Source organism: Nicotiana tomentosiformis, chromosome 8, assembly GCF_000390325.3.
Source record: "Nicotiana tomentosiformis chromosome 8, ASM39032v3, whole genome shotgun sequence".
In the NCBI taxonomy this organism is placed as follows: domain Eukaryota; kingdom Viridiplantae; phylum Streptophyta; class Magnoliopsida; order Solanales; family Solanaceae; genus Nicotiana; species Nicotiana tomentosiformis.
In genome coordinates this window covers 7,252,563-7,324,651 of record NC_090819.1, presented here as the reverse complement: position 1 = coordinate 7,324,651, position 72,089 = coordinate 7,252,563, and the positions used below count along the sequence as shown (strand labels likewise).

At 37.4% G+C, this 72,089-nt stretch overlaps 4 protein-coding genes across 5 annotated transcripts; 1 reads left to right on the top strand and 3 right to left on the bottom strand.

Moving 5' to 3' along the window:
• The first annotated feature begins 23,663 nt into the window (after window positions 1–23,663).
• On the top strand, window positions 23,664–28,482 carry LOC104107742 (transcription initiation factor TFIID subunit 6-like). Its single transcript, XM_009616623.4, has 12 exons — window positions 23,664–23,989; window positions 24,278–24,364; window positions 24,639–24,740; window positions 24,834–24,942; window positions 25,194–25,297; window positions 25,387–25,524; window positions 25,607–25,702; window positions 26,124–26,248; window positions 26,642–26,774; window positions 26,856–26,981; window positions 27,131–27,242; window positions 27,796–28,482. The coding sequence occupies exons 1-12, from the start codon at window positions 23,864–23,866 to the stop codon at window positions 28,173–28,175; spliced, it is 1,638 nt and encodes a 545-aa protein (XP_009614918.1). The 5' UTR covers window positions 23,664–23,863; the 3' UTR covers window positions 28,176–28,482.
• Window positions 28,483–29,353: 871 nt separating this feature from the next.
• LOC104107748 (protein ENHANCED DOWNY MILDEW 2) lies at window positions 29,354–48,607 on the bottom strand. Of its 2 annotated transcripts, XM_033659092.2 has the most exons (20): window positions 48,071–48,607; window positions 47,541–47,700; window positions 44,834–45,283; window positions 44,655–44,751; window positions 42,842–42,895; window positions 42,610–42,737; window positions 41,923–42,019; window positions 41,718–41,822; window positions 40,884–41,131; window positions 40,674–40,805; window positions 40,088–40,564; window positions 38,196–38,334; window positions 37,977–38,078; window positions 35,510–35,602; window positions 33,996–34,037; window positions 31,771–31,881; window positions 31,500–31,571; window positions 31,268–31,386; window positions 31,116–31,182; window positions 29,354–31,006 (listed from the first exon to the last, which is right to left on the bottom strand). In XM_033659092.2, exons 3-20 carry the CDS (start codon window positions 45,241–45,243, stop codon window positions 29,621–29,623), a joined length of 3,879 nt encoding a protein of 1,292 aa, XP_033514983.1. In that variant the 5' UTR covers window positions 45,244–45,283; window positions 47,541–47,700; window positions 48,071–48,607; the 3' UTR covers window positions 29,354–29,620. The 2 variants fall into 2 exon arrangements, with proteins under 2 accessions (XP_033514983.1, XP_009614926.1); XM_009616631.4 differs by lacking the exon at window positions 47,541–47,700.
• Window positions 47,293–61,481, bottom strand: LOC138897033 (uncharacterized). Its single transcript, XM_070182987.1, has 2 exons — window positions 61,122–61,481; window positions 47,293–47,343 (listed from the first exon to the last, which is right to left on the bottom strand). Exons 1-2 carry the CDS (start codon window positions 61,479–61,481, stop codon window positions 47,293–47,295), a joined length of 411 nt encoding a protein of 136 aa, XP_070039088.1.
• Window positions 61,482–67,964: 6,483 nt separating this feature from the next.
• LOC104107764 (ethylene-responsive transcription factor 3-like) lies at window positions 67,965–69,368 on the bottom strand. Its single transcript, XM_009616651.3, has one exon. The coding sequence runs from the start codon at window positions 69,109–69,111 to the stop codon at window positions 68,446–68,448; it is 666 nt and encodes a 221-aa protein (XP_009614946.1). The 5' UTR covers window positions 69,112–69,368; the 3' UTR covers window positions 67,965–68,445.
• Window positions 69,369–72,089: the final 2,721 nt, after the last annotated feature.

Sequence of the window (72,089 nt, the reverse complement as noted above, 5' to 3'; positions counted from 1 at the left end):
GGCCTGAGAAGTGGTTGCGGCCGTCGAAATAGAGACCGCTTGAGCAAGGCCAATGCACGCTATCAGAATCTGTGCTAGGGCCTCCTAAAGGCCTGGAATCACAATAGGCACATGTGGTGCCTCAGCTGGTGCATCAACAACTGGAACTTCGTCCTGATCTGGGAAAACCGGTGGATTTGCAGGTACTACCCCATCTGTTGTACGGGTTGTACCTCTACCCTTACCACGGCCTCTTCCGCGGCTTCGGCCTCTCGCGGCCCTGGCTGGTGGTACTGGTGGCTGGCCCTCCTGACCGTAGTACGAGTCTTCACCATCTGTGAGAGAATGAAACAACAGATGTTTAGTTACTAGAATCAACAGATTCGCACGATAAGAATTCAAGAATGTGGAGATTCCTAAAGGTTCTGCAGCCTCCTGAAGATAAGTACAAACGTCTCCGTACCGATCCGCAAGACTCTACTAAACATGCTCATGAATCGTGAGACCTATGTAACCTAGGCTCTGATAACAATCTGTCACGACCCAAACTAACCTCTGTCGTGATGGCGCCTATCATGGAACTAGGCAAGCCGACTCATTTCCAAAACAAACCGACATTTTCATTTCAAAGATAATTTCAAGGTTATTTAACATTAAACCTCCATTTAAAGAGTTCAAATCAAAGAAAATAGAAGTGCGGAAAAGAAAAGTCTGACATCGGGGTGTCACTAGTCATGAGCATCTACTACAATCTGTCTAACAATATCAAGGCTAACTCAGCCTGGAAAAAAAACTAAATACAACTAGAGGAAGATAAGAGGGAGAAGAGCAGGGGATGTGATTGCCAAACAGCTACCTTGCTATCTCCAAGAAAAATCTGCAACCAGAACACTCAATAACCGCTACCATGTCCAGCTATACCTGAATCTACACACAAGGTACAGGGAGTAACGTGAGTACACCAACTCAATAAGTAGCAACAATAAATAAAGACTGAGCAGTAGTGACGAGCAATAAAGCATATAACGTTCATATCATGAAATATCAGTAAAGTACAACATGCTTTAAAAATCAGTTTTTGAATCAAATCATCTCGTTTAAACCCGGTTCCAATAAAAATCATTTAAAGATTTTTTTTTTCCAACAGTTTTTCAAACAAAGGCTCAATGCAAAGGTGAGCAAAAATGATGAAATCATAAACAGCCCCTCGGGCAAAACATCACTCATATACAGCCCCTCGGGCAAACCTCACAGTCACTCTTGCCACTCGAGCATACCTCACAACCGCTCATGCTTCCCAGTCACTCGGCACTCGCACTCAGTAGGTACCTGCGCTCACTGGGGTGTGTACAGACTCCGGAGGGGCTCCTTCAGCCTAAGCGCTATAATCTGCACGGACAACTCACGTGTTGTACGAACAACTCATGTGCCATAATAATAAAGTATGCTGCATGCGGGCAGCCCCGATCCACACTCATCCTCACAAATCAGGCCCACGGCCTCACTCAATCATAAACCTCTCAAGCCACTCGGGCATTTCAGTAAAACAGGGCATTCGGCCCAAAATATTTATATGCATCAAAATAGAGTCATAAAACTGAGTTATGCGGTAAACAAGTATAAACATGACTGAGTATAGATTTTCAATCGAACCAATGAGAGGATGGTAAGAAACAACCCCTAAGGGTCCAAACATGGCATTCAGCCCAATTTACAGAAATTCTTTCTAAAACATATAAGTATCAAATGGTTCAATAAAGTATGCAACTTTACAGTTGCTACAAGACGGACCAAGTCACAATTCCCAACAGTGCACGCCCACACGCCCGTCACCTAGCATGTGCGTTACTAAAAATAGTAGAATGATACAAAAATTTGGGGTTTCATACCCTCAGGACTAGATTTACAATCGTTACTTACCTCAAACCGCGAAATTCTGCAATGTCTTTTCCTTGTGAATTGGTCTCCAAACGCCTCGAATCTGGTCATAGATAATTCGTTTTAGCCAATAAAATTCATTGGAATTAATTTCACAAGATAATAATGATTTTCCATAAAAATTCGAAAAATAGCTCAAAAATCGCCTGTGGGGCCCACATCTCGGAACTCGACAAAAGTTACAAAATTCGGAAACCAATTCAACCACGAGTCTAACCATACAAATTTTACAAAAATCCAACCCCAACTCGACCCTCAAATCTTCAATTTAAATCAAGAGGATTTTTCAAATTTTTTCCAACTCAATTCACCAATTAAATGATAAAAATAACCATGGATTCGGGTAATTTAACCAATATTGAGTTAAGAACACTTACCCCGTTGTTTTCTCTGAAAATCACTCAAAATCGCCTCAATTCTGAGCTCCAAATCGCCAAAAACTTAAACTCACTGCCCAGACTTTTCTTCTTCGTGAACGCGGTCAGTGGCTCGCGTTCGCGAAGCACAAAATAACTCCCGTCCAAATTCCTCCTTCGCGAATGCGACATCACCCTCGCGTTCGCGAAGCACAAAATGCCTCTGCCTCAATGCCTTCTACGCGAACGCGTTCACCCCATCGCGAACGCGATGCTTCGTTTCCCCCTCACTACGCGAACGCGACACCCCTCTACGCAAACGCCTAGACCAATTGCTTGGGGGTCTTCGGTTGCTTCCTCTCTTCTTCGCGAATGCGTAACACCTCTCGCGTTCGCGATGCACACCCAGTCCACCCTTCACGAATGCGTGCTTCTCTTCGCGAACATGAAGAGCAAATATTGCCAATCTCCCAGTTCCTCTGCGCGAACGCGAGGCTCCATTTGCAAACGCGATGAAGGAAACCAGATGGTGCATCAGAAAAATTCAGCACAGTTCCAAGTCCAAAAATCCAACCTGTTAACCATCCGAAACTCACCCGAGTCCCTCGGGACCTCAACCAAATATACCAACATATCCTAAAATATCATACGGACTTAATTGAACCCTCAAATCACCTCAGACAATGCTAAAATCATGAATTACACCCCAATTCAAGCCTAATGAACTTTGAAATTTTTAATTTCTACAAACGACTCTGGTACCTATCAAATCACGTCCGATTATTTTGCACACAAGTCATAAATGACATAACAGAGGTATTTTAATTTTCAGAATAGGATTCCGACCCCGATATCAAAAAGTCAACCCCCCGGTCAAACTTCTCAAAAATTAAACTTTCGGCATTTCAAGCCTAATTCCTTTACGGACTTCCAAATAATATTTCGGACATGCTCCTAAACCCAAAATCACCATACGGAGCTATTGGAATCATTAAAATTCAAATCCAAGGTCATTTACACATAGGTCCATATCCGGTCCACTTTTCTAACTTAAAATTTTTAATTATGAGACTAAGTGTCTCATTTCACTCCGAGTTCCTTCCGAACCCAAACCAACTAACCCGATATAACATAATATAGCTGAATAATATTAAAAAAAGTAAAAATGGGAAAAATTGGGCTATAACTCTCGAAACGACCGGCCGGATCGTTACATGTACCTCCACTGGGCTTTATACTTTCAGGTGTTGGGACCATCCATCCAACTTCACGTTTTTGAGGTGAAGTCAATCTTGATTGCGTATTTTTTATTTTTGTCCAATCATTTATCTATCCATATTCCAAGACAGATTTGAGAGATACTCGTCAATATTAATAATATTGAGCGTTATATTATATCAACGATATTGTCGACGATCATTTTATATCGGTTCCATCATCACTCAATAAAGACATAACTTATCGAGATATCATTATTTTCAGATACCTGACCCTTTCTTATGAGGTTTCATAAAGTGTTATGTCGCGGTGCTCTTATAGAGCACTTGCCTCCTTATTATGACTATCCTGATCATTTGCTCTTCTCCTTCTTCAAGGAGTTTTATTTTTAAAACTGATTGGTCTATTATGCTTCATGTGTGCCATAGACTTTATCCTTCACGGATTTTATTCTATTTGGATCATTACCGCTGAAATATCACACTTAACTTTGGGTCAACAAATGTGCCTGATAATATTTTACAAATGAATTATCACTTGAAATTCAAGTTCATATTTTCTTGTACGAGTATCTAGATGTACTCGTAATAATTCATTTCATGTATTACTTTTTCAGCTGCCCATTTTCTCCCCCTAATGTTGGATCACTAAGACATATCCCTATCATTCTTTAGGGACCCATCTTTATGCGTTATGTTGGAGCAATTAAATCATATAACACATATATATTTTTAGATAGAATTTATTTGGTTCTTGACCCTGAACCAATTGTAATGGGGAGAATTTATCATAACTTGTTGGCTAGATGTGTGCAAGTGCTGCTATATATATTAAATAATACATCTCATCCAAATTTCTTTTGGGGAGTTTTGTTATCATAACCAATTATTTAGCTATAATTAGAGGCATAGAATTTTTGCTAAACCAACTTGGATTTAAACCAGCATTATCAAGATAAATCATTCAAATTTACATTCTCGAACTGTGCTCTAATAATTTGAGCAAGCAACCTTGCAAAATTCAAACTACAAGTTGATAACAAACGCACATGTGACTATACAGTAGATGCATCTATTAATATCATATAATAGTAAACGGTCCACATGTCAGGTGACCGGACCCATATATATATCATCTTTTATTCGTTCTAGAAATTAAGGGATTTCAATTCTCAACCTTAACTGGTATATCATGAGAATAAGCAGCACAAGAGAATTCTTGAAGAATCTTCTTACTTCTTCATATATGCCAATGTGGGTTCTCAATTAATTTTCGCATGATAACTATTGAACCGGGATTATCTACCGGTCACGCCAACTAATATTTATTTCAGTAAACCTCTAGTTTACTTGTGGCATGCTATTCCACTCTCATGTTTATACTTGTGTAGTACAAATAGAAGAAAAGTCGGGTAACATTTTATATTTATCCGGTATGATTATATTAATATGAAGATATTTAATCTTCTTTTTATTTATAGTCTCAATATGCCAACTACTTTGGATAATATATTTGAAACTCAAAAAATGTTTCTTTTGAGACTTACTACAATACCAATGCCATGAATAATTTTATTTATCTGGGTAGTAACAAATTAATTCTTCCGGATCTCTTAATTGATTTTGTACTATAAGATCTTTTGTCACACCATTCATATGGTGAATGTCTGCTTCACGGAGAAAATCATATTATAATAAATTATCATGGTCAAAGTCATCATAAGCAAAATTATTTCTTGCTTGAATTTTCTTTAATAACCTTTAATAAGGCATGTCAAAATATTTTTGGCATACCACATGTACGCGACCAATGACATATTCATGTAACCACACAGTAATATTCATTATCTTTTTTTTTCTCAAACCTCCCTTAGAGGTGAGTTTGTGGTATGTGTCTAATCATTCATTGTATGTGTTTATTTATTACTTTTATCCATATTGCTACACTCGCCTTCAGGAAGGATTCTACATTCTAAATGTTTATCACAAGTCACATTCTTTTCAAGGAATGGAGTATAATCATTGCGACGTGCTTTTCCATACCAATTTGATGGTAAACATCCCCTTCACCTTTTGAAGGATATGTTGAGAACCTTTGTTGTTCTCTTTTTTATAATTACTACCGTGATGACGATTATTATTTTGTTCCTTGCCACGACCATGCCAATTCATATGGCCACGGTAATTATATTGTCTTATTTCAGAATCATCATCAAAATGGTGCATTGGGACTTGAACTCAATGTCTTACTCTTATAAAGGCGTGTTAGGCTTTATTGTGTTGGGACTCACATCATCTCATTTATTTGTAACAGTTCAAATATTAAGAATTGGATACCTTCTCTAATTAGGCTAGGGGTTTCGAAGTAAGTTGTTCATAGTGGCAGATTCCATAAACTAATTGCTTGACCAACTTTGCTTCAACATATGGACCGAAAAGAAAATTGGTGTCATGACCCAAGATCCAATTAGTCGTGATGATACCTAACCCAACCTGTCAGGTAAGCCAATTAACAACTATCGAATTTAAATGAGATTTATTAAGAAAAGAAATGAAAATACAACTGCTTTATACAAGAATTTCCCAAGGACTAGTAGTATAAATCATGAGTATCTAAGATTTAGAATTTACAAAGCTGGTATGAAATAAAGTATATCATTTGTTTGTCAGATTAAAATTCTAAAGCTACCAAGATCAAGAGGCAGCTATGACCAGAACGCGGGTACATATTCAAATCCAGCTCCCTCCGTGCACAGCAACATCAGCATCCAACATCTGTACGCAAGGTGTAAAAGTGTAGTATAAGTACAACCGAACCCATATACTCAATAAGTAACAAACTTAATCTTAGGCTGAAAGTAGTGACGAGCTGGAACAAAGGTCGAAGTCCAACATCAGTTCATAACAACATAATAAAAGTGATAAAAGAAGTAACTCAGAGATATAGTGCTCAGCTCGTTCACAATTCCGGAAAATATGCATAATTTTCAAGTATGTCAGTGAAAATCTAAATCTTTTACCGAAATCACCAAAATATGAGTACGTTTGTAAAACCGTAATTTTTCCCAAAACTTTCAATAGGTAAATGTTTCATTTTCAAATGGCATTAGGAAAGTACATGTAAAGACCCGACTTATTATTTTAAGAATTAACGCTCCGTTCAGCGACTTAAGATCTCGAGCAGTTTCGTAATATGTATTATGACCTGCGTGCGTGGTCGAGTTTGGTTCTCGGAAGATTTGAAATTTAATTTAAAGAACAATTCTCATTTTTTAAGTTTAAATGGAAAGAGTTGACCGGAGAGTTGACTTTTGAGCAAACAACCCAAGAATAGAATTTTGATTATGTCAATAGCTTCGTATGGTGATTTCAGACTTAGGAGTATGTCCGAATTTGGATTTGGAAGTCCGTAGGACAATTCGATGCATTTTGGCGAAAGTTGAAAAATATAAGATTTTTGGAGAGTTCGACTGAAGGTTGAATTTTTGATAACGAGGTCAAGTTTCAATTATAGAAATTGGAACAACTCCATTATATCATTTATGATTTGTGTGCAAAATTTGAAGTCATTTCGGCACACAATATAGAAGTTGGAAGATTTGAAAACTCATAATTCGATTCGAGGCGCGATTCGTAATTTCGGCATTATTTGACGTGGTTTGAAGCCTCAACTAAGTTGATATTGTATTTTGGGACATCTTGGTATATTTTGTTAAGGTCCCGAGAGCCTCAAGTGGATTCCGGGTGGTTAACAGATCGATTTGGACTTGAAGAAAGCTGCTGGAAATTTCTGAACTGCTGGTGCATCGCTTCTGCGATGTTCTGGTCGCAGAAGCGACCTCGCAAAAGCGAGGAACTTGTCACAGAAGCGACCTGGGAAGAGCTGAAGGGAGGTCGCAAATGCGGACAGTCTTTCGCACCTGTGCAATCGCAGGTGTGATATCTTGAAAACGTAGAAGCGGACTGAGGCAGAAGCTGGGCATGATTCTCGCAGAAGCGAACCTTCGTCGCAGAAGCGACATCACAGATGCGATGCTTCTGTCCGCAAGTGCAAAATTTGGACTGCCAGTGAGGATCGCAAAGGCGAATTTTGGCCCGCAAAAGGGAGGCCGCAGATGCGGCATTTATGTCCGCAGAAGCGAACTAGACAAAAACATTAAAGGACCAAAAATTAGTCATTTTGCAATTTTCAATTGGGATTTTGGAGCTCAGTTTTGGGGCGATTTTGGAGGAGTTTTTCACATACTTACACTTGGGTAAGTGTTCTATATCCTAAAGTAATTATATTTCATAAATTCATGGTTATATTCATCATATATTTCGGATTTAAATGGAAGAAATCAAGGTTTTTGCAAAAATTTTCAAGAACGAAAAATTTAGATTTGCAGGTCGAGTTGTTATCGGAATTTGATAAAATTTGTATGGTTGAACTCGTATCGGAATGGATGTATGATTTCGTGAAAATTATGTCGGGTTCTGAGAGGCGGGCCCCGCGTTGACTTTGGTTGATTTGTTTTAGAATAAAATTTTAAGTCGACGTTTTATTATCCGAAATTATTTCCGATAAATTTTAATGAAGTTATACAATTAATTTGGATATATTTAAGCTGTACGGAGGTTAATTATAGCAAGAACGCTATTTTGGAATATCGGCATAACTTCAAAAAGGTAAATATCTTGTCTAACCTTGAGTGGGGGAATTACTCCTTAGGCATTGAATTTTATGTGGAAATTGTGTAATTGGAAGTTGTGTACGCGAGGTGACGAGTACGTACTCGGGCTAATATGTGCAAATTTTATTGGTTTAAAGTTTTAGGCATTTTTATGTATTAAATTGGATAATTGTTGACATTTGGTAAATCCTTAAATTGTCACGCCTCATTCCTTATTTGTCGAGTTTATATTTTATATGATAATTTGATGTTATTGTCACTTGAATTTTTATGTGAATTCTGTGTGTTTGTTGATTTGATATTTTTCTTGGAATCCTTATCTGCAAATAATTATTTAATAAATTTAAAATGAGGCATTAATTTATACTTATTAAAAAATTGGAACAAAGAAGGTGGTGTCCTATGTTGAGTTACTTTTTCACCTCTGTTATTGTTTTTGAGGTTTTATATTGTCACGACCCAAATTTCCCTCTGTATAATATCGTGACGGCACCTAGTCTCTACTACTAGGTAAGCCTAACATTCACGGAATAATAAAATAAAAATAAAATTTTAACACCTAACTGTTCAAAATACACAGCAAATCCCAAAACCCGGAACATCGTGAATCACAACCTACAGAAGGAAAAATCGAGTGTCTCTATACATCAGAATTCTAACAAGGAAAACACATAAGATAATGGACATGAGAAAGAGTAGAAGGGGACTCCGAGGTCTGCGGACGCGGCAGATATACCTTGAAGTCTCCAAAGCTGTCTCGGCTCATTGATAGTGTGGCTGATAAGGTGCATCTGGATCTGCACACGAAAAACATATGCAGAGAGTAGCATGAGTACACCACAATCGGTACCCAGTAAGTGCCAAGCCTAACCTCGGTCGAGTAGTGACGAGATCAGGTCAGGGCCCTATTGGTAATTATATAATAAAATAATATAGAGTGTAATATCGCAATAAAATAAAGGCTGAAATTTAACAACAATGGAATCATAGAAGGTAACAGCTCAGTACACAGAAACACAACAGGGGATCTCCCGAGATACCGTCTCGTAGTCCCAAACGTAAATGTGCAGGGGAATCTCCCGGAATACTGTTTCATAGTCCCAAAGTAAATGTGCAGGAAAATCTCCCGGAATACCGTTCCGTAGTCCCAAAGTAAATATGTAGGGGAATCTCCCGGAATACCGTTCCGTAGTCCCAAAGTAAATATGCAGCGCGAGTGATAGAAAGACAACTACATCACGAAATTCTTACAATTTAGACTAAGTACCAGTCAGGGAAAAAGCAGGAAATTCACTGAGCATGTTGCGCATAATTCACATAAACAATTAAGACACGTAGATATGTTGTATTAGACTAAACATGATAGCTACACATATTGGAATAACTCAATTAAGAATGAAAATAGATTAGTATTCATTAAAATGGTATAACTCAAAATAACAGGAAAACATGTTTCTGCTCGGCAAAAAAATCGGGTTTTTCCACAACTAGCCCGTGTACGTACTCGTCACCTCACGTACACGGCGCTCACATAGCATAATAGTTCCAAATCTTAAGGGGATTTCCTCCACGCAAAGTTAGGAAAGCCACTTACCTCGAACCAAACTCAATCAATTGGTCACAATGCCTTTCCCATGAATATCCGGCTCCGAATGGCCCAAATCTAGCCAAAAGCAATTACATATCTTAAATACAACAATAATAGACTCATCTAATTAACGAAATCAGCATTTTAACAAAAATTCCGAAATTAACTCAAAATCGCCCATAGGGCCCATATCTCGGAATCCGACAAAAGTTACAGAATATGAACGCTCATCCAACCACGAGTCCAACCATATAAATTTTACCAAAATCCGACATCAACTTGAACCTCAAATCTTCAATTAAAGTCTATGAAGATTTCTACCATTTTCAATCCAATCTTTACCCATTTGAACTTAAAAGTCTTTCCACAACCTTATTGGTATGTATACATAATACTCTTACACTCAAGAATCATACTATTAATCACCCATCTTTACTCCAAACCGAAATTAAAGAATTGAGGAAAGAAATTCTTGCCTCTATGAAGCCCTAGCAAGATCCCTGTGAAATCTTCAAACCTTGAACAAGAATTGATGGATAAATCACTAAGTCTTCACTTTCTCTCTCTAAAATGCTCTCACATCTCTCTAAAATATCAGATTTTGGCTCAAAAATGAGCTTCAAGGGCTATAAATCAAAGTTGGGTCGGGTCAAAAATTAGAAAGAATGGAAGCTCCGACGCAGTTATGTAGTCGCATATGCGATCGCATAACAGGTATGCGGTCCGCATACCAACCGCATAATTTGGCCTCCAAAGCTGGGCGTTACTGACCTGTTATGCGGTCATTATGCGGTCTGCATACTTGTTTTGTGGTCGCATGATGGACCGCAAAATAGGTCTGCGGTCGCATAATGCACCGCAGATTTTCCTCAAATCTTGCCCTCCTCCTGCTCCACTTTGCGACCATTATGCGGTCCGCAGAGTGATTCTGCGACCGCATAGTGGTCGCAGAAATGACCATTTTCCGACAAAATTTTCCTTTACTATTTGATCTACCTCGACGCCACAAAAACTTAATTTCCTTAGCAAAACTTTTCGGGTCACTACACATACGTCAACATCTGGTCAACCTTTTCAACTAAATTTTGAAACCTTGGAACTTGGTGTTCCAAATCATTCAAAAATCTCACCAGACCCGAACCAATTACCCCCAACAAGTCACATAACAAATGTAAAGCATAAATTGAGCAGTAAATGGGGAAACAAGATTATAATACTCAAAACGACGGGTAGGGTCGTTACATATATACGTTGTACGGAGCCTTGGGCTATTTGTTGAGAAATTTATTGATTTTGCTACATCTTTGGAATTTGGTTGTGGTCAGTGGACAAATTGTGATATGAATTATTGTATTGTGTTGTCATTTAAACACTCTCCTTGATGTTATTTATTCTTTCTACCTTGCTTGTTAATGATATACATGTGCTTGGTAAGAAAGAGTGTAAAGCACGAAGGGTGATGTTATGCCATTTGATAGTGTAAAGCACGAAGGGTGATGTCGTGCCATTTGAATTATATTATCATGTGAGGGAGAGTGTAAAACACGAAGGGTGATGCCGTGCCATTTGAATTATATTATCATGTGAGGGAGAGTTTAAAGCACGAAGAGTGATGCCGTGCCATTTCAATTATATTATCACGTGAGGATGAGAGTAAAAGCACGAAAGGTGATGTTGTGTCATTATTTTTACATTATTATATGTTCATGGCACGAAGGGTATTTTCGTGCTGGCGAGAATAAGAGACATACATTATATTGTGATATCTTTTCATTGTGTATTTATTTAGGCCTTTATCTTGTGATGTTATTGTGTATATATGTTTTCTATGTAACTTGTAGTCGTTGTTGCTTCATGTGTGGCTCCCACTTTATTTCTTTTATTGTTATTGGCATTTATCCCACCTAGTTAGTACTGTTATATGTATGCACGATGAGAAAGAGATAAATGCACGAAGGGTGTTGCCGTGCCAATTGGTTTGATTTACATATATACATTGGGTGAGAATGACACAAGTGCACAAAGGTATTGCCGTGCCATTTGATGTGACATATTGAATATATTTCTCACACCAGAAAAGTTAAATGAGGTGTCACATAGTGACTTTTACTTTAAAGAATTATATTCGAAAGGTGTTTACTTGAAAGAATTATATTCGAAAGATATTTACTTGAAAGAATTATATTTGAAGATATTTATTTGAAAGAATTATATTCGTAAGATATTTATTTGAAGAAAGTATATTCGGGATACATTTAATTGTACGGATTACATTCTAAATATTTTCATTTGAAAAACTTATAGATGAAAGATGTATATTTTGAAGGACTTGATTAATTGGATGTACTTGTGTTTATTATTCGTTTGAGCAATATTTATGGTGTTCTTGTTGCCTTGCTTTTTATGTCACAAGTTGATTATTGTTGCCATCACTGTTATTTATTTTTTATTATTTTTGTATGCTATATTGCACATGTTATTTGACTAGTGTGTGTCTTGACTGTACCTCGTCACTACTCTACCGAGGTTAGTCTTGATACTTACTGGGTTCCGACCGTGGTGTACTCATACTATACTTCTGCACATTTTTGTGCAGAGCCAGGTATTGGAGATATCGGATTTGGACAGAGGTTAGAGTGTGATCGCAAAGATGTAATGTAGAGTTATTTGGTCGTCGCAGTCCCTTCGAGTGTTTCCATTTTTATTGTACTGTCAACTCTTATTCGAACAGTATGGTATATTCGATCCTTGAGATAATTTCATGTATTCAGTTAAAGTTCGTGACTCAGTATTACCAGTCTTGGGAAGTGGTTATATTTGTTTTTCGCTTTTAGTTTCAATTATCTATTTCAAAAAAAATGACTCGTAATGTAATTGTAATCGGCTTACTTAGTCTTAGAGACTAAGTGCCATCACGACACCTGTGGTGGAATTTTGCGTCGTGACAAGTTGGTATCAGAGCTCTAGGTTCATAGGTTCTACGAGTCACGAACGAGTCTAGTAGAGTCTTGCGGATCGGCACGGAGACGTCTGTACTTATCTTCGAGAGGCCACAGAACTGTTAGGAAATTTCAACTTTTTTCATTCCTGTCGTGCGGAATTTGTTGCTTTTGGAATTTGAGCCTTTGAATCTCTATTCTCTGACAAATGGTGAGTACACGTGCTATCGGGTCAGCTGAGAAAATACCTGCGCATATTGCTAGAGTCGCAAGAGGCCGGGGCTGAGATAGAAGTCGAGGTAGAGGCCGAGGAAAGGCACGTGTCGCAGCTAGAGCACCTGTCAGAGTAACAATTAAGGAGCCGCCAGTAGCTCCGATTGGGGGATAGGCACCGGAAGCACCTGTTGTTACCCCCGAACTTCAGGAGACCTTAGCATAGTTCCTTAACATGTTTGGTACATTAACGCAGGCAGGATTGATCTCCGTTGCACCAAATATTTTACAGATTGGGGGAGGAGCTCAGACTCCTACCTCCCGTACTCCAGAGCAGTAGGTCTACACTGGTAAGGTTCTGGGTGTGGTGCCGGTACAACCTGTTATGCCGGTTCAGCCTGAGTCCAGGCCAGAGACATCAAAAGAAGAACAAAAGAGACTTGAGAGATTAAAGAGGTATAGTCCACCTACTTTTGGTGGCATAGCTACCGAGAATGCCCAGGGATTCCTAGAAAAGTGTCACTGTATTCTCCGTACCATGAGTATTGTAGAAGTGAGCGGAGTTTCCTTTACTACATTTCAGCTGCCAGAAGCAGCGTATCAATGGTGGCAAGTTTATGAAGAGGATAGACCAGTCGATGCAACACCACCAACTTGAGCTCATTTTTCAGAGATGTTTTTGAAAGAGTTTGTTCCCCAAACTCTCTAGGATGTGTGGCACACAGAATTTGAACAGTTGCGTCAGGGCACCATGACGGTGTTAAAATATGCTATCAGGTTCAGTGAGTTAGCTCGCCATGCACCAGTCTTGGTTCCTACAGTTAGAGAGCGAGTTTGCAGATTCATCGAAGGGATCGATTATGATTTTAAAATATGTATGGCTCGAGAGTTGCGGACTGACATTCCATTTCAGCAAGTAGTAGAAATTACCAGGATGTTAGAACATGTTCGAAATGAGGAAAAGAAGTCTAAGGAGGCCAAAAGGTTTCGAAATTCTGTAGGATTCAGTGAATTCTACTCTACAGCTATGACTCATCATGGCAGAGGCTCGGGCAATCGGTCAGCCCAGTCCGTAATTCAGAATACTCGTAGTGCTCCAGTTAATACTTTTAGTGCACCACCAGCACGAGGTTCTTATAGTGGTTATTCTAGTTATCCGGCACAGACTCAATACGAGCAGTCGCGACCTCAGAGGGGTTGTTATGAGTGTGGTGATACCAGGCACATCATGAGAAATTGTCCCAGACTTGGGAGAGGCAAATTTTATCAATACACTCAGGCTACATGCTTTATTTTAGTTAATATTCCACGTTCACAGCCAATTGGAGGTGGAGGACAGGCTTGTAGAGGGCGCCCAAGAGAGGGAGGCCCGACCCGTTGATATAATTGCTATGAATTGGTTGAGGCCGATATACCAGATGGTGTCGTTACAGGTATGAATTAATTTATAATAAAAGGAACATTATTCTTATTTTGATTCGATTATCGAGGTGAGAACTCCTTTCATGCTCCTTGTATGGTGGATTTGTGAATTTATACTCCATTTCAGTATTTTTCCCTGTTGGGAGACTTGATGGTGTTAGCCGTGTCTATCATTTTTGTTTTGTAAATTATTGTGGGCTATGAGTCCAAAAGGTAACTTCTTATTACTCACTACAATGGGTTTTGATGTGATTTCGAGATAATTGATTACAATTTTATGAATTATATGCCCTACCGGTATGTGGGTTCATTACGTGTTATGAAAATTATTTATGAAATTTATTAAAAGAAAGAAAGAAAGGAAATAGAAATTTTCAGTTGGCACAATGTGCAAAATACTTGTGATTCAGGGTTGAGGACGAGATCATCGCATTTTTATATGATGTGAAATATTTAAACTGGGATACAAGCCACGGTGGAAGTTATATAATGGCGAGGTCTTTGTGGTGAAATTTATGAGTTTAAACTCCCTTTGTGAAATTAAATTTGTACTATAGTATCAATAGGGAGTCATGCCTATTAGGCTTATTTGATAATTCTTTTATGTGTTTCTGTGCATATTTAGCCATATTTGTGTTGTAACTATTAAGTTTTTAGCCTATGAAATGAGTGCCCATGTGGCGTTAAATGTGACTCGTTAATTCGGATAAATAATTATGAGGTCTTCATGCCTCGCGTGTTGCTGTCAGTGTTGTAAAAATTTGAAACGAGATTTTTGGTTAATATGAGATTAATTGAGGATGCTGGAATTAATTATGAACGACTATTATGATCAGAGATGTGGTTATGGGCATACGTATAATGTGTGTGTGGGCACGAAATTGCTACAGCCGGTTGAGACTAACACAGTGTATTAATATGAAAAACAATCAGGCATTTGAAATTAATTGGAGTATAAGGAATTGGATTTAAAGCTTATAAGTGTGGATAAAATAAATAATGTCTACTGAGATGGTGTTGTCGAACCCCTTTAAATTTATGGCGACGTAGAATCACCTGTGAGTATGTGTGAAATAATGCACTCAGTAATCTAATGTCAGCAGAATAATTCTTGGCACGTTCGGGGACGAACGTATGTTTAAGAGGGGGAAATGTAACGACCCGACTTGTCATTTTAAGAATTAACACTTCGTTCAGTGAGTTAAGGTCTCGAGCGGCTTCGTAATATTTATTATGACCCGCGTGTGTGGTCGAGTTTGGTTCTCGGAAGATTTGGAATTTAATTTAAAGAACAATTCTCATTTTTTTAAGCTTAAATGGTAAGAGTTGACAGGAGAGTTGACTTTTGAGCAAACGACCCCAGAATGGAATTTTGATGATGTCAATAGTTTCGTATGGTGATTTCGGACTTAGGCGTATGTCCGGATTTGGATTTGGAAGTTCGTAGGACATTCATTTTGGGGAAAGTTGGAAAATAGAAAATTTTTGGAGAGTTCGACCGACGGTTGAATTTTTGATAACGAGGTCAGATTTCAATTCCGAAAATTGGAACAGTTCCATTATGTCATTTATGACTTGTGTGAAAAAATTGAAGTCATTTAGGATTGATTGATACATTTCGGCGCAAAATATAAAAGTTGGAAGATTTGAAAACTCATAATTCTAGCTGCGATTCGTAATTTCGGCATTGTTTGACGTGGTTTGAAGCCTCGACTAAGTTCGTATTGTATATTGGGACATGTTGGTATATTTTGTTAAGGTCCCGAGAGCCTCGGGTGGATTCCGGGTGGTTAACGGATCGATTAGGACTTGTAGAAAGCTGTTGGAAATTTCTGAACTGCTGGTGCATCGCTTCCGCGATGTTCTGGTCGCAGAAGCGAGGAATTTGTTGCAGAAGCGACTTGGGAAGAGCTGAAGGGAGGTCGAAGATGCGGACAGTCTTGCGCACCTGCGCAATCGCAGGTGCGATGTCTTAAAGACGCAGAAGCGGACTAAGGCAGAAGCTGGGCATGATTTTCGCAGAAGCGATCCTTCGTCGCAGAAGCGACATCGCAGATGCGATGCTTCTGTCCACATGTGCAAAAATTGGACTGCCAATGAGAATCGTAAATGCGAATTTTGGCCCGAAAAAGCGAGGCTGCAGATGCGGCATTTTTGTCCGCAGAAGCGAACTAAACAGAAACATTTAAGGACCAAAAATCAGTCATTTTGCCATTTTCGATTGGGATTTTGGAGCTCGATTCTGGGGCGATTTTTAACGAGTTCTTCACGACTTAGACTTGGGTAACTGTTCTATATCCTAAAGTAATTATATTTCATAAATTCATGGTTATATTCATCATATATTTTGGATTTAAATGGAAGAAATCAAGATTTTTGTAAAACTTTTCAAGAACGAAAAATTTAGATTTGGAGGTCGAGTTTTTATCGGAATTTTATAAAATTATTATAGTTGAACTCGTATCGAAATGGATGTCTGGATTTCGTGAAAATTATGTCGAGTTCCGAGAGGTGGGCCCCGCGTTAACTTTGGTTGATTTTTTTTTAGAATAAAATTTTAAGTCGACGTTTTATTATCCGGAATTATTTTCGATGAATTTTAATGAAGTTATACAATTAATTTGGATAGATTTGAGTTGTCCTGAGGTTAATTCAAGCAAGAAATCTATTTTGGAATATCGGCCTAATTTCAAAAAGATTAGTATCTTGTCTAACCTTGAGTGGGGGAATTGCCCCTTAGGCATTGAGTCTTATGTGGAAATTGTATAATTGAAAGTTGTGTACGCGAGGTGACGAGTAGATACTCGGGCTTATATGTGCAAAATTTATTGGTTTATAGTTTTAGGCATTTTTATATATTAAATTGAATAATAGTTGACATTTGGTAAATCCTTGAATTGTCACGCCTCATTCCTTATTTGTCGAGTTTATATTTTATATGATAATTTGGAGTTATTGTCACTTGGATTTTTATGTGAATTACGTGTGTTTGTTGATTTGATATTTTTCTTGGAATCCTTATCTGCAAATAATTATTTAATAAGTTTAAAATGAGGCATTAATTTATATTTATTAAAAAATTGGAATAAAGAAGGTGATGTCCTATGCTGAGTTACTTTTCCATCTCTGTTGTTGTTTTTGAGGTTTTATATACGTTGTGTGGAGCCTTGAGCTATTTGTTGAGAAATTTATTGAATTTGCTACATCTTTGAAATTTGGTTGTGGTCAGTGGGAAAATTGTGATATGAATTGTTGTATTGTGTTGTCATTTAAATACTCTCTTTGATGTTATTTATGCTTCCTACCTTGATTGTTAATGATATACATATGCTTGGTAAGGAAGAGTGTAAAGCACGAAGGGTGATGCCGTGTCATTTGATAGTGTAAAGCACGAAGGGTGATGCCGTGCCATTTGAATTATATTATCATGTGAGGGAGAGTATAAAGCACGAAGGGTAATGTCGTACCATTGAGAGTGTAAAGCATGAAGGGTGATGCCGTGCCATTTTAATTATATTATCACGTGAGGATGAGAGTAAAAATACGCAGGGTGATGACGTGCCATTATTTTTATATTATTATATGTTCATGGCACGAAGGGTATTTCCGTGCAGGCGAGGATAAGAGACATACATTATATTATGATATCTTTTCGTTGTATATTCATTCAAACCTTTATCTTGAGATGTTATTGTGCACCTATATTTTCTATGTGACTTGTAGTCGTTGTTGCTTCTTGTGTGCCTCCCACTTTATTTCTTTGATTGTTATTGGCATTTCTCCCACCTAGTTGGTATTGTTATATGTATGCATGGTGAGAAAGAGATAAATGCACGAAGGGTGTTACCGTGCCAATTGATTTGATCTACATATTTACATTGGGTGAGAATGAGACAAGTGCACGAAGGTATTGCCGTGCCATTTGATGTGACATATTGAATATATTTCTCTCACCAGAAAAGTTAAATGAGGTGTCACATGGTGACTTTTACTTTAAATAATTATATTCGAAAGATGTTTACTTGAAAGAATTATATTCGAAAGATATTTACTTGAAAGAATTATATTCGAAAGATATTTACTTGAAAGAATTATATTTAAAGATATTTATTTGAAAGAATTATATTCGTAAGATATTTATTTGAAGGAAGTATGTTCGGGATACATTTAATTGTACGGATTACATTCTAAAAATTTTCATTTGAAAAACTTATAGATGAAAGATGTATATTTTGAAGGACTTGATTAATTGGATGTACTTGTGTTTATTATTCGTTTGAGCAATATTTATGGTGTTCTTTTTGCCTTGATGTTTATGTCACAAGTTTATTATTGTTGCCATCACTGTTATTTATTTTTTATTATTTTTGTATGCTATATTGCACAGGTTATTTGACTAGTGAGTGTCTTGACTGTACCTCGTCACTACTCCACCGAAGTTAGTCTTGATACTTACTGGGTACCGACCGCGGTGTACTCATACTACACTTCTCCATATTTTTGTGCAGAGCCAGGTATTGGAGATATCGGATTTGTACAGAGGTTAGAGTGTGATCGCAAAGATTTAAGGTAGAGCTGCTTGACCATCGCAGTCCTTTGGAGTGTTTTCATTTTTATTGTACTGTCAACTCTTATTCGAACAGTATGGTATATTCGATCCTTGAGATAATTCCATGTATTCAGTTAAAGTTCGTGACTCAGTATTACTAGTCTTGGGAGGTGGTTATATTTGTTTTCCGCTTTTGGTTTCGATTATCTATTTAAAAAAGAATAACTCGTAATGTAATTGTAATCGGCTTACTTAGTCTTATAGACTAAGTGCTATCATGATGCATGTGGTGGGATATTGGATCGTGACAGTACATCTCTATGCCTATATGTCAATGTGTATGTGAAGTCATGAATGGCGTAATGGCGTACACCATAAGGAGAATGCATCTCTACGTATGTATGTCAAGTGTGCATGTCGAATGTAATGCAACTCAGTGATAAAACCCTTTGCATACTCTCAGAGTATCAATTCGCTCAGTCCTCCCAGTCACTCAGTCCTCACAATCACTCAGTCCTCACAGTCGCTCAGTCCTCCCAATCACTCGGCACTCGCACTCAGCAGGTACCTGCGCTCATTGGGGGTGTGTACAGACTCCGGAGGGGCTCCTTCAGCCCAAGCGCTATAACAAGCCAACCATGGCATAAATCAATAAAACATGTTGCAGCGTGCAGCCCGATCCCCTCATAAATCAATAATACCTACTGCGGCGTGCAGCCCGATCCCATCAATATCCTTACCATTAGGCCCTCGGCCTCACTCAATCATCAATCTCTCCAGTCTCTCGGGCTCACAATGTCATGAAAAATTAGCCCAAAATGATGATGTAATGTATCAACAAATGGTAACAGAGAGTGAGATATGATATGCAAATGAATGCATATGACTGAGCGTGTAATTGCAATGTAAGCAAATAACTCAACATCAGAAATGACCTCAGTGGGTCCTAACAAGATAAGCATATAGCCTATACATGGTTTCTAACATGGATCATAGCTCAATTACTCTAGCACGTAGAGATTTTATGGATACAAATTAGATTAGGTAACTACACAGTACCACAGAAATAACCGGGTCACAATTCACACGGTGCATGCCCACACGCCCGTCACCTAGCATGTGCGTCACCTCAACACCAAACACATATCATGTATATTCAAGGGTTCATACCTTCAGCACCAAGTTTAGAAGTGTTACTTACCTCGAACAAGCCAAATCCAATACCGAGCAGGCCAAGCGATGCTCCAAAAATGCCATCCCGCGCGTACCGATCTCTGAACAACTCAAAACTAGCCAAAAGCAACTCAAATACATCAAATAAAGCCAAAAAAACAAACTCAATCGATAAAGGTCGAATCTTTAATCAAAGCCCAAAATCAACCCAAAAGTCCAACTCGGGCCCGTGCCTCGAAACTCGATGAAACATATAAAATCTGACAACCCATTCAATTACGAGTCCAACCATACTAGTTTCACTCAAATCCTGCTCCGAATCGATGTTCAAAACTCAAAAACTCACTCTATGAAACTTTAGGCTAAAACCCTCAATTTCTCTTTATAATTCATAATCCAATTACCAAAAACTAAGATAGAATCACAAAATAAAATCACGAGTGAGTCAAGAATTATTACCCCAAGTCACATGGTGAATTTCCTCTCTAAAGTCGCCCAAACCGAGCTCCAAAATCCCAAAATAAGAATAAAACGACCAACCCTCTAAATTAGGCTTCTGCCCAGCGATTTTCGCTTATGTGAACCAAGGGCCACTTTTGCGGCGTTGCTTTTGCGATAAAAATCACGCTAATGCGATAACAACTAACCGGCCGAACCCTCGCACCTGCGGAACAGTATCCGCCTCTGCGACATCGCAGGTGCGAGCTCCTCTTCGCTCCTATCAAGACCCCGCTTTTGTGCCCAAACTCACCGCACCTGCGCTTTCGCAGATGCGAAGAAACCTCCACTTCTGCGGCTCCTGCTCCTAGCAGCATTCCCGCCTTTGCTATTCCACTACCTCTTTTGTGGCTCCGCACTTGCGCCCTTAGCTCCGCAGGTGCGGTCACACCAAAAGCCTAGCCAAAAATGATCCAAACGAACCGAACCTCGTCTGAAACTCCTCTGAGCCACTCGGGACCTCGTCTGAATATACCAACAAGTCTTATAATATAACACGGACCTACTCAAGGCTTCAAATCACGCATAACAACATCGAAAGGATGAATCGCACCTCAAATCAAACTTAATGACCTCTTGAACTTTCAACTTCCAAAACTCGCGCCGAAACATATCAAATCAATTCGGAATGAACTTAATTTTTGCCCACAAGTCCCAAATAACATAACTAGGCTATTCTAATTCCCGTAACTACAATCCGAATTCGATATCCATAAAGTCAGCTCCCGGTCAAACTTATGAACTTTTCAAACCTTCAAATTTCTAACTTTCGCCAATTTTCGCTGAATCCTTCTAGAAATATCCAAATACAAATCTGGGCATACGCCCGATCAAAAATCACCATCCGGTCCTAACGAAGCCCTCAAAACTTTATTCCGAGGTCAAATTCACAAAAGTTAAACTTGGTCAACTCTTCCAACTTAAAGCTTAAATCATGAAATTCATTCTTCCAAATCGATTCTGAATAACCTGAAAACCAAAATCGATGATTCACATAAGTCATAATAAATCATACAGAGCTACTCATGCTCTCAAACTACCGAGAGAAGTGAAAATATTCGAAATAACCGGTCGGATCGTTACATCCTGGTAGGAAGAAGATAAAACCCGATTAAAGTAAATAATCTCAGTCGGTTATAACATCGTGCTAATAACGTGTTATGAAATAAAATCAATATAGCAAGAGTTATGTAATTAACAAGGACTAATAATAGAAGAGAATGATAACATTAGAAGAGAGGATTTATTTCTTCGTTTCAGAGTCTATCAAATAGGTTCATCAGTGAACCTATTTATAGAAATATTTCGTTGTTACAAAACAAATCCAAAACCTGTTATGAATACATAACCAATCCAAAACTTGTTATGAATACATAACCAATCTAAAGCCTGTTATGAATACATAACCAATCCAAAACCTGTTATGGAAGACATCCATTATTGCAGGTGGATGAATCCACTTGCAGGATTTATAACAATCTTAATATTAAAATGAATAATATTTTCTCCCTCATTTTAATATTAATGTAACTGCTTGTTTGGATGGTTATTACCTATTGTATTGTATCGTATTGTTACTTTAAATATAATATTTGTTTTGATTGTTACTTAAATTTTATTTTATCGTATTGTTAAATTTGTTGTTACGTAACGACGAAAAATGCTACTTTATAGAACGACGGATTTGGTGTGGTGGCGTCGTTTCGTTGCTTTTTTCTCTTATCTTGTCCTTCCTTATTATTAAATAATCATATTTTATCTTTTATCATACTTTTTCTTAATATAATAATTCTACTATGTATCCTATTTTTTCTTAGCGTTGCAAGTTTATTCTTCATATTGTTGGTGTGTGACATCATGAAACGACGAGAAACGACACAATCTACCCAAAATATTTTATTCATCAAACAATACAATACGATACATTATGAAACAATAAGTAACTACAATCCAAACAAGTTATAAGAGATTTTACCAACTGAGAGAGACTATGATCCATAATAATGGTGTGCTCTGCATTGAACTTTCACTTAAATAATCTTTACTCTAGAGCCAGTAGTGGTTCAAACTTGAACTGTGATTACTTAATAAAATAAAGTATCACTATTTATAAATAATAATTAAGATGTTGATATGTGCTTTATTAGTGAGCACATTACGACCTTGTGTTATCTAGATTATCATGAATATTTTCTAGAATAAGCTAAATTCTCATAGACTTAACCTCCACAAATCATTACAGAATAAATGCACTCATAAGAACCGCCCCCTTATTAAGGGATCGTGCGAAGGACAATCTCTTCTCCCAAGTCCCTGAATCAGCCCCTTAAAGGCCCCTTGAGAGACCGGATAAGAACCAGAATCAGGGCCCTTCCCAAGCCGCTAAACGGCCCCTTAAACACCAATATTGAGGGATCAAGTTTGATGTTTAAGTGGAGAAAAATAAAATAATAAATCATTACCTATTATGTTTTGAAGATGAAAATTAGATTTCTCAATTATTAAGAACCAACGATTTTTGGAAAGGTTAACAAGAATAATATGTAGAATGCCAAAAGAATATGTTGTTTCCCTCTCGACTTTGGATCTTAGCACCCAAAAAGTCTGTCTGTACAAACAATCTAGGCCTGTATTTGGAGTTTCCCTTTCAAACAGGACCTCGAGATGCAAGCTATGGAAGTACTGTTAGGTAGGAAGCGAGCTTCTACTTCATTGGGTGTCTGATAAAAATGTGGGCTTCCAACTGAGATTCACGAAGAGAAGAGAGGACCGGACTTCACAATCTGTGTCGAGCCTATGAAAGAGTATGCCTGAGTGGAATCACTCCGTCTACTAGACCAACCAAGAAAGAGTCTAGTGGACTATATTCGCCCGTGGAGAGGCATTTCAGTGACCCAAAAATCACAATTTAGTGATAATATTACTCAATTTGAATTTTAGTGGTTTATTAATTTGATTTGGATGATAAGTTCTAAAACTTTTTATTTACAAAAAGAGAAATATAAGAAAGGTGGTGCATTACAATATTACATTCCTTCGGTTGGGTTGGTTGGGCCGGGTTCGCACCAATCGGGTCAGCCCATCGTTATGCAACGGCCCGTCGGCTCCCCCAGAGCCTGACCGGTGACCACTTTACTGTTTACTCTCTTACAGTTTTTCTCTCTCTACCCTCCGTTTCGATTTAATCTCTCTCCTTTCCACCTCTGCTGCGACAACCACCGTTGTCCACCGCCGTCCTCCGTTGCATCAGAAAACTGTCTGAGATCGGCGAATCTCTGAGTTCGTAGCTGCATTTGACAGTAACGGAGCAAGAAGAAAATGAGCACAGTTCCGAAAGAGACAATAGAAGTGATAGCACAAAGTATAGGTGTAAGCAATTTATCTCCAGATGTCTTGCCTGCTCTCTCCGCTGATGTCGAATACCGTATTCGGGAGATTATGCAGGTACTTACCTCATTTTACACACACAAAACACACACTTATTAGGGAAAAGCTATTATTTGGATAATTTGCTCTTAGAAACTACTTTTGAAGCATAAGCGTGGTCAAATTTTGACTTTTGAAGTTATCGCGCATGTAAAAGTTTACACACACTCAAGCACACAGTGTGTGTGTGTATATACACACAATAACACACTTGGAAAAAGCTAAATTATGGATAGTTAGATCTTTGAGATCACTTTTGAGGTTATGGAGCATGTAATTTGCGTAAAATTTTGTTTGATAATTTAGGAAGCTATTAAATGTATGCGTCATTCGAAGAGAACGACCTTATCTACTGATGATGTGGATGCTGCACTCAGCTTGAGAGGCGTAGAGGTACCTCTTCTGTTTTTATACCAGCCAATTTGTGTATTAGTATATGTATTAATAGAGGCGTATCTACACTCTAACCTATGGGTTCATGGGAACTCAGTAACTTTGATTCGGACTGTATGTATTAAGAAATCCACTAAGTATCCACAAAAATTTGATTGTGAACACATAAACATCAAATTTTGGCTCTGTTTAATATATAGGTTATAGCTGATCGATCTTGTTTGACATTGTGGTTTAATTGATTGTTCTTTAATGTATCTGTTGCATTGAGCAGCCAATATATGGTTTAGCTTCTAGAGATCCGTTAAGGTTCAGAAGAGCAGCTGGACACAAGGATTTGTTCTACATTGAAGAGAAGGATGTAGAGTTAAAAGATGTAAAGAACTTTGATATGTTTCAGTACCAATCTTAGTTTGTGAATTTATTGAACTGATGCTCATAGTATAAGTTGATGTGTTTTCTGGTCTAGGTGATCGAAGCTCCTTTGCCTAAAGCACCGTTAGACACTGCTATTGTTGCCCATTGGTTAGCTATAGATGGAGTACAGCCTGCTATTCCTGAAAACCCTCCGCCTGAAGGTCCGTATTTTAGCTGCAGTTAGTTTGTCCTGATGTTTTAACATTTGTTTCACTTTAGTCATATGAAAACAAGTTTGCCATGCGTATTGTTCTTTTCCTACTGATTCTTATGTCTATTCTGCCTCCTGGTTTGAAAACTTTTTCTTTCCCCCGTGACTACTAAGAAATGAGGTATAAGTACTAGTTAAAATTTGTATATAATGCTATTTCAATATGCCAGAGAGTCAGACTAACTTATTAATTTGTCGCAGCCTTTGCTATGCCCTCTGATAATAGGAAGACCGAGTATAAGGAGGATGGAGTTCCTGTTGATATTAAAGTACCTGTTAAGCATGTTCTATCCCGTGAGCTCCAGGTATTACAATAACTGTACCAAAATGTTTGTATCCTTTTTGACCATCCAAAAAGATTCAATCCTTATGCCTTGGTGTGTTTTTTTTGCAGCTCTATTATGACAAAATTACAGAGCTTACTTTGAATAGATCAAATCCTCTTCTCTTTAAAGAAGCTCTAGCAAGCTTAGCAACGGACTCAGGGATTCATCCTTTAGTTCCTTACTTTACATATTTTGTTGCTGATGAGGTAATTGTAAGCCAATTTAAGCCCAGTTCATAACATTAGTGGGTGATGGACAATGATGTAATGATAGTTTGTTACATGTCAGGTTGCTCGGAAATTGAACAATTTTCCTCTCCTTTTCTCTTTGATGCGGCTAGTCTGGAGCCTTCTCCAGAATACACAAATACATATGGAACCATATGTGAGTCTATTGCTGATATCTTGGTTGCCACATCTTACTTGAAAAGCACGTTTAGGATAATGTATGAAATTCTGTGTTGATGATTGGACTCGTTAAACCTTAACGTTTATGAAAATGGCTTAAAAATGACAGCAGAAAAGGGAAGTACATGCCCGTTGAGGAAAGAGATAGAGTTTAATTGCACTAATTAAAGATTCTCAAAAAAAGGTGCATTAATTTATTTCTTTAGTTTGAATAAGCTTTTTTTAATTTACTTTGTTCATTAGGGTAGTGTTGTATACATAATGGAAAACTAGGCTTTGGCCTCAGCCATGCAGTTTTGATTCGTGGGGTATCTAGTTATGTCGTGGTTGGTCTGATGATTTCTCTTTTGTGTCACTTTTTATTCTTAATTTATGTATTTTGGTGAATTCATCTCCAGCTGCACCAGTTGATGCCTTCTATATTGACATGCCTTGTTGCAAAAAGGCTGGGAAACAGAATTTCTGACAATCATTGGGAACTTAGGGACTTCTCAGCAAAGTTGGTTGCTTTAATATGCAAGAGGTAAGGATCACTAGTTCTCACATTTAGAAGCTACAGAAAGTATACATCTGCGTCACTGGCTGTTGCTTCTATGTTGATTCTCCCATTTGACTTTTCAAAATCAAGCTATTATCTCTAACTGGATTCCGCCATTATGTGTTGGGCTTGGCCTTTGTTTTCCCTTTTACTTTTTGCCACCCCCAATGAGAAGGGGATTGTTAATGGCTGCTAGTGCATGTATCTGTATAGTTGTTGGCAATTGCAACACTATACTTCTATTTCGTGCTTCGTAGACTGTATTTCGCTAATGTTTCAGTTCTTTGATATTGGTAATCTTTCCATATTTATCAACTGGTGCTGTATTATTCACAAGTGAAAGTTGTGCTGTATTATTCACAAGTGAAAGTTGTGCAGACATGGTCATATGTACCACAATCTCCAGCCACGTGTCACCAGGACTTTGTTGCATGCTTTTCTGGATCCAACTAAGGCGCTGTCTCAACATTATGGAGCAATACAAGGGCTAGCAGCTCTTGGACCTGGTGTGGTATCTCCTTGTTCTCTCTGTACTTTCTTTCCTTCTAAATTTTGACGTGTAAGCAATTGGTGATATATTTTAAATTTGTAGGTTCGCCTACTTGTGCTGCCAAATCTTGAGGTTTATTTGCAATTGCTAGAGTCCGAAATGCAGCTTGAGAAGCAAAAAAATGAAATGAAGAGGCTTGAAGCTTGGCGTGTATATGGAGCCTTGATGGTTAGTTGTCTTGAATGGTTAATGATTTTTACCTCCATTATTTTGTCCAATTATTTCTATGTGATACTGAACATAGCTAAATGTCTTTTCTAACTTTTATTGTTAGATATTTTGGCATTACTGCAATTAACTCTTCTAATTATGTACAGTGTGCTGCTGGTTTATGTATCTATGAGCGCTTCAAGTTGCTTCCTGCTTCATTATCTCCATCTACTCGCACATTCCTGAAGAATAAATGGAAAGTCTCAACTACATTGTCAAGTATGTCCTCTTTGTTTTACTTATTCCATTCTTTCACAAAGAGGAATCTATAACGCCGACTCTGTAACTACAAATTTTAGTTCTTCCTTCTTGTGAACTTTTGCGTAATGCTGTCTGTTAAATATGTTCTGCCTCTTGGAGTGTCAATTAGAAATGGTTCCAAGATAGATATGATCAGTATGACAGGTTTCTTCAACTATTCTCAAAATGTGGAGAAATTTCATGCTAAATGTTGGAGGCCAATTCCTCTCACATTGCCAGTGGATACTGATCTATTAGGAACTCGTGAATCCGTCATATATCTTGAAATACTTGCTCCTGAAGTGATATAACTTATCTCTAAAGTCCCTACAACCTGTCCTGCTAGTTCTGTGTGGTCTGTCATTTGAATTCAAAGTTGAAAATCCTCTTCTGTGGATGTCTTCTTTGTCCAAGTGCTTTTACTTTAATGTCTCCTGCAATGTTTTATCTCTTCATCTTTGAATGTTAATACACTTCTATCATTATCTCTTGATTTTGTCTAGACATTCACTTACAAAATAAAATTGTGTAGACAAACGCAAAGCAAGCCTGGATAACATGATGACGCAGCCTCCACCCAAGAAATTAATGACAGACGGTCCAACAGGTTCAATGACAACAAATTCTTTGCCAGTAAGCACGCAAGGACCGGCTGGTCGATACGCTGCAACCCTGGGAGCCACGGAAACTGGTCTATCATCAGCACCACAAGGTTTGCACAACGAGAATATGCCGAGAAGCAGCAGCAGAAGGGAGATGGCTGGTGTGCAAGGTCAAAAAACGTCGGCTACTCTTGATCAGGCCTGGAAGGAAGATTTGGATGTCGCGCATTTGTTGCCATCTCTGTTTGAATGTTTTGGTGAAAGGATGTTTCCATTTACCCCTTCACCGGAGTTGTCTTTCTTTCTGTGATCCATTGGAATGGGAAGGTGGCACGCAACAGTGAATGCCAACTGCGACTGTTCACTTTTACGGGTAGTACATTTTGTGTTGATGTAATATGTGCTTCTAAGCGGAAATATGAAGTTATTAGCAGCCAAATCCACTTTATTTTGTATAATAGACATAATAAAATAAAAAAGTGGTCATCTGATCTTGTATACTTCGCTTGAGTTTCCCCCCTCTTTTTTGCGAATTGTATGTCCAATATTACTTGTGATCTCTTTTAACACATTGCTGTTGACAAATTTTGATATTCAAGAATATTTATTATCTAGTACTCCCTCCGTTCACTTATATTTGGCAGGTATACTAAAAATAGATTTTCATTTTTACTTGTCACTTTACGCATATCAAGAGACAAATTTTTTTTTGAAGTTATACCCACAGTATTTATTACTCATTTCAAATCATTTTCTCAAATCCAATAAAATATGCATCAATTAATATGGGTATCATGGTAAATTATACATTTCATTTATTATTCTTAAAAGGCGTCAAAAGTCAAAACGTGACAAGTAAAAATGAACGGAGGGAGTACTAACAAAGAAAATAAACCCAAATGGCTAATAGGTCAAAACATTAGTTTTGATTTGGTATTGAGATAATTGTGATGCGAGGAAGTAACACAGAAAATAACATAGATCTACTGTATTTTAATCATATGAGAACCGTAATATACATGAGATCTGTAAAATATAACACTAACAAAACACAGAAGATCTTTGTATGGTATGTTTCTCTATTTAAATTGTAAAAGAGTGATCATTTCCTCTTAATTTTTTTCAACTCAATTATGTCACGAGGACGAGCATTTCTAAGACCTCTGAACCTGTCCAACTTTATGTGAAATTTATTGAAGTCTTGTGATGCCTCAACTCTCTGTCCAATTTTTAATTTCCCAAAAATCAATATTCCCGCTGAAAGAGAAAACTAGCTTACTATGACACCATTTCACGATTAAAACCGGATTACGTGAGATTAAAAAGCTCTTTAACATCCTGATGCTATTATTAGTATTAGAGAGCCAAATGCCAAGAATTGTGAAACATTCTCTTTCAGTAATCCGAAATATTCAATTACTTCGAATCCTTGGCACCTGCACCATAAATAATAAACAGGTGGAAAAAAAACGCCATAGGCTCGTGGTCTATCGCAAATCCAACTTTCATAGGCAACACCAGTTAGAAGAGAGATGGTCAAGTGGAGGAACAAAAGGATATACGACAAAAGTTTCAATCCCCTAGAGAAGATTCAAGGAGCATAGTTGCCTGTGCAGTTCTAGCCTTTTCTTTATACAAAATAAGCAAAAAGAAGTTTGATAGGATGGAACAAGCAGACACTAGGAAGAGAACCATGACGAACATAAATAGGAAAATCTTCGACACTGCTGAAAAATAACTCCAACCAGCCAATGCCTACTCGTTAAGCCACCCTGACGAGTTTTGCTGTGAAAAGGGGTTGTAAGGCCTTGGAGCAAAACCCGATGAGCTACCTGGAAACCCAGGTCGAGCAACTCCACCGCCGTAGATGCCACTTCTGCCTTCAGATCCCATGCTATTCATCCTACCGGGATACAACTCATCATGTGGAGCATACCGTGGCATCGCAGGCGTATTAATCCTCCCATAGGTTGGTTCAGTTGCTGGACTCAACCGCCCGTAGGGGGGATAACCAGTGCTGGCACCCGCTGTGTAGTTGCTTCTGGGACTCGAAAACTCACTACCCAGCTGCCCATAAAGGTTACCTTGCGGCCGTACATCTAACTCCCTTGCATATACCCCCCCATTCATGTGACTGGGGTATGGTCTATAACCAGGCATATCTGCACGCTCTCTCTGGTAACCCACAAACCGTTCATCTGAGGCCCTAAACGCATACTCAGGACCAGGACTAGCAGACTGAGAATATTGGTGATTTAAAGTCGAATAAGGCTCCTGCATCGGCAAGCTGTTCCTTCTTGCCATGTCACCATCCGGATGTGCCCCGTGCCCCACATACTCGGGACCAGGACTAGCAGACTGAGGATATTGGTGAGTCAAACTTGAATAAGGCTCCTCCTTTAGCAAGCTGTGCCTTCTTTCCATATCACTGTCCTGATGCACCCCATACCCTGTCTCTTGCTGTGTCTGTAATGCAGAAGCACTCTGGCCAGCAAATCGTTCATAGCGTTCCTTCTCTTCTGCCTTACAAGATGAAACCGCGTGCTGATCAGCTGACTTATGATTGGTCACGCTGGGGGAGGAATGTCGATACAGAGATCTTTTTCCAACAGATATCTCCTCTGTTGATTTTTCCACCAAATCTCTTGGACGTTTCGCTTTGGACTTGTCCTGTCTTGACTTCTCATCCAAATCATTTTGATATTTGCTTTTATCCTGACTCTCTTTCATCGACTTCTCATCAAATTTGTTCTTGCTTTTATCCTGATTCCCTTTCATCGACTTCTCAACAGATCTGTTCTTCGCATGGCCCAGGCTATCACCTTCTTTGCCACTGTTATTCTGCGATCTCTCCCTGTATTCTTGGTGCTGATGTCGCTTCTTATCCTTGAAATCAATATCATCACCGATCCTCGTCGACTCAACATCATCACCATGTTCCACCGAACGAGGGACAGGTGTGTGGGAGCAATTTTCTTCTAATTTATCTTGTATCTTGGACGGGTGGCCATACTGTTGAGCAATTGCTTTATGTTCGGCTGTCCAATCAGGGCGACTCCAAAGATAAAGTGGTGGTGCACTCACATTCCAGTCCTCCATTTGTTTGTTATTTGCATCAACAGAACCAGGCAAATAGAATGACTGGAAAAGAATAAGGATGAGCCACCAGACAGTTTACTTGTTTATATTCTCAATACCAATACATATTCATTCTTAATACCAATCACAAGAATGGTGAGAAACAGTTTACCTTCCCACTAAGCAACGCATCATCCTCCCAAATTAGATCATATGGATACCCTTTTTTTACATCTAACCTGGTTCCAATACAAACAATTTATCAAAATCGGAAAGAGAAAGGCAAGAAAAGAAGTTCACACAAATAAAAGAGATGCAAAATACCTTTCTGTCTCTTTTGGAACAATGAGGATAAGAAGCTTTGGCCTAAACCGTAGTGCTTTATCAATAAATTTGTTAGCAAGAGCAGCATTGACCCCAAAAGGAGGGTTCAGCCCCATGATCTACACCAAGGGATAAAAAATGTAATTCCACGCAACATGTGGTGAAAACCAATGAATTTTGGTGCCTGGCATATATCTGTGAATGTTGTGCTCTAAGAAAAAATATTTCCTACCAACTTCGATCCTGGTGGCAATTCATTAGGCCCTACTTTCATCCAATCCCTCTTCTCAAAATTAAAATCATTCTGCAGGAAGGACAAAGAACGACAATAAGTAACGTAATGTGCCAAACACCTAAAGCATATAGAAAGTCACTTGTCAAAGCAATCAACGTCTGACATCATTTCTTCAAGCATTCTCCTCCATGCTAAAAAGATTCCGACCTACGTGTTTGTATAACTTCCACCAGAAATGTGCACATACTAAACAAGGAAAAACATTCACCTTTGGTTTGAATAAATCATAATTCTTATATGAGCAATCCTTCCCCATCTCATCCAGCTTGTTTTTCATGAGGCAGCTGAAATCATTGGAACCGCAACAGAAATCCACAATCTGCTCAACAAACAACAAAAACGTTAAATCCATTGCCTGCTAAACCAAAGAAGATTCCCTGAGCTTAGAAGCTTTAGAAATCATAATAACATGATCCTGATTCCTGGCAGATATATAAGTCAAACGTAATTAGAGTTCAACGAATCATTTTCCGAAGTACAACAGAGGCAGACACAGATGATTGTGTTTCTAAACAGGTGAGGTTTCTCATGGATCACATTAAATGCATGAACAAGGGTCTACATAAATCCAACCCAGATTCCACACTGCATTACATGTTATCCAAATTGTGCATGGATGTTGCCATAACTTCTAGATAAAGGAGGGTCATGTTGTCCAGTGTGATCCCATAAGTGGGGTCTAGGGAGGGTGGGATGTACGCAGACCCTACCCCTACCTTGTGTGAGGTAGAAAGGTTGTTTCCGAAACAGGGTTGAAAAATACAAGAGTAAAAAAAAACTTAGATGAAAATACTAAAGAAAGAAACATAATGACAGTAAAGTAGTAACGATACCCAAAGTAGAAGAAACAATCGTAGTAATACATATTAAGATAATTATTATTATAATTATAATAATAATAATAATAACAATAATAACAACAACAATAGTAATAATACTGATACAGACAAGAGGGAGCATATAAGGTGCTCTAAACTAGAATCATACTCTCCCATAGAAAAAAAAAGAAATCGCTCGACTACCTACTAATCTTCTACCCTAATCCTCGACCTCCATGCTCTCCTATCTAAAGTCATGTACTCGGTGAGTTGAAGATGTGTCATGTCCTGTCTAATCACCTCTCCCCAATTCTTCCTCAGACTACCCCTACCTCTTTTTATACTTGTCACTGCCAACCTCTCGCACCTCCTCACTAGGGCATCCGTGCTCCTATTCACATGCCCGAACCATCTCAGTCTCGCTTCCTCCATCTTGTCCACTACATAGGCCACTCCCACCTTGCTCTGTATATCTTCATTCTTAATCTTATCTCTCCTAGTATACCCACACATCCATCTAAGCATCCTCATTTCCGCTACTTTCATCTCATACATAAAATCAAACATAATAGCAAAAATTCGAGCATGCCATTTCCACCACTAATGAGCAAGACTAACTCTAACCATATTATGTTCATGCCAAAATAAAAGATCTCCTCTTGCACACATTCCAAAGTACACCGAGAAGCATGTGAGTATTCCTACTCTAAGTTAAATCAAATTTCCCAAACATTATGGTTAACTCAAACTGCACTTTTTGTCACTCAAATAGAAGAATAGGTTCAACAAACTTTTAATCCCCAGGGAGTCGTTAAATTTGACCGTAGTGTAGTTAAACACTATAAGTTGCAAGAACTTGAAAACAAGATTCGCTCTACCTTGATATTGGGATGATATTGTGCCTTTGTTCCCAAAAACAAAAAAGGATCCACATAGACTATTTCACAAGAACTTCAAGAAGAGTGAATTGAATTATCCGCGGGTGCTGAATTGCAGGCTATTCCTTACATCTAAAAAATGAGGAGAAAGATATGTAAAAATTACTTGACTAATTGGTCCATGTACCTCACTTGCCTGATAATATACTTTAGACAGGCTTCAAAAGAAATTTGTAACTAATCCAGGCTAAAGGAAGAATGACATAAGCCAACAAAGGACAACAGGAGCCCCAAATAAGTATCAGAAGGTTAATAACTTTTTCTCTTGTCTTTTGACCCCAGCCAAGTGGGGAAAGCCACTTCACCGCACTAAAAATTGCCCCCAAGATCATAATAGTAACACCCATCTAACAGATGAATTGAATGCAGATAATAAATTACAGGAACTTGAGACACTTTTAACCATGTGTGATGTCATTCTATATAAAATAACAACTACGCCTCAATCCCGAACAAGTTGGAGTCGGCTATATGAATCTTCACTTCTTTCTTTAAGTTTAACTCATATCATCATCATAACATATAAAATATTCCCCTATAAAAATGTTATTATAGCAGAATAACAATGAACAAAGTTGGAGGATTATAACCAATCTACACAACAGAAAAAAATTGTTGTAGTCAAGTTGGTAACTAGGTTTCCATTCATAAAACGTAAGGCCAGTACAGACTCCTACCATATCACCTTCTCGAACATACCAATGAAGCATATCGACAATCTGCATAATAGAAGCATACTATTAGTTGAGTAAAATATGGAATGTACAGACTGTGAGGATTAGACATGAAATAAGATTCAGTGAAAAATTATCATAGAGCGCGGTCAAGGAAAAATCACTGCTCAAATGATCCAGCCAGAAGGTGCACAAGTGGTACAAACCTAGAAAGGGTAATTTTTACGTTTTTCTTTTCCTTTTTTTTTGCCTTTTTTCTTCTCGTCAGCTTTTGCGAGAGGTGGGAAGCAGATAGCATTCCTTATATAATGCACTGCGATTCAAAATAAAATAGAAGGAAAAAATGATGCATTCAAAAATGGCTGCAAATACCAGAGCAGTGATGACACTCTACGGTCTGATGATTGACATGCAATAAAATGCAGTGAAAGAATATCATAGATCATGGTCAAAGAGAGATCACTGCTCAAAATTATCCAGCCAGGAAGTGCAGAAGTGAAAAAGCATGAATTTTTCTTTTTCACTTTTGGGAGAGGTGGAAAGGAGATCACATTCCTTCTATAATCCACAGCCCATTCACATAAAATAGAACGGAAAAATGATGCCTAAACTTTGGTTGCAAATTCCAGGATGGTGATGACTTAAGCTCCCGCAAAGACAAAGAGACAGCACTTGCAATGATTCTTCCAAAGTACAAAAGATACACAAATCTGCGGCATGCGTAGTTTCGGTATTCTGAACACTGAGATTGATCGTATCTCAGTCTCCAGTAGCCAACAAGAGATCCTAAATTTAGAAACATTTCAAGTGACAAGAACAAGCAGGAGTTCCTCTTTCCACAAAGTAGAAAGAAAAAAGTGAGAACACCAATGACTAACATTGTTTAAGGCAATTTACACGTCCCTGTGTAAGCCTTTTTTATTTAAGATAAGTAATATACCATCCAAAAAAGAAGCTGAGCTGAATGAGCAGCAATATCAATATGGTACAATACTCTCACTGAATAATCATCAACTGATAATGCCCTAATAAGCATGTATGTCAATCAAGTACAATTACTCCAAGGAACAACCACTGCATCTCTGCCTTAAGGCATGAACATTTTAAAACAATAATTAAGAAATGGGAAATGGATTTGTCTTAGGAGTTAACCAAGGCTTTTCAATTTGTACTTTTTCTGCATCTTCTTGATGCCTTTGATGCAACACCTTACTTCATAAAAAAAATAAGAAATGGGAAATGGAGACACCGAGCAATTTAAATGGAGATAAGCTAGCACATAATCAGATTATTTTATACTACCTTAACAAGGGGCTAAAAAGAATGCCAAATTAGTGCCCGTATTAGTAATTAGATGAGACCCCACCCCCCACCCCCCGAAAAATAAATAAATCAAAAGCCCGTACTTAATCCTCTTTCTGGCTCAATTTCTGATATCACCAGTCGGAGAGGTGAAATCGTACTCACTACAACAAATATATCTTCCGATGACAAAAAAGCTTCAAGTTCTACCTCACCTCTCTCAGCTTCTCCACTTTAGTAAAATGGCGACCAAAGGACGTGTAGCGCATTCCGTGTAAAAAGGGAGCAAGATATACTCTCAGCTTGCTCTACAAAAAAAAAATTGGTATTTATGAGAAATTTGGGGAAACAAATAGACAGAAAACAAAGGGAAGAAAAAGAAAGCAAAGTGAGGTACAGCTTTTAGCAATCACTACAATCTAGGTCTGCAAAAAATGCAATATAGAACACTTGAACCCGCTTGAACAGATAATATAGAATGTGTATACCTAGTTATGCAGAATAGATTAATGCTTCAGCACTACAAACTACCAAACAGCCATCTCAATGTGCCGAAAGAAAGCAAGCAACTAAATTGAAAGACCAGCAACCAAACTTAACATTGAAAATTCTAAATCATTTAAATAGCAGAAGCAAAGAAACCTAAGTCAATCAAACAATCAGTTCAAATAGTTATCTTGAGGTTTATTGATAGTTCAATCTGATTCAGCTGTTGACAGTGCTTATTTATCAGTATTATTGAAAATTATTTTTGAGAAAATGTCTTACTGAAATTTATATACCAGAATTAGTGCGGGGAGTGGTTGGTAAACTAAAGATTTTTTTTTTTTACAACCGCCAGCTTGCCCGCACCTTGACTAATTCAACGAGGCACCTGCTACCTCCCATCAGTACAAGTTAGGACCTTTGTCCATCGACGCTTGGACATATGGGAAGAAATCACCTAGTGTTTTTGTCTCCGCTGGGATATGAACTTGAGACCTCACAGTTCTCAACCCACTTCATTGACCACTACGCCACACCTTGGGGTGTTCGTAAACTAAAGATAATTATATAAATGATTATCAAATCAATTAAAAATAACAACTTCATAGAAGAAATGATTGGCCATTAGTTTGAGAAGTGATTCTCACACGAAACAACCAGATACCGAATTATTTGGATAAGGCAACCAAAAAAACAATTACAAACTAATTTAAGCAAAGGCTGATTCGATGCCATGAAACGATCTAAATCATCGAAGTAACTAAGCCTTTTGAGAGTGAGGAAGGAAGGGAAATATCCGGAGGTGTTTACAATGATAGTAGAGAAAGATACAAGATCTGTAGTGAGACATATGTGTCCTTTTCATTTTTCTCTCTCTACCTTCACACATTCCCCCACCCAGGGGCTAGTGAGCATATCTTTACTTTTGGACAGTGTTTTTGAGAGCGAAGAGCAAAAACGTGACGGGCTCACTTCGCTTAAAGCGTGAAGCATGCGCTACTTTGAAGTGAAGAGCATTTTATTTTTAAAAAAAAAAAAATTGCACAGATTAGTAAGATAACTTAGTAAAAAAAAACTCCACAAAAATATTATATAAGCAAATGTTTCAATTTATAAACAAAAAAGTGAACAACCAAAAATCCTCCATAGCACAAGCAAAATCAAAACCAAAACATAAATGGATCAACATACTACTCTTCATTTTAAAAAATGGATAAAAAGAAAAGAAATAATTAATCAATTTATAAGCAATTAGTAATAATTGAAAGTAGAAGCAGCCAGCTCAAAAACAGGGGGGGAAAACAGAGAAAACAGAGAAAAGGGAAAAAAGAAAATTAAAACTGTAAATAAGCTGCTAGTAGCAGCAAAAATAAAGAAAAGAACAAAAGATTGTTGCCATTAACCCCAAAGAAGAAGAAGAAGAAGAAGAAGAAGGACCTCTTCTAAAAGAGTTCCCAACCTGGACTCTTCTTCTTTATTTAGTTTTTTTATTTTTTAATCCCAAACTTTCTTTTTACTATTAAGATCGCTGCTTTTTAAAGAATCGCTCGCTCCGCTTCACGTTTCAGACATGAAGCGGACGCTTCATTAACATCGGCTTGTTTCACACCCTTGAAGCGCCATGGCTCGCTTCGGTTCGCTTCATCCCTTTAAGCTATGAAGCGCTCACTTTTTACAACACTGCTTTTGGAGAATGTGTGCTTGGCTCCACAGGGGGGAGGGGAACCAGGATTGGATCAAGATCAAGGTTTGCAGTTGGTGTTGGACAGTTACTATTTTTTGAGAAAGGTAACATTTTATAAAAGAAAGCAGCACAAAGTTTGTGCTGGTAGAAGTGACAAAATACATATCCCAAAAACAGTAAAGAATTCCCCTACTACAAAAATTGACAAGGATTCTATGATATCAAGTATGGAGTCACTATCATTTACAGGTCATTCTTTACACCAATAAAGAAAAAGTACTAAACAGTTCATTTTGATTGGTGTAAGCATTTACTATATACTACAGTATTCCAGAAATACGCATAATATCACTTGCTTTTTTGTGTGAAGAGGGAAGGGGCATTGTTGATCATATCATATTGATGCTGCCTAAGGTCAAAGACAGCATATATTTAAGTTAGCATGGACAACTAAATGTTCAGACCTCAAGGAAAACTAGGATAAGCCAATTAAAAAGAAGAATGACAAGTACCCTCCACTTCATTATCTGATCAAGAAGCCCAGGCTCACAGACAGCTTTTGCATCTTCAACTTTGCCCCCTCCATCCAATATTTGCAAGGCCGCACGAATAGCCTGCAAGACATAAAATAGGTCATTTTTATTGGATGTTGCTTCAGTACATCTGGTAAAATAGGTCATACTAAAGATACTTTCAACAACAATCAGCATAAAAAATTGTTTCTCAAGTACCTCAATGGAACCTTCAACTTTCCCCAAGGTTATAGATTTGTCAAATTTTGACGAGTATGCATGTGTTGTGGGTGATATTTGCTTCATCAGTTTATCCATAGTTATGGAGGATTTAACGTCTTTCATAATAGACAAAATTCTGCATGGAATCCATGAAGGAAATCAGAACAGCATCTTATCAGTCACCGGAAACAGAAAGGAATCCATGGGCCGGGGGGGGGGGGGGGATTTTCATCCCAGAAAAGTGAATCATGATCCCACACAAATCTTATTAGACAGAAAATTAATCAATTGAAATTGCTTATTACAAGAATTACCATTAACGCTAAACAACACAAAATTCAAAAAAAAAAATGTTTAATCTAATCCTAGAAGGTCTTGGTCCAAAATCTGCTATCACTTTCAAATCCTTCAACTGGCTTTAACATATAGCAAGAGTGAAAAAAGGTGTCCTTACAACTAATGTATTCAACTAGGAAAGCCTGCCCTTCATAGAGCAACTCTCCTAGAGTTTAAACCCGAAAAACTGCAACATAACATCCCTAGGCTAAATCTTTAATGCCTTGAAATGTTTTCTCATTTTCCACTGTTTGGTTGCACAATTGGAAAATGTTTTCCTAGATATCACATTTTCCCTTCCCTAGAAAAAGTTAGGAAAACATTTTCCAAAAACTCCACCTACCCTCACATCTAACCCCAACCTCACCTCTCCCCGCCCCCTCTCCAAAAAGGCTTTTTTTTTCAAATTTCAGCTTTTTTATCTTTTCCGTCACCATCAATAACATTCATTATATTATCGCAAACCATAGTCCTGAACATAAATAAATTTGATACAAAATTATCATTTTTATAATGAACTACATGATACACTATCAGATGACCGAGAAGACGAAGCAACATCGTTACAAAATAATAAATGGTGGATTTTTTTATAAAATATAAAAGTTTGGGGCAATTTTTAAAAAATACAATAGTGATATTTTGGCCCAAAACCAGCTATTGAGCTGGTTTTGGGATTTGGCCAAAATATAGGCAAAATCTATGGCCAAACATGTGTTTGCCAAATAAAACCCAAGTTTATTTTGGCAAAATCTATGGCCAAACGGGTCCTTAGTTTTTCTGCACCACCCCCCCCCCCCCAAACCCCCACAAAAAAATACTTTTTTACCTTTTTTTTTGTATTTTTCAATTTTCTGCACCACCCACCCCAACCCCGTCAACCCCAGGCAAAAAAATATTTTATTTTATATTTTCAGTTCTGGTTTTTTCATATTTCAGTTTACAGGTTTGAAAATTTACGAGTTCCAAAGTTATGAGTTCGGAGATTTATGTGTTTGGAACTTTGCGGGTTTAGAAATTATAGAGTTACGGATTCAAAAATTTGCAGGTTCGAAAGGTTAGCGGTTCAGAAGTTTATGAAATTTGTGGGTTCGGAAGGTTGATGGTTCGAAAGTTTATGGCTTCATGTTTATTGTATCTAAATTATTTATGAATACTCTTGAGAAGTTATTTTCCTTAGCTTGGGTACCAAACACCGGAAAATGAATAAGATTGGAGTACTTGTTTTCCAAGAAAATATTTTCTTGGAAAACATTTTCCGTTATACCAAACACACCCTTAGTCTCTCAACATCCAAACTACGCTTCACTACTCTTCTTCTTTTATCTCTTCCTTGAGGAAAAAAACCTTTACACTATTATTCCACATTGATTTATTAGCAGCCTACATCTGGATAAATTTTCAAAACCATTTTAAGATGAACCCACATTTCCACCGTGTCAAAATGTATAGCTATGAGTTAAAACCCTCATCCTAAGCAAGGAAAAGGAAAAGCTGTTATATCTGTGGAACCTCAAGTGAAAATAGTTATTGACAGAGCTAGAGTGCTTCACCTGCTCTTTGCTGTAGCATCTAAAGTCTGTGAACTGCTTGTTTCCTTTTTGTCAGACTTCATGATCTTGGTTTTCCCCTCTTCACTAGACTCAACGGTTTGTGATTCCCTGCTAATGAGTGCATATAACTTTAGACCTATAGAGGCTTTACCTTCACTATTGACAGTTTTGTTGAGCTTTGCAGATGATGTCTTGTTCAAACTCTTTCTAGTAGCATCATTTACTTTTTGTCTTTTTGAAGAATCAGGTAGAGACAATCTCCCCTCTCTCTTTCTGGAAAAATCAACTTTCTCTGCCTTGGACAATTTTTCATCAGTTTTTGGTCTTTTAGCAATCACTCTGCCATTAGTCACTTCTGCAGATTTTCCTTTTAGTTTGTCCAATTCTTCCGATATTTGCTTTCCCCTCCTATGGTTTCCTGGAAATTTGATGTGATCTCTTAAAGGTGTAGCAAGCTCTTCATCAATCTCATGTTTTCTGAAGAATTTCTCAGTATAAGTCACTTGGAAAAAATTAGACTAAAGCTCACTTGAATAATACCAGCTCAGATGAAGTAAACGCAGAAGTGACATGTAAAAGAACTCACAAGCAATAAATCAAAATTCGATCTGGTATAAGACCATCCCATGCCCTTGGCATCTCCTCGTCCTCGTCCTCGTCCTCGTCCTCGTCCTCGTCATTTTCCTCTTCATCCTTGCTTTTGTCGAAAACAATTTCCCTGGCCATTTACATAAAACTCGTTACACTTGTACACAAAGTACTGTCCAGTGTCCACAAGGATATCAAGGATAAGTACTTAGGCAAGCATTTCCGATGGTATGATGTTGGACACCGTCTACACATGGCAAACTGTAACTCGGGTTTATCTTTATCTTCTCTCTGTTTACAGACACAGCACTGATGCAGAGGACAAGCGAAAGGTTCACCAGCAGCGATCTTCTTTCTGAGTTCATCAACCTTCAACTGAGCATCAGGATGAAGCAGTTTGGCAACACAATCTGGGTGGTAAAAATGGCCACAAGTTGCATTAACGCAACGGAAGACCTGAAAACCATACCCAAAATTTGACTTAATCATATCCATGGAAAAACTGCAATTTAAAGCACAAACTCGAAAATAATATCAAGAGCACAGATATGCACTTATAATTGCTTTCTTAACGAAATAGAATCATACATGCAACTAAATGCAACTCCTGGTGCGCATGAGGAGCAAGAATGAATATAATGAAAGGACACCAGTTTTTACACACAGAAAGAAGTAGCTCCAATATTAAGTACCCCTCAGTCCAGATATCACACACCGGGCTTTTCAGAAGAAAAATGCTGGGACAATGCAATTAGTGCATGTACTAAAAGAGTGAAAACGGTCGTATCCGTAGAGAATATTTTCAGTGGCATTGCAGGCATATCCAGAAATCAATGGGGGCTATAACAGTTGGATTAACCAGTTGTAAGTCTTAATTCAATATAAAGGAATTCTTTGCATATATTGACTATATGCTATGATCATGTACTACATCTATACGCACTATTTTTCCATATTGATTGTCAACATTCAACAGTAGCAGATGGCTGAACATCTTCAGACAATTATACTATTCTAGCAGGTCTTGCAGGTTTGTTCGTACCTCCGCATGAGATGATTGATCAGAAGAACCTAACTCCCCACAAGCATAGCACTGGTGCTGCTGATATTCACAATTTTTACAATAGAAATCTTGATATTTCATTGCCTGGAAGGGAAAAACTTGTATTAGTAGGAAGCAATATGCTAAGCAGAGATGAAAATAAAGTTCACTAGAAGGAACGAAATTCAGGCAGACTTTGACATACCCTAACTTGAGCCTTGGTAAATCCAAGAGACTCACACTGAGATTGAGCACCATCTTCCACAGTAGCATGAAATGACCTCAAGCACTTTCCATCGCAACTGGTTTGGATCACAAGAGGCATATTATTTGGAGAAGCAGAAAAAAGCCACTAGTAATTACGCTTTAAGATGATAATAAGCAATTCAGAACCAAAATTAACCACCTCAGAAAAGAGAGAACTGGGATTTACTACATACTACTATCAGGTAGATACAGAATTTGAAATTGCAAAAGTTCTCAGGAGAAGTAGGTGCAAACAAAAATGTCAATTTGATACCACTAAAACAAACTAAGAAAAACTCAACAAAGACCTAGGAGCCAGAACATGTAAACTTCAAACACAGATGAATGCACTATATATTCAGTTGGACACTGGACTGCAGAGCTTATCTTTCTGTTCTTTATAGTTATGGAACCAAATAAGCTGACCAAACAACCTGAATCAATAATCTACACCTATGTACAAATTTGTATTGGGGAACAAATACAACATTAACAATGGAACATTTAAAAAAGAAAATCAGATAAGACGAAAACATTTGGCAAACTAAACTTAGTTCAACTAAGCGAGCGCAGATTCAAGGAAAAAATACAACATAAGCTGGACATCAGAGTTGTCTTTCTGGAAAGATAAGGACTCAGCACATACCAAAGAAGTTCACCACCATCATCACATATTGCGCAGAGAGATTCGAAGTGATTGTAATCATCTTCTTCATCATCATCATCATTGTCATCTATGATCTCATCGACTATAAACTCGGATATTGACCCAACCTGCCAAAATAAACAAAGCACAAGCTCAAAAAGAACGCCCGATGTTCTGTTTCTCAACTCCTGCTTTCCTACCTTAGAAAAGCAAGGGAAAGAATATGTACAACCTCATCAACTAGTTTCTTCTTCTTAGGCTTCTCCTCCAAAAATGTAAGTAAAACCTGCATAAAATAAGATCAGTTCACTTTTTGCTATAAACTATAAAGATGTGAAATAAATGAGAAGAGAAAAAGAAAGAAAAACAGATTCCAAAAGGAAAAAGGAGAAACTCAGGCCAAAAAGGAACAACCTGATCTAGAGTACTTTATTCCGTCTCAAGTCAGACATTGGTTAATTCAGTTTATGAGAGAAAGAAAGAAAAAGAATTATGTATATTTATGGGATACACTAGAAGTACTTTTTTGGTTTGCGACTTACCAGCCTTGAACTCTTGGCCTAGTGTTGAAGAGAAAACTCCCTCAAACACTATGACAAAGAGAAAGTACTTCAAGTAAGGATATGTGAATAGAAAGTTAAATGGGCCGTCATCACATAAAATACTCCCCTTCTCCCAATTTATATGACTCTCTCTCTATTTTGAATGTCACCCGGTGTATGACCATATCTTATTATTCCTATATAAAACTCACAATTTTCTAGAACTCAAGTTCATTAACCTATATGATGTCTTCTCTGTAAACCTAACTATCCAACCGTCACTAAAATATTTTCTTTTATCGACACTGATGTAGTAATAGATATGTTAAATCAACTCCTAAACTTCGTGCGTACTCAAATAGGGTCATGTAAAAATGTAACTGAAGGGTTCCGTTTTAAGGAGACTTGTGAATGAAAATTCAAAAACAAATATGTAACGGCAATGGCCGATGAGAAAATACTTTTGACTCTCGAAGTAAGCATGCCATCTTTTTCTTCTTTCTTTTTTTTTTTTTTTTTTTGGGGGGGGGGGGGGGGGGGCGGTAGTATCACAATATTAATATTGTGATACCACCAAGTCAATAGATATCATACTCCAATTGAGTGAACCTCTTTTTGGAAGTTTCAAGGTTCACTTTTTTACATAAAAGGTTTAAATATATCTTTTAAATTGTGGTGAATTCCAGAGACTGATAGCACGTTTGGTCGTACTTCTAAAATCAACTACTTTGAAAAGTGCTTTTCAAAAAAGTACTTCTATTGAGAAGCAATTTGTGTTTAGCTAATTAATTTGAGAAGCACAAGCTTTGAAAAGGTGCTTCTAAGTGTATTTTTCAAAAAAGTACTTTTGGGGAGAAGCAGCATTTTTTCTACTTCTCAAAAACTACTTATGTTTCTACTCAAAAGCATTTTTTTTTCCTTCTAAAAGCTTGGCCAAACACCTTAACTTTTGGAAGGAAAAAAAAGCACTTTTGGCCCAAAAAGAACGACGCCAAAACTAGCTATATGGCTCTGATTTAACAAAACTTCTTTTACCTCATCTATTACATAAAAAGTACTTGAGACCTCCCCTTTAGTTAATAGAGTCCCCAGTAAAAAGCTTTCCTTGGCCACTTTCCTTAAATGGCAAATTTTTCTTCACCTAACAGTTCAAAAACTAAATAAACTATTGTTATGTGATATCACCTAACTACTCCATTTTTCACACTTTAAATACTTCCCTTTTTATTTTAAATAAGGATTCTAAGTACCTCCCAGCAACCTCACCCCACAATTTATTTGAAGCATAGGTAAAGTGGAACATTTAATAGTGATATCAGCCAAGAACATGCTAACTTATATTCAGTTTTTACCCCTTATACAATTGTATTTCCTTAAAAGTGTAGGGTGTTTTCCTTAAAAATGAGGGAAAACTAACAGATAACAAAGGTGAATTTAGAAATATTTGAACTAGAGATCTTTCCACGTGCTAACTGTCTGATCAAAGCAAGGAATCATACAAACCTTGGATTGAGCCAATTTTCCATCACGCTTAACAATTTCATTGATGAACTTCATGTGATCCACTAGATCATTCTCCGAAGGCCTGGGCTCATACACACTAAAAAAAACATGGGTAAGATTCTAGATTCCCTTCGACAAAAAGAAAATATATGCTGATACATAAAATATAATATGTGAACCTGAAAACTTTAGATAAGTGATCCCACAAAGCTCTGCCAGAAGATTCAGGATTTTTTTTCAGGAAGTGCAAGGAATGCACGGTGATCAAGATTGACCTAATGGTATCCTGGAAAACCTTCCTCGGTTTTTCAAGTCTGATCCAACCGTTCTCTTTAGATAAAACTGATATCGCCGGCTCTATGCGTGAAAAATCAAACTTCCATGATGTGACCTGCTTATAAATCTTCTGAAGGCCATTATCCGCAGTCCCACGCAAGAAAACATGTCTTTTTTTCCCATCCAGACTCTCAGTTTCATTCCACTGAAATTTTAGCTCCGCGAATGAAACAGGCTCATCCTTATCATCTACAAATTCATAGTTAGACACAGTACTCGGGACTGCTTCAACTTCATCATCAGAAGATGCCATACCCACTTTCCCCAAATGCTCTGGAGGAATACCTTACTACCTGTCGATGAAATTCACCCAGTATACAAAGATTAAAAAACACGGAGTTAAGACATGGCTGATACTCTTTAACTAGGAAAACATATCCATATAGTAGAAAAGCTTTTTTCAGATGAAAACGAAGCCTTGTTGCTGTGAAAATCTTATGATCGTTAGACATTGTATATTTCTAAAATTGGTTATGCACTTTGAAATCCAATATGTTTTGCCTGGAAAGTATATTTAAAAGTTAGTTAAAAGTAGTCAGTGTTAATGAAGGCTGGTATTATGAAGGGGTGGGAAGATTTTAGTGGCCATATTTCCTTTAGGGTTGGGGACAGAAGCCGGATTAATTTTTGGGTGCATAAGTGGTGCGGGGAGAACGAGTTGAGGGAAGCTTTCCCTAACTTATATAGAGTATCTTGCCATAGAGATGACGGTCCAACAAATTTGCAGGTCCCGCCGAGGGGTGCTTCATTGGGATTTGAGATTTAGGAGGTAACTTACAGGATTGGGAGATGGAAGAATTTCACAATCTAGTTGAGTTATTGTATGGGTTGGATACAGCGAATAATGTATCGGATGTATGGAGATGGCGGGAAAGTAAAAGTGGATTATTCACGGTTAAATCTTATTATAAGAGGTTATTAGTGAGAGAGGAACAAGTTTTCCCTCGTTACTCTATTTGGATTCCAAGAGCACCAAGAAAGGTGTGTTTCTTTATGTGGTTGGCGGCGAGGGGAGTAATTTTCACAGCGGAAAATCTTAGAAAGAGAAGAATCACCTATGTTAGTTGGTGCTTCATGTGCAAAAGCTCGGGTGAAGATGTAGATCATCTCCTATTGCATTGTAAAGTGGCTAATCGGTTGTGTAGAGTGATCCTTAATTTGTTTGGGGTGCAATCGGCGATGCCGGGTACAGTGAAGAAGGCGTTGCATAGTTGGGTTCACATGAGTGGAAAGAGAAGTCCAAGGGCATGGAGTGCCGCTCCCTAAGCAATCATGTGGGTAATATGGAAAGAGAGAAATATGAGGGCTTTTGAAGGGGTGGAACAAGATTTTGTGAAATTGCAAAGTAGTTTCTTCTTCCTAGTTTCTTTTTGGTGTACTCATGAGGTCCTTATTTGTATAGAGGATTGGATCTCTTTTGTTGAGAACTATATTTTGGTGTAGGTTCTCTTCTTTTTTTTTTGGTATACGGCTTGCATACGGTGTACTCATTTTGGTGTACTCATGAGGTCCCTATTTGTATAGAGGATTGGATCTTTTTTGTTGAGAACTATATTTTGGTGTAGGTTCTCTTCTTTTTTTTTGGTATACGGCTTGCATACGGGGTGAAAGGAACTGGAGCGTGTTTGAACATGTAAGAACTAAGAAGAAAGATTTAGTATATTGAGATAATTAAATTATATCTCAATTGTCCTAATCTTACTAATTATTTATTATTTGCAGATTCATACCAAAAAGAGGAACAAACTAACCTTGAAGCGTCTCAATGATCTAGTCTTCATTAAGTACAGTAGAACATTGAAGCGTCGTTACAACGCTCGCAATGTAATTGATCCAATTAGTTTGGACAACATCGATGATGCTAATGAATGGCTAATTGGAGTCCCGGAAGATCATGCAGATGAAGAAGTATTTGAGGAAACTTATGATTTCACTTGGGGTGATGTTGCAGAGGCGCGTGGAATTGGGGAGAGGATTTATGGTTTGAGAGGGAGTACCTCAACTTCAAGTTTACAAAGGAAGGGAAAAGAGGTTGTTACTTTGTCCCTAGTTGATGAAGAAGAAGTTGAAGAAGATGACAAGCAATATAATAATGATAGGGGATACAAGAATTTGACAATCTTGTAGAAGAATAAAATGCTCATTTTATGCTTTAATTGATGCTATTCATTAGTTTTTACATTGAAGTATTGAACATTTGCTTACAATTACATGTGTTGTCTATGCAGTATTTATTTTAATTTTATTTTTTAAATTCCGCTTCACTTCAAAAAAGCGAGCTCTTCGCTTCTCGCTTCTCGCTTTAAGCAAAATGGAGGTTGTTGCTTTTCCTCGATTCACGCTCTTCACAACACTGTAAAAGAGGAATATGTAACTACAATTAATTAACTGCATCAATGTAGTCACTAGTCTTCGAAAATGAGGGGAAGTCTTCGAAAAAGATAAGAAACTGGAAAGCTGTACAATAACAAATTAACAACGATGTGACGTTTTGTAGTATTTGGCTATTTGTACAGCTCTTTTGCTTTGAGACCTCATTTCATAGACCACCTTTGCTTTGAGACCTCAGTGTACATCTCAAGAGCTGCTTTGAGACCTCATTTTTTCAGTTTCTGATTTTCTGTATCCTCTCAAGAAAAGCAGTTCAGTGTTGGTTCTGTTGAACCATTAAGAGCAACCAACAGTCCAACCAAATGCTTGGCCCAGTACACTGAAACAGTGTTGTTACTACATTAGAAAAGCAGCTCTTGAGAAGCTTGAACAGTAGTGACGTTACTACATTAGAAAAGCTTGAACAAACTTAATACCACATTACCAAACACATAAAATAGTAAACTACAGCAGATCAACCAAACATGAAACACCTGCCAAACAACAAACGTAATTGAAAATATTCAAGACGTCTGGTCCATTAGAGAGAGACATAAAGTAGCCTTAAATTACTCTTTACTAAGGAAATCACTATCAAAATTTCAACACCTCAACTGTTGCTTACAACTTACAAGGGCGGTAAAATCACTATTAAAATTTCAAGAAAAAATAAAGAAGTTGAAGAATGAAAAAGGCGAGAAGTTGTAAACCTGTTGAAGATTGAACAATTAAGGTCAGTCGCCGATGAGAGAACTGAGAAGTCGTCGTCGCCGAGGTCTCTGTCGCACAATCGGCGGTCGAAGGCTCGAGCTCGAACTCACAGGTCACAACGGGTCATCGGCAAAGCTTTTGAGAATTGAGAGAAAGGTGAAAAATTGAAAATCTTATCCAACCCTAGGTATGCTAATTCCTAATTTTCTAGGGAAATTTTCGTAATTACTGATGAAATAAAAAAATATTCCACAATCTACAACTATTAAGTAAATAACATATTCTACAACATAATCATGGTAATTGTATAAAAGCTAACCCTCAAATACGGTAGATTTCCTATTAAATAGGAAACTGATTCTAAAAGTATCACTTAATAATGCAATCTTCAAGTTAAAACAAACACCCAAAAATAAAGGAGTATCCTTATTTAGGGCAACATAAAGGAAATCAATATCTAACGCAATCAATTATTTCCTAAATAATCTCCTTCTCATTTGCTGCCTTTGATAGCCTATAGTTCAACGTATCTACATTTCAACTCCAATATGTCTTTCTCCTTAAAATGATGGGTATGTTTTTCTTTTTTGTTCTTAATAAAGTGTAACTTTTAAGTCATTTAATATAAAAGGCAGAATACCTAAAGAAAACCCTAAACTTGGCACATATTATTAGGTACAGCCCTAAACTATTCGTTGTCTTAATTAACCCTCTCAACTTAGCCTTTTGAGAGTCACTACCCCTGGATGCTGATGTGGCAAAGAGTGTGGGTGCACTCTCTTTTACGCAGTGAAAAAAAATTGAAAAACCACCTTCCAAATAGGTTATTTTTTAACTTTTAATTGTCATAGTCATATATAATGATTTATTTATTACAACTATGTATTTCTTAAGCTTCATCTTAACATACAATGTGGACTTTACTCTAACTTTTATTATTTTTAATTTCTTCTAAGATATAATGTCTATTTGTTCCAACTGCATATTTCTTTTTTTTGTTTTTGGACGAATTTGTAAAATGTTTGGTAGGAACTCCATCATTTTAGCTAAATAAAAAATTTTAGCAAAAATAATTGAGTACCAGTTGTTTATATTTCCTGTTTTTTTCTTTATATATAATATTTATTTATTTTAATTGTGCATTTTTATTTTTGAGTCAAACCAATAAAACAAATTGGCCATAGCTCCATTATTTTTTATCAAATAAAAAAAGTATAGCCAAAATAATGAACTTGCAATTGTACACTCTTTTTATTTCTTTTTTTTGATGCAATGACTATTTTTTTCAACTGTGTATTTTTACTTTTTCAAGTAAAATCTGTAAAAAAAAAATATTTTTAGAGCACCATAATTTAGAGCTATATAAAAAATTATACCCAAAATAATTAATTTCAAACTATGTATTTTTTATAACTTTTTAGATGCCTTGACTATTTATTTTAATTGTATAAATCATTATTTTCAGGTCAAATTCAAAAAAAGAATAACTAAAATTCTATTATTTTTAGCCAAATAAAAAAATTTAGCCTAAATAATGTATTCTATCCAAGTTTTATTATAAATGTTATTCAAAAAAAAATATCTAAAAAAGTAACATACTTAAAAGGGTAAAAATACAGTTTATTTTTCAAAAAAATGCCACATAAACAGAAAAATCCACGTGGCAGGCGAGAGCATGCCACTTTCCTGGGACGAGATCGTCCAGGGGGTAATAGCTATCAAATAACCAAGTATAGGGGGGTAATTAAGACCATAGATAGTTCAAGAATGTACCAATAATGTGTGCCAAGTTTGGGGGTTAAGGTATTTTGCCAATATAAAAATGTGATATTGATGGCATAGTGGCTTTGACAAACTCCCCTTTACAACAAAAATAGTTTGTTGTAAAGGTATGTTAGCTACGAGTCAATATATACACACACAAACACAACATTTATATACCTTTTTATATTGGAAATTTATATTCAACTCACATTATTTATATTATGTACGTATATGTCATCAATATATGTTTTATATTTGAAGTAATAATCTATTTACATATCTGTAGTATACTACAACAACAGGGGTGGGCATCGGTCGGTTCGGTCGGTTATTATGAAAGTACGGTTCGGTTTATTGGTTTTCGATTTTGTAATATTAATAACCAAATCAAACCAAAGTATTTACGGTTCGGTGCAGTTTTTTCAAAGTTTGGTTCGATTATTTCCGATTTAATTTTTCGGTTATTAACGATTCAAGATTTTGATTAATACAGCAAGATGCTGAAACATGTTGGTTGCTTTTCCGGGGAGAGTGATGCCATAAAAGATATGATTCTCCATCCTAGTAGTAGTATTATCTTATTGTTATGATTTTGACGAAAAAGGGGAACTTATATTGCATTGCTTGTTTGGACCTCAGATTGATAGGAAAAGTTTGTCTGCACCCATCTCTATTGGGTGGGTGGAGAAATACTTTGGTCTTAGTTTTTGTCGCATTTTTTTCTTGTTTTTTGGGGGGGCCGTTGAGGGTTTTCTTTCTTTTGTTATTTTAATATAAATTCTTATCTTGACCCAGATGGCTTCTGTATATATATATATATATATATATATTATATAATAGTATAAATAGCCTTTGCAATTACATTCTGGTTCTGATGAATTATCGTTTGTATTTAGGTATCTCTTTCATAATATATTAATATTTTATCCCAAAGTGTCCATTCATGGGACAATATATTAATATATATATATATATATAAAGAACTGTCCTCGCATACCCTTTTCATGTCTTCTCCTCCGCACGTATAATATTAAATTTCGGTTTTTCGGTTTAACCGAAAACCGAAACACCAAAACTGTAAACCACACCGAAAAATCGAAATTTAATATTCTAAAAACCGCACACCGACCGAATAACCGTTTAAACCGAAACCGAAAAATCGAAATTCACGGTTCGATCGATTTTTTCGGTTCGGTCGGTATTATGTCCAACCCTACTAGTGAGGTCTGGGGAGGGTAGTGTGTACGCAGACCTTACCCCTACCCCGAAGAGTAGAAAGGTTGTTTCCGAAAGATCCTCGGCTCAAGAAGACGAAGAGAAAAGAAAAGAAAAGAAAAGAAAAGAGACAATATCAGTACTACCAACAGATATCATAAGAAAAAAAAATTAACAACATCATGAATGCCAGAAAATAGGTGTAGAGCAAAAGCGATAACCATTAAATAGAGTCGGCTCTATGAAACGAAAGAGTAGTAAGACACAACATTGACAATAGCTGTCTCAGACAAAAACCCTACCAAACTAGCCTCACAAATATACGAACTAAGGAAAGACTCAACTACCTCCTCGACCTCCACAGCTCTCTATCAAGGGCATGTGTAGTTATACATAATGTATATAATTTATATTAGAACCAATATATAATTTTTATTCATTATATTCATATGCGGTCCTCGCATGCACAAGCAAGCAGATTAGCTCCCTCATTCTCTTATTGTGCTGGCATGCCTGGGCGAACGAGGTAGGGTTAGATTAGATGGAGGAGGATTGTGAATGTCCGTCCCATGAAGCGCCAGGGAACCATACATTCCTCCTGGGCTGGGCTCTCGCGTGTCCGGGATCCGATCAGATCTACTAGCGACCGGTTTACGGAACAAGGAGTTAAGCAAGGGTCGGAAGATAATTTCGAGTGTGATCAGACAACCAAAAATCAGACAATGACAGAGCGGCCTGTGATTGAGTGAGAAATTGATCGACGACGGAACGAAGAACGAAACTTTACGACAGCTTTTTCGTAATTATTAGTATACTGTAGCTATATATATATATATATACACACACACTATAGGTATATAATATATTACCTATAGTATATATAAATATATTATATATATGTATATTATACTATATATAAATACGATGATGAAATAATATCATTCATTGAAAGACAATTCAATATTCTAGAAAAAAGGAGATGGAGAGTTGAAGAACAAATTTATATTAATTCCTCCACCAGTGACCTTAAACGATTGTAGCCCTAGGGAATTTAAGTTCTAAAAATTTTATTCCATGGCTGGAAAAGACCATGAGAATAGTTGAAACCACCACTATTTGAAGAAAATGAAAACTCAAATAAATCTACAAGTTTGGACAGGGTTCGATAGTGCTCACAAGAATGAAGTCCCCATCGGCGAGCTAAAAAAAACCTTGAAATCCCAACTGGAGGTGTTAATTGCATTCAAGTATGAAGTAGATATTGCATGAGATAGAAAATTTGATAAATTTGAAGTAAAAGAAATCCCTAATTCTATGTTAAGTGGAGGTACTTTTAGGAGAATCTTAGATAATTATGCATTTAAGATTCTTATAATTGTAATCACAATCCATATTTTCAAATTTTAAAAATGAGATATTTAAGGAATATATAAGTGGTATAGTATCTAGTTAAGAAGTTAAAAATTATATTAAATTGTATATAATGTAATTATTTTAAAATAGTTGTAAGTCTTATAAATAACTCTTCAAAATGTTGTATTTCGGATAAATTTCTCAATTTCCTATCGCTAGTCTAAGTGGGGTTGGACTTGGGCCTAAGGGTTTGGGCTGTCATGGACTATTTGGAAATTGCGATAACTATTAAGCTTAATATTTCGGTATACCGAAATATCGAAACCTCAATACCGAGGATCGTACCGAAATACCGATAACTGAAATATTTATACCGAAGTAGTACCGAAATACCAAATTAACTGAAACCGAAATATCGAATTAATTCGGTCCGGTTCGAAATTTAATTTTTCGGATTTTATGCCCACCCCTAGTTAAGAGAGAAATAGGAGGGTATACCTGGGGTAGACTAGAAATTTGTGAAATTGCAAAGTAGTCTCTTGTTCTTAGTTTTCTTTTGGTGTACCCGTAAGGCCCCTATTGTGTATAGAAAAATAGGCTTCTTTTGTGGAAAACCATATTTTGGTGCAGGTTCTCTACTTTTTGGTATATATCTTGTATACAGAGTTTATCCACCATCAATAAAATTATTTACCTTATAAAAAACATATCCTCGAACAATAACACTCACCAATGGCAATTGTTTTTGAAAAGGAATTCGAGGGCATTCAAGACATTCACCAACTGAACGTCGTTTTTGAAAAGGAATTCGAGGACATTCAAGACATTCACCAACTGAGGACGTTCAGGATAACTCGAAAATTTGAAAAGGACTAAAAACTATTTTACTGGCTTGGCATGAAAAAGGATGTGGTGAAACTTGTCAATAATTGTGACACTTGTCAGAGAAGCAAGTCTACGACGAAGTCCCGAGGGAGATCCTATGGAGATGTTTGGATGTTAGCGGTGTTTCGGTAGCGTATATTAGGGTGATTAAGGATATATACGAGGGAGCTAAGACTCGGGTGAGGACTGCGGGTGGTGACTCGAGCATTTTCCTGTGAAAATAGGGTTACATCAGAGATCGGCTCTTAGCCCGTTTTTGTTTGCATTGGCGTTGGATGTGCTGACGCGACCCATACAAGGGGAAGTGCTATGGTGTATGCTATTCGTTGATGACATAGTACTGATTGGCGAGGCGCAAGAGGGTATTAACGCAAGGTTAGAGGTTTGGAGACAGACGTTGGAGTCTAAAGGTTTCAAGTTGAGCAGGTCGAAAACATATTACTTGGAGTGAAAGTCCAGTGATGGGATGCCTGAAGCAGAAGTGAAAGTGAAGCTTGATACACAAGTCATCCCAAAAGGGATAGTTTCAAATATCTTGGGACTGTAATCTAAGGTAACAGGGAGATTGACAAAGATGTTACTCATCGAATTGGAGCGGAGTGGATGAAATGGAAGCTCGCTTCTCGGCTTCTGTGCGAGAATAACATGCCACCAAGACTTAAGGGTAAGTTCTACAAAGTGGTGGTTAGACTGACTATGTTGTATGGGAGGAGTGATGACCCGTCAAGAAGTCCCATATTCAGAAGATGAAGGCAACTGAAATGAGGATGTTGAGATGGATATGTGAACATACCAGGAAAAACAAGATTAGGAATGAAATTATTAGGGATAAAGTGGGTCTGGCCTCGATGGAGGACAAACTGCGGGAATCGAGGTTGAGATAATTCGGGCACGAGCAGAGGAGAGCCATAGATACTCCGGTCAGAAAATGTGAGAGGTTGACCATGACGGGTCTGGGAAAGGGCAGGGTAGGCCAAAGAAGTAACAGGGTGAGGTGATTAGACAGTATATGTCATTGCTCCAGTTTACCGAAGACATGACCCTCAATAGGAAAAGGTGGAGGTCGGGAATTAGGGTGGAAAGTTGACCGATAGTAGTTAGTCTCCTAGTCTTATCAGTAGTACTAGTATTATTTTTATATTTTTTTATTCTCGATTCTTTATTATTACATGTTGTGTCATTTGCTCCTATTATATTGTTGTTGCTACTATTTGTTACTTTATTTTCACTTTTCCTTGAGCCAAGAGTATGTCGGAAATAACCTTTCTACCTTCACAGGGTAGGGGTAAGGTCTGCGTACACACTATCCTCCAATACCCCACATGTACGATTGCACTGGTTTATTGTTGTTGTTGTTGAGAAGTAAGGAAGAAGGTAAGCAATCCAGGTCTTTTGCAACCTCTCCCAGTACATGATCAAGTCTAAATGCACCTGAGCATGGACTTCATTGAAGTCTATCCAAAGTCATAAGGCAGGGTGTGAAATATGTAATAGTAGACTGATCTATAGGACATCTCGTTTCATAGCCCCCTTCTATCCACTCGCAGCCAATTGGGTGGTTCAGAAGTTCATGAAAGGAGTACATAAACTACATCAGGTACCTGACAGAACTGGCCAGGATATAATTCTAATTACCACGCTACCTTAAAGTGCACTCCTTTTGAAGCCCCCGATGGTCAATTGGTCATTCACCCTTAAGATACCACTGAGCAAGAGTAAATCATGAAGAGGCAGCAGCTACGTAAAGGTAGCTTATCTAGAGAATGAAACACTATCCTGGTAAGGAGAGTGGGGACATGATTCTCTTGAAAATTAGACAATATAGACATACCACTATAGCATTAACTCAAAATACTACGGACCCTTTAGAGTAATAAAGAAAGTGGACGGTGCTTACAAGCTAAAGCAGGCTTCGGAATCCAAAATACACCATGTTTCTTTCTCATTACTCAAAAAACTGGGCAATAGAGTAGTGATTTCTTCGCTTGTGACGACTGATGAAGGCCAATTTGTGGCTCAACCTGTGGCTACCTATCAAAGACAGCTAATGAGATAAGGGCAATGCAGCTAGAGTGAAGGTGTTGGTGGAGTGGTTTGACCTACCCTTAAGGATCGACCTGGGAAGACTATGACTTTATCAAAGGCAAAAATTGTGGATTCTTTGCTCAATTCTTTTGGACAAGATCAAATTGAAAGAGAACGAATTCTTACGCTCGAAAAGAAGATTTAAAAGTTAGTTAAACTTGGTGTTCGGAGTAATAAGCCGAGATACGTGGACAACTGACATTTTTCCTTCATTAAAGTGGATCGCTGACTCGTGTTTATTCCCAAGCCAAGCATACAAATGACACGTGCGAAGCGAATTCAGAGTTTTGAACCCAAGTTTTCTGGTATTGTTCTTGGTCTTTTCTCCCTCTTTTTCCCTCTCAAAATTCTGTTACTGATATGTGGATTACCCCCACCCCCACCCCCAAAAAATCATGTTCTTCTTCAATTACATTATCTAACTTCCAAAAATGGATTTCCAATGATAGTTGGCCACAAATGGTGTTTATTATCAGTTGTAGTGTAGTTAGAAGCATTTCCATTTAAGTTGATTTGATTTCGAGTTGTAATTGACCAGTTTTTACTGGATTGGCAATACAATAAGCTTAATTCGTAAGATAATTGAGTGTGTCATGTATGAATCAACCTTTGGGCATAATACAATCTGACTTCTAAAACGTATCAAAATAATTTACGGAAGCCTCGATGATTCTAGAATCGTGTATTTCAAAAATTATAGTAACAAATACACGATTGTATTATGTTGAGTGTCTTTCCTACAGAAGAAGACCTTTGGGCTGCCTGAGGGCATTTTCAAGGTGACGAAACAGATTCTAGGGTATAGCGAAGCTTCGGAACTGGGCGGATTTTCAAGTTAGAATGTGTCATTCTGGAAAGGAGTATGTCGAATGATCGGGGACCGTGAGTGTCTAGGTGCGAGGCACACCGAACCGGGAAGCCGTGCTAGCAGGACCAAGAGGGTGCCTGTCTATAGGGTGAGTATTGAACTACTACCGGGAGCATTGGCTACTTGCCGAGGAAGTGACAGCTGGAAAACAAAGAGCTTTGTTCGGAAATGCGGCGATGCTATGACTTTGGGAATGTAGTACTCACCAAAGGTCATCCCAAGTGCTGGCTGAATGCCAAGTGGGACGACAGTGCTAAGATGTATCCTCCACATTGAGTGTGGGAGGATCCCGCCTATGCAAGAGGCATATGGGCGAAGTCGTGGGTTTGGAAGCGAACACATCTTCAAGGTAGTGAGGGCAAGGAAAGCTACGGGAGCTATTCCAAGAGGGCGTCTTAATGCTACGGGAGCGAAAGACTACGGGAGCCATGCCAAAGAGGGCATCTTAAGGCTACGGGAGCGAAAGGCTATGGGAGCAGCGTCAAAAAAGCACATTGATGTGCTAACCTGTGAAGGGAAAGCTTCAGGCGGACATGAAGACCGTGAGGGTCATTGTGTGATTGACTAGTGTGGGTCAATCACAAAGTTAGACACCATAGGGTGCAAGTGCGGAGGCACTTTCCAAGTGAACACCTAATATAGGTGAAGTGCAGAGGCACGCTTGGAAGATACTTGGGGGAGAAGTGCATGGGGCACGACTCCTTTTGAGAAAGGACTTCGAAGAAGTCCAACCCACAGGACAAAGGGAGCTGAAATGGGCATACCTGAGGTGGCAGACTTTGGGATGTCTTAAGCCATGATGTGTCATCGGGGAAGATGACATTATGAGTGTGGGAGGATGTCACAACTCAAAATTTGGAGTTGTGATTTCGGCCAAGAACTAGTGAGAAAAGGTCCTTTTGATGGTCTGACGTAGAACTGTCTACTCGGGCAACTTGGACTTTTTAATTTTAAGCATATATAAGGGGGTATAGGTGATGAAAGCTCCGACCTGCCTCCCCCGTACGTGCTACCACCAAGCCGTATTGAACGAGCTACCTTGGGGGCAACCTCAAGGGCCTGCCTAGATGACTCAAAGGAGTGTCAAAGGTACCCATACGAGTTTGGGAACTCTATGGGCGGCGCGACGCCTTCGGGCTAGCGTTGGGCATCAAAGTGGTGCTAGAGGCTCGATGTGTGGCACGGCCAGCCCCGCGGGCTGCCGAATATTGGAACGAGACTTCCGTGTCGATTGGATACTTGATGCACCTGTCATAGGGGAATCATGTGTCGACTTGTGAGCATGGCTTGGGTTCAACCATGCAAGCAAGGGTCCGTTGGCCTAAAGGTGCAGTTGTGGGGCGACACTGCACTATTCGGGATGGAAACGTGTCGCAAGGGCAATGTATGGGCATGGCACGAAAGACGCGCATGACAATGGCCAAGGGCTAAAGGTTGCCTTACTCGGGCAAGGCACGAGCTAGTCGCGGATGCACTAGGCGAGTGTCAAGCTTGAGGATTGGGCTGTGCACGCGGGAGCGATGCTCAGTCTTGGGCGAGGGAAAAGACATGTCCTAAGCCAATTTCCTAGGGCGCACATGGATTGTGATCCTAAGATGAAGCGCCACGACATGTCTAGGGTCAAGGGCCTAGATATCTTACGGGCGGCACAAGTTGGGGTGAGCCTACGGGCGAGTCTCACCAACAGGTACATGATCGTGCTTGGGAATCCTGGGATAGGAAACAGGCTGGCCTGCAGCGAGGGAAACTGCAGGCACCACACGGGCGAGCAGGTGCGGCTACCCAATGTAAGGATTTGGGCCCGTGACACTGACACTACATACTTCTCACATTAGCTTTACTTTGTACTCTCACATGTGAACCCCACATCCCCTCCCTACCTAAATCGTCTCTCAACTTTGCATTTTCCAACCATTCATATCATTACAATTGTCACTATTTGCTAATTGCATACACCTATATTAATCTTTTAGCTTCTGGTTATGTAATTCGTATATAGTGAATTATGTGGCTAACGTTTTGGAAAAATTTATAAATTATTTTTAAAAAAAATAATCAAGTTTTTTGTTAAATAACCACAAGTGGCGTAAATATTTAAATAGAAAAAGGAAATTGTGTTCTACTTAATTATATTAAATTTATAATTAACCTGCTTGCAGATAAAAATAATAATTCTAATTTTATCATGTCATTATGCAATATTAAATTACCTTTTTCTTGTAAAATTTACTGTTGCACAATAGCTTAGATTCAATAAAGACTTAATAGCTTAAAAATACTTAGAAATATAATCATACTAATTATTTTTTCAAATAAGTTCAACACTAAATTATAATGAAGAAAATTGTATTATACTCTATAAAATGCATGTAAAATGAGACTAAAAATTTGACAAGGATAAACTTATTAATTTAAAATTTCAAATATTTGATTTATAAATTTAATTTTAAGATCAATTTGACTAATTTCTAAAGCAAATAAAAAATTAATTCGTTTTTTAAATTAATATTGAACCCAAAAATTACTAATGCAGCAATAAAAAAGAACTCATCATCATACCTAGTAAAATTCTACTAATGGGGTCTGGGGAGAGTAGAGTGTACGCAGACCTTACCCCTACCCCGAAAAGGGTAGAGAGGCTCTTTCCGGGAGACTCTCGGCTCAACAGAAGAGACAATAATATCATAAAAGAAATAAAAGAAAAGGCCTGTAACAACAAAAGATGCTAGAAAGATAATAACAGCAACGAATAAGTGAAAGTACAATAACATAAAACTATGCAAAACAACAATATGAACACAACATAGACCGCTAACAAATAGGCCAACCTGTTTCCTATCCCAGAATTCCCAAGCACTATCCTATGCCTGTTGGTGAGACTCGCTCGTAGGCTCGCCCCAACTTGTGCCACCCGTAAGATGCATAGGCCCTTGGACCTAGACATGCCGTGGCGCTTCATTTTAGGATCACAATCCATGTGCGCCCTGGGGAATTGTCTTAGGACATGTCTTGTCCCTCGCCCAAGACTGAGCATCGCTCCCGCGTGCACAGCCCAATCCTCAAGCTTGACACTCGCCTAGTGCATCCGCGACTAGCTCGTGCCTTGCCCGAGTAAGGCAACCTTTAGCCCTTGGCCATTGTTATGCTCGTCTTTCGTGCCATGCCCATACATTGTCCCCGCGACACGCTTCCATCCCGAATAGTGCAGTGTCGCCCCCACAACTGCACCTTTAGGCCAACAGACCTTTGCTTGTATGGTTGAACCCAAGCGATGCTCACAAGTCGACACATGATTTCCCTATGACAGGTGCATCAAGTATCCAATCTGCACGGAGGTCTCGTTCTAACATTCGGCAGCCCGCGGGGCTGGCTGTCCCACACATCGAGACTCCAGTGCTACTTTGATACCCAACGCTAGCCCGAAGGCGTCGCGCCACCCATAGAGTTTTCAAACTCGTATGGGTACCTTTGACACTCCTTTGAGTCATCTAGGCAGGCCCTTGAGGTTGCCCCCAAGGTAGCTCGTTCGATACGGCTCGGTGGCAGCATGTATGGGGGAGACAAGTCGGAACTTTCATCACCTATACCCCCTTATATATGCTTAAAATTAAAAAGCCCAAGTTGCCCGAATAGACTGTTCTACATCAGACCATCAGAAGGACCTTTTCTCACCAGTTCTTGGCCAAAATCACAACTCCAAATCGCGAGTTGTGACTGTCACTATGACATAAGCAAGGTCAATTTAGTGAAGGTACTCAAAATTTTATATAGCAGCTACAGTAACATTCATTTTTAGCCTACCATAATGTTCCATTTTACCTGAAATGACCAATTATCCTTACAGCCCCAAACAGACATTGTCGTCCAGCTGTGTGCTTAACTCTCTCTTATTAGATAGTAGAATTTGAGAATAAAAAAGAAAAGGGATGTATCCTTATGTAGATTTTTTGCCATAAACTTATATTCTTATAAATAACTATTTTAAAAAATACATATATACTGAAATTTATTGAGAAATATATAGTTTTAACTGCTTTAAAAAATAATAGCGATAAAATATATATTTTGTGTATATATATATATATGTATTATATACAAAAAAAAAAAATCATATTTTGTATATTTTTCGGCTAGCAAATACAATTAGTTTCGGCGGACCAGTCAGTTTTGTATTTTGCGCAATTTTATTTGTTTTCTAATGATATAATTTGATTTTAGAAATTGAGAAATTATGCTGAAATTCACCTTAAAAATTAAATGTTTTAACCTTCACACTTTTGAATCTTACTATTGCTCTAGTTTGATTAGACACGAAATTTAAGTAAATATGAAAGACTTTTGAATTTTATGATTTTAAATTCAAGATGTGTTTAATGTACCAAAATACTTTTTGAATCTTGTGGTTCTGAACAAACGATGTAAAATATTGGAATTAGAGAATTACCAAATATAAAAAGAGATATTCTTTTATAAATTGGCTAAAAAGAAAAGTAAAATACTTAAATTGTAACGAAGAGAGTAGTAACAACAACAATAACATACCTAGTACTATCTCATACCGTGGGGTTTGGGGAGGGTAGTATGTATGCAGACCTTACCCCTACCTTGTGAGGATAAAGAGGTTGTTTCCAATAGCCCCCCGTCTCAGAAAAGCATAAGCACCACATTAATGAAAATGTAGACAAGAAGGAACAATACCAAAAAGCCATATAAAAGCAGAATAAAAATAACAAGACAATAAGGTGATCAACAATGAAAGAAAACACCGGTTAGGCATAAAAACCTACTACCAACAGAAAGTGAGACTGTGTGTCAATACTACTGTTATGAACAACACTCTAGACTACCTACTCTACTACTATAATCCTCGACCTCCATACCTTCCTATCAAGATTCATGTCCCCGGTCAGCTGAAGTTGTGCCATGTCTTGCCTAATCACCTCTCCCCACCTCTTCTTTGGCCTACCTCTACCTCTCTGTAAGCCCTCCAATGTCAACCTCTCACACATCCTCACCGGGGCGTCTGTGCTCCTCCTCCTCACATGAGCAAACCACATAAGCCGCGCTTCCCGCATCTTGTCCTCAATAGGGGCCACACTCACCTTGTCGTGAATAACCTTATTTCTGATCCTATCTAATTTGGTGTGTCCGCACATCCATCTCAATATCTGCATCTCTGCTACCTTCATCTTCAGGACATGAGCGACCTTGACTGGCCAACACTCAGCCCCATACAACATCGTTGGTCTGACCACCACTCTGTATAACTTACCCTTAAGTTTCGGTGGCACCTTCTTGTTACACAAAACACCGGAAGTGAGTTTTTATTTCATCCATCCCGCCCCAATACGATGTGTGACATCTTCATCAATCTCCTCATCCCTTGAATAATAGACCCAAAGTACTTAAAACTCCTTCTCATAGGGATGACCTGCGAGTCCAGCCTCACCTCCCCTTCCCCTTCTTGAGTCTCGCCACTGAACTTACACTCCAATTATTCTGTCTTGGTCTTGCTCAACTTGAAACCTTTAGATTCCAGGGTCTGCCTCCATAGCTCTAATTGTGCGTTCACACTGTCTCGCATCTCGTCAATCAATACAATATCATCTGTAAATAGCATGCACCACGGCACCTCCCCTTGGATGTGGCGCGTCAATACGTACATCACTAGAGCAAACAAAAAAGGGATAAATGCTGACCCCTGATGCAACCTCATTATAACTGGAAAATAGTCTGAGTCCCCACCCACCGATCTCACTCATGTCTTTACTCCATCATACATGACCTTAATCAACCTAACGTAGGCAACATGTACACCTCTAGCCTCCAAACATCTCCACAAAATCTTCCTTGAAACTTTATCGTACGCTTTTTCTAAGTCGATGAACATCATATGCAAGTCCTTCTTTCTAACGAAGAGAGTAGTAAAAACAATGTAATTTTCAAGAGGGGCTAAACTATTTGTAATGGAAAAAGATGGTCAACAAATTAGATAGAACGAGGGAAGCAGGGATTAGGTGGTTTAATTATTTGTGATTGAAGAATAAAAGTTAGTAGCAAATTGGGGGATCACAAAAAGTCTAATTTATTATTAGTAATTAAAAAAAGCCACGGTTTAAAAAATAATCAAAATTTAACCACTTTTTTATGTAAAGATAAAATCTGAATAAAATCACACTTAAAAACCCGGAAAAATTCCAGCATAATATGCTGAAGTTCGAATTTTTTATATAGGACATTCCAGCATAATGTGCTGGAATTCCAACATAATATGCTGGAAGGTTATATGTATGAGCTCCATAATCCAGCATAATATGCTGAATTTTTTGTGTTTCAGCTAAAATAGTGGTTATTTTTTAATGACTTTACAAATGTTGACTATTTTTCAATTATTAGTCCAAAAACTTGCTAGCTCATTCTATTTTCACGGCAAATGGTCCTACTTACATGGCAAAATATGCAAATAGTGGTTGAATGTTGAGGTGACAAAATTAGTTCATGAAAATATGATTCATCTAATCTATCCAAGTTTGGAAGGTTAATAAAATTCAAAAATAGCCAAATTTATAAGTGGTAATTGAAAAATATCCACGGTTTCAAAAGTAATCAAAATTTAGTCACTTTTCATGTAAAAATAAATCTGAACGAAAGCACTATTCAAGATCCGAAAAATATTCCATCATAATATACTGGAGTTCGAATTTTTTACATGTGAACTTCCAGCATAATATACTGGAGTTCCAGTATAATAAATTGGTCCAGCAAAATATGCTGGAAGTTCATACACAGGTGATCCAATCTCCAGTATATTATCATGGAACTTTCTGTGTGGTGGGGTTCCAGCATAATATGCTGGAAGTTCATATACAGATGCACCAATCCCTAGTATATTATGCTGGAATTTTTCCTGTTGCACCAAAATAGTAGCTATTATTCAATGACTCTGCAAATATTGGTTATTTTTCAATTACCAGTACGAAAACTGGCTAGCACGTGCTATTTTCACATGCATTTCTTAACTCAATTTCTTTTGACCCGTTCATTTTATCCCATTTATAAGTTGGATTGATTTGGGCTAAATATGTAGCCCAATTGAACCACGAAAAACTTGCCAAAAGATTTGTTTAAAAGAATTTTTGTTTTGTTTTGATATGTTATATATAAATATAATAAAGAAAAAAATATTTATTTTTTTGGTAATAAAACCAATTTAAGAAGAGAAAAAAAACTTGATATGAGTTGGACAGATTGGGCACATTATTTGTTTAGCCCATTTTGTCCTATCCCGAGCAACTAAGAAGTATTGGGACAAATTGGGTTACAACTTAAAATTGGGGAACTTTACATAACTATCACAATTTAAAAGAAATATAACAAATTCGTAGCATGAAATTCAATATTACAGTTGTGGCAGAAAAATATTTATATTTGTAGCACACAGTTTCATTAAAATAGGAATATTAATTATTAATGTCTAAACATAAGCAATTTGAATGGAAAGTCAATAATTCTTTGTACAAAAATTATATTTTTTTTTCTCTCTTTATCTATTAGCTTTCCTTCTTTTTCTTCATCTTCTTAATTTTATTTTCTGCCGAAGCCAATATATTTTCTAAATTTGTTCCATTCGTTTTTTTTTTAATTATCTTTCTTAAGTTTTTCTCTTCCTTCTTTCTTCCTTTCTTAACATAAAGATCTTACTTCGATAATAATATACGTTAATATATACAAAACGTATATAAAAATATATATATTGAATTAACACATATAAAATATACAAAAAATATACATAAAAAATATATCTTCAATTAAGATGACATGTGAAATATACATAAAAACGTATCTTAAATTTAATTAATATGGCATATAAAGATGGCATATATATATACAAAAATAATATACATAAAAAATACATCCTGAATTAAAATGGCACTTGACATATAAAATATATTTAAAATATATATTAAAAATACATCTTAAAATAAGATGGCACTTCACAAATAAATATACAAAAATTATTTACATAAAAATACATTTTGAATTAAAGTGATACTTGATATACAAAGTATAAAAGACGTATAAATCAATACATCTTGAATTTAGGTGGCATTCACATATGCATCAGATTTTAAAAAATGGAGTGAAAAAGATGAATGTTTGGCTTAATTTTTGTAATATGCTAATAATGAAAAAAAAAATATTCTTTATGGAATAAACAATAAATGATATTATTTTTTAAAATAATAATTAAAAAGGGATCAAATGTATAAAAAACTCTTAAGATAGTGTGCTCTTGCGTTCGATTTGTGATCCATTACATTCTTTTTAAAAGATTATATAATATTTCTCAAAAGATTTTATTGTTAATGTAAGATATCTGAAATAAAACACTAAAGATCTTTGCAGAATTATCTTGTTATATTCATATCAAAAAGGGATAATGTTAAATCATTTCCTCTTCAAAAAGACAGCTAACTTGGATTTTGTACTCCTGAAACAAATGCATACCCCTAGTCAGCTAGGGCCTCCTCAGCGATTCCACCAAATACGTACTGAACATCTCTATAACAATATTTTTATATAATAATACTTCACTATAAAAGTCAAACTTTTTCGGAACCAATATTTATATTATATTAGTATAATATATGTTCTCTATAACAATACTTCGCTATAACATTCAAAAATATTCGGAACAAACGAACCTGTTATAGAAAGGTTTGACTGTACTTAGCTATCTTGTGCTACATGACACCAGGTATCCACGTGAAAATAGCACGGTCTAGCCAGTTTTCAGACTGGTAATTGAAAAATAACTAGCGTTTGCAAAGTCATTGAAAAATAGCCACTATTTTGATGCAACACAAAAAGTTCCAGCATAATATATTGGAGATTGGTGCACTTGTGTTTGAACTTCCAGCATACTATGCTGGAACTCCAACACACAGAAAGTTCCAGCATAATAAATTGGAGATTGGTGCACCAGTATATGAACTTCCAGCATATTATGCTGGAACTCCAACACACGGAAAGTTCCAGCACAATATACTGGAGATTGAAGCACCTATGTATGAACTTTCAGCATATTATGCTGGAACTCGAGTATATTATGCTGGAATATTTTCCGGATTTTGAACAACTGTTTTTGTTTAGATTTATCTTTACATGAAAAGTGACTGAATTTCAATTACTTTTGAAATTGTGGCTATTTTTCAATTACCACTTGTAAATCTGACTATTTTTGAATTTCGCCTGGTATCCACTCTAAAGGACTGCTATTTAGAAATTAACCAGTGTGTCATGAATTTCAGTTTTTGACAAAAATATCATAAATTGTCCTGAAATTAAGATTTTTAGTTTAAAGTTTCAGGATAAAATAAGTGATGGTTAATCTCTAAATAACATCCATGAGAATGACTATCTATGCACTTGCCCCTTACAATTTGTATTTGCTGCAATTTGAATCCTGATCTCCATGATTTTTAACCACTTCATCAATCATTAAACCATACCATTAAGTAATACACGGACTTGCGTCTTCTATTTCTTCAATTCATCTAACCATCAAACCTACAACATTAATATCAATATCTTCACAATGAACCAATCAGGAAAGCAAACTTCTTCCACAGCGTTTCTAATAAGTTCCTACCAAAATATATGATAACCAGCTTTGATGAAATATAACAAGGTTAAATATTAGAAGTTGGAAACCTCCATCAGCTGGAGGTAGTTTAGGGGTTGATCCGGGAAGAAGCCAGTGGCGAAGGCAGAATTTCTGCTAAGGGGGTTCAAAAAAAAAGTTAACATATAATATGCAGAGGCACAAAACAAATTTTGCCTTCTTCGGCCCCCCTAAATCCGTCGCTGGCAGAACCGCAGAAGCAATCAAATTTTTTCATGTATTTGCTGCTCCTTCAGCATAGAAACTTTACTAATAATTCACAGTACAAACAAGAACAACAGCAGAGAACACTGGAGAAGTGATGTGGGCACACAAATGACAGATTAAGGAAACATTAGACTATAAAAAACAAGAAAATTAAGGCTCCATCTTATAAAATATGTACTGAATTACACTAAATAACTCTGCAAATACAGGATATCAGAGACTACAATAACAAATCCAGTGAAATCCCACAAGTGAGGTCTGGGGAGGGTAGTGTGTACGCAGACCTTATCCCTACCTTATGAAGGTATAGAGACAGTTTCTGAAAGACCCTCGGCTCAAGAACACAGGATATCAGAGACTAGATAAGAATTTTGGATTATAAAGAATCAGAAGGTCCAGAGATTGAATCGATGTGAGAAAGCTTTTGCATGGGAATGCATACAACACTCATAAATACACACATGCATATTGGTTAAGTATGAGCACACTTTAATTAGTACTGCAGAAAATGTAACTAAATTAAGGCACCTATGTAACATAATGACCTATTTGAAGAATGGAACAAGACCTAATAAGTTAACAATCACATAAACACATGCTGCGAAAGAACATGGAAATGCCTACAACACCCAGAAATAGATTCATGCATATTGGTCAGATACAAACACACTTTAATTAACGCTGCAGAAAATTTCACCAAATTAAGGCAAGTTTAAAAAGGTATGGATGTAACATAATCACTAGATTTGAGGAATCCAACCGGTCTATATAGATCTTACAAACACATAAAACCATGGAGTGAAAGAAATCTTGCACCGCTAGTATTTCACGCAAAGTTTTTACACTCATTCAGGTTGCAAGAAAGTGACACAAAGTACAAAATATCATCTAAGTCAGAACCAGGGTGTTAACAGCTACTAATGCCTCAAATGCTCAGATAAGATGGCTCTAGACGTTTAAGTGAAAGCAGCATATCTGAAAAGAGAAACAATCCAAACAGATAGTTCATAAACTCCAGTATCAAATAGTAGCTGATAGGGAACATTCACATAAAAGCCCTAGGTTGAAACATAACACATGTGATCATTTGTAAAAGAATGACTATCAAATGACGGAATGCTGTTTCTTTACTCCACACAACATCTAGTTGACATAGATAAGAAGAATCTCTTGGGCAGAAGACGAAGATACTTTACAAACCTCCTTGCTCACTATAAAAAACAACCACAACTCCACAAATACCACACGGCTAATAGTTTCCTTTTAGCATCTAACAGAAAACCTTCTGTGCCCCAACTACGCTTTATTACTTGGAGCATGAACAGCACTAAGCCATGTCAAAGCGCTTGATATTTAGAAATATTGGACGATTGTGATCATCCAATGATTGAATGTTGTTTGCTTTACTCCATAGAACACATGGTTTATATAAGTATATATTTGGCAGGCAGCAGACATTTCTAGCTTACTATCAGACAGTCACTAAATAACAAACTTCCTTGCTTTTTTGGCAAAAGATAACAAGACTCCACAAAGCTAAGAGTTCTATTTTAACAGCTCAAGCAAAACCCTCTCTGATGCACTTGGGCTTATCCCTCAAGAATGAACACCGATAAGCCATGTCAAATACTATATTCCAACAGACTATGGAATTTCATGAAAACATCTAGTGTCCTCAACTTCTATCACATCGCTAGCAAAAGAATAATTAAACCTTCAACCAACATACAAGTACTCAATCATATATAATTATAATGTAAAAGTGCACTCATACTGAAAATAAAAATTATAGTTGATTAACACCAGAATCAAACCACTAAACAAGCATAAATGATAGTGAACACATGTCAACTAATATTTGATTAGATGAAATCTTGATTCTTACATAAAGTGATGAGAGAGTATTCAACATCTCATACATCAACAACACTAGAACTCCCATCATAATACGACACCAAGGAACTGAAAGTTCCCTCTAATTTTACATGTCAATGTATATAAATCTGACTTCAACTGATAATAAAGGACTTAATTATCCCAGAACCCATATATAGTTGAAGATCACATAATCATATCAATTATCAGACACACACTGATCCATCCATCATGAAATAACATGATATTAAATAGGACAAGTAAATTGAAGAGTTCAAATCTCTTCCAGCAACAGACTCATATCAATAGCCTTAAAGCTATGATCTTTTTTTCTTTCCACCCCCTTTTTTCTCGAGATCAATAATTAAATAAAGAAGGGAAACCAAATGGGGCTTTTTCGAATAATTAACAGATCCAAATTTCGAAACCATATTCCATCAAAGACATAATGCTGTGCAGTGAAGATCATCAGAATCAGCATCCATAGGTGGAGGAAAGTTGAGATCGAAAGGCAATGGTTTCCGAAAAGCTGATGAAACGATATTATCATTTTCATTATCATTATCACAATCGCCATCTTCAACAACAGAAGAAGACGAGTCACAATCACTCCGGCAGTCGTCCGGCACGACCGGCGGCGATCGAGGATGTTTTCTCGAAGGCAACACGGCCGTTTGCTGGCGTGGCGGCGGCCTGGGCCCACTGAAGGATTCTACGGTACTACTCATGCTGCTCGATGTAGGTCTTTGAATAACAATCGGATGGTTTTCCTGAGAGTACAATCTCGGGTCAATAAACGGGCCGTTAGGGTTTATGGTTTGATTGAAGTGAGAATACGGAGGTAAAGGGAAATTAGTTTTTGCTTTAGGTCCCCGAAGAGTCCGAGCTGCAGCGTCATAAGCTTTAGCGGCTTCTTCAGCTGAATCGAAAGTGCCAAGCCAAACCCTAGTTTTTTTCCACGGGTCTCTAATCTCCGCCGCAAATCTTCCCCACTGCCGTTTTCTGACACCACGAAACCTAATGTCTTTCAATCCTCCAGATCCAGCCGCCGGTGAAGCCTCCGCCGCTTGCTTCGCCGCCGCGGTTGCTCTACCTCTTCGCATGGCCACAAGTCAAAAAACAACAACAAAAAGCTTACCCCTTTGAGACCGATTGGAGCCAATCAAAGATCGAGAAGCAGCAGAGGATTAGCTTCCCTTCCGAGAGCACTCACTTTCTCTCTCTAGAACTCAGCTTTTCTCTCTCTCTAGAACTCAGCTTTTTTCTCTCTCTACTGTTTGTGGTGGGTTTGGGTGAGAGAAAGGAGAGAGAAATAGGGGCTGTTTGTTTTCTTTTGTTTATTTTTAAATTTTTCCCTTAGAAGTTTAATATAAGGGGGGTTTTATATAATTTGATTTGGGAGGGAGGAGTTGGTGTGGAAAGTGGAAAAAAACGCGGGGATAAAAGGGAAGGGGGGGGGGGGGGGGGTTTGAGTTGGGTAAATCATTTCTCGATTTTCTCATTTCTCTCTTTTATTTATTTCTTGTTTACTTGGATTGACAATATAGTCCCTAACATGTTCCGTTTTTAATACCACTAGTGAGTAGTTAGTGAAGTACTTAGTAAAGTTTAACCGTAAAGGATTATGGTGATATTGATATGATTCCTTTTGGATTCGAGTTTTAAACAGAAAAAAATTTAATAGAGAATACTTCGCCCTTTAATAAATTTTATAGGATGCCAATTTAGATGTCATATCTAAGTGAGAAATCAACTAGAGACTTCGGGATCAAACCCTATAGATTTAAAAAAAATCTAATAAAGAGCACTTTTCACTTTAATTAGTTTTAGATGACACGAATTCCTATTTGTCGGGGCGTAAAAATAAATATCAAAAACCAAGTAAAAAAATATATGATAGTAACTTTGTTGAGTCCCACATCGGTGGGTGTGGGCCCTGGTCAATTCTCAGCTTGTGAGCTAACTTTTGGAGTTGAGTTAGGTCTAATGTCCATTTATCATTGTATTAATGCCACATCATATCTTCTTCTTCTTCCTCATTTCTAGGGTTTAATCACATTAATTCAGCTATAATTTTATGGTATTAGAGCCAAGCTTACCTCAATTTATTGTTATTAATGTTGGGCCTCATTTATGTTGCTCACGCTCCAGTTTGTTGGCCTTAGCATGGGGAGGGGATGTTGTGTCCCACATTAGTGGGTGTGGGAGGATATTTGTCTCCTTATTTAGTCTTGGGCAATTTTCACCTCATGAGCTAGTTTTTTAGGTTAACTTAGGTCTAATGTCCATTTATCAAACTTTTTAATCCAACAACTATATTTTCATTATATTCTTTTTTGTCTCTTAATTAAAAAAATTATGAAAATACACTAAGCCGGTGAATAATAGAAGATGAGAAATAAAAGAAAATTTATATTTAGTGAAATAATATTAAAGCCCTACATTTAAATGGTGTTGAGGTGAAATTGTAAAAAGTAACAATTATTATAACTGCAATTAGTAGTTTTGATTATGTTTCTTCAGTCCAAATGATTTTTGCCAGTTGGTTTACTGTAAGAATCTTTATTTATTCACGTGAATGAGCAAATAACCTTGTAAGCAAGATGGGGTGTGTTAGTTGGAGAAATAAATATAGGATGAAAGTCGTTTTGTTTTTAAAGTTGTAGCAACTACCTTACCCTTCAATAATGTGTAGTAGTGCACATTATTGAAGCACGGACAAGAAAACCAAATATACCAAATGAAAAAGGTAAAGTTGTCTTAGAGCAATAGTAAGGTAGCAGTTACTAATATTTGTGTTAGGGTAGTACAAGATACGGAAAGTGCGGCTTAGGTGGTTTGGTCATGCGAGTAGGAGGAGCACACATGCCCGGTGAGAAGGTGTAAGAAGTTGATATTGGAGGGCCTACGGAGAGGTAGAGGTAGATCAAAGAAGAAGTGGGGAGAGGTGACTAGGCAAGATATGGCGCAGCTTCGGCTGACCGAGGACATGACCCTTGATATGAAGGTATGGATGTCGAGTATTAGGGTAGTAGAGTAGGTAGTCTAGGGTGTTCGTAACAGTAGTATTGGCACGCAGTCTCGCTTTCTGTTGGTAGTAGATTTTTATGACTAACCGTTATTTTCTTTCATTGTTGATCACCTTACTATCTTGTTGTTTTTATTCCGTTTGTATATGGCTTTTTGGTACTGTCCCTTCTTGTCTATATTTTCATTAATATGATGCTTATACTTTCCTGAGTCGAGGGTCTATTGGAAACAGTCTCTCTATCTTCACAAGGTAGGGGTAAGGTCTGTGTACACACTACCCTCCTCAGACCTCATGATGTGGGATAATACAGGGTATGTTGTTGTTGTTGGTGGTGGTGGTGGTGGTGGTAGGTTATCAACATCACACGCCTTGAGATACAGCCTTTTCCCGGACCCTACATAATATCTATATATTACTCAATCTGGTTCATTTTATGTGTTTTAGTTTGACTGGCATAAAACTCAATAATATAAAGAAAACTTTTAAATCTTATAATATCTTAAATTAAATGTGTGTACAGCATACCAAGTACCTTTTAAATCTTTAATTTTAAACATGTCATCTTATTTTTATAAGAGAATATCATTGAGGAAAAAATAAGAATATTAAAATTAAAAATTTATTAAATCCTGTATCATTGATTTTTTCATATTATGTTTACAAGTTTGTAAATTGGAAGTTTAAACTAATGACAACGTGCAATACGAACCGTGTGGTCTCTTGGAGAAAAATCAGAAAGGGGATGGTCAAACAATAGGAAACGTGTTTGAACCCTAACTTATATTAAATGAAAACAAAATTAATATGATGATACAATGAGAAATAAGTGAAACAAAAACACTACTACTTTGTTTTTTGGTTAAAAAATATTGTGAGGTATTACTCTGGTTTATCACTTTTCTTTAACCATCCATTATTCAAAATTTACTAATCCGATTTTTTTAAATTTGTGTCACGTAAGACTTATTAAAGGAAAAGTAGTCTTCTCTGCTAAGAGGCGAAATCAAGATTTGAAGTTTATACATTCTAAATTCTACCGAACTCAAAGCT

Excerpts from the sequence above, each read along its gene's own strand:
- LOC104107742 (XM_009616623.4), top strand. The coding sequence starts at position 23,864 with ATGAGCACAGTTCCGAAAGAGACAATAGAAGTGATAGCACAAAGTATA. Across the intron at positions 25,298-25,386 it reads TTCTATCCCGTGAGCTCCAG|CTCTATTATGACAAAATTAC; the intron begins GTATTACAATAA and ends TTTTTTTTGCAG. Across the intron at positions 26,982-27,130 it reads GTGTATATGGAGCCTTGATG|TGTGCTGCTGGTTTATGTAT; the intron begins GTTAGTTGTCTT and ends AATTATGTACAG.
- LOC104107764 (XM_009616651.3), bottom strand. The coding sequence starts at position 69,111 with ATGCGAAGAGGTAGAGCAACCGCGGCGGCGAAGCAAGCGGCGGAGGCT.
- LOC104107748 (XM_033659092.2), bottom strand. The coding sequence starts at position 45,243 with ATGGCATCTTCTGATGATGAAGTTGAAGCAGTCCCGAGTACTGTGTCT. Across the intron at positions 44,752-44,833 it reads CACTTATCTAAAGTTTTCAG|TGTGTATGAGCCCAGGCCTT; the intron begins GTTCACATATTA and ends TGTTTTTTTTAG. Across the intron at positions 31,387-31,499 it reads TGCCACCAGGATCGAAGTTG|ATCATGGGGCTGAACCCTCC; the intron begins GTAGGAAATATT and ends CCCTTGGTGTAG.
- LOC138897033 (XM_070182987.1), bottom strand. The coding sequence starts at position 61,481 with ATGTTGTATGGGGCTGAGTGTTGGCCAGTCAAGGTCGCTCATGTCCTG. Across the intron at positions 47,344-61,121 it reads ACATGAATCTTGATAGGAAG|TGTTGTGAAGAGCGTGAATC; the intron begins GTATGGAGGTCG and ends CCTCTTTTACAG.